Source organism: Coloeus monedula (assembly GCF_965178545.1).
Source record: "Coloeus monedula genome assembly, chromosome: 11".
Classification (NCBI taxonomy): Eukaryota; Metazoa; Chordata; class Aves; order Passeriformes; family Corvidae; genus Coloeus; species Coloeus monedula.
This window is the reverse complement of record NC_138791.1, coordinates 21,380,648-21,441,595: the sequence shown is the minus strand read 5'-3', so window position 1 is coordinate 21,441,595 and position 60,948 is coordinate 21,380,648. Positions and strand designations below refer to the sequence as shown.

The 60,948-nt window shown below is 39.6% G+C and overlaps 3 protein-coding genes across 9 annotated transcripts; 2 read left to right on the top strand and 1 right to left on the bottom strand.

Moving 5' to 3' along the window:
- Positions 1-304: 304 nt before the first annotated feature.
- Positions 305-39,091, top strand: NR2C2 (nuclear receptor subfamily 2 group C member 2). 6 transcript variants are annotated; one of them, XM_082289047.1, is made up of 15 exons: positions 305-1,428; positions 4,626-4,709; positions 11,864-11,974; positions 12,839-13,039; positions 14,249-14,351; positions 15,407-15,586; positions 17,306-17,453; positions 19,092-19,185; positions 19,600-19,733; positions 22,382-22,559; positions 22,828-22,949; positions 23,479-23,618; positions 26,462-26,599; positions 28,143-28,248; positions 30,343-39,091. In XM_082289047.1, exons 2-15 carry the CDS (start codon positions 4,650-4,652, stop codon positions 30,515-30,517), a joined length of 1,890 nt encoding a protein of 629 aa, XP_082145173.1. In that variant the 5' UTR covers positions 305-1,428; positions 4,626-4,649; the 3' UTR covers positions 30,518-39,091. The 6 variants fall into 6 exon arrangements, 5 of the variants coding, with proteins under 5 accessions (XP_082145173.1, XP_082145175.1, XP_082145177.1 ...); XM_082289048.1 differs by lacking the exon at positions 305-1,428 and adding an exon at positions 5,973-6,072 and having other exon boundaries at positions 4,644-4,709; XM_082289049.1 differs by lacking the exon at positions 4,626-4,709.
- A 394-nt stretch (positions 39,092-39,485) lies between these two features.
- On the top strand, positions 39,486-40,930 carry MRPS25 (mitochondrial ribosomal protein S25). Its single transcript, XM_082288587.1, has 4 exons — positions 39,486-39,657; positions 39,778-39,884; positions 40,193-40,280; positions 40,506-40,930. The coding sequence occupies exons 1-4, from the start codon at positions 39,524-39,526 to the stop codon at positions 40,696-40,698; spliced, it is 522 nt and encodes a 173-aa protein (XP_082144713.1). The 5' UTR covers positions 39,486-39,523; the 3' UTR covers positions 40,699-40,930.
- Positions 40,931-41,030: 100 nt separating this feature from the next.
- On the bottom strand, positions 41,031-55,431 carry RBSN (rabenosyn, RAB effector). Of its 2 annotated transcripts, none has more exons than XM_082288585.1 (11): positions 54,965-55,431; positions 53,540-53,683; positions 51,633-51,733; positions 50,954-50,999; positions 50,702-50,863; positions 49,590-49,831; positions 48,711-48,781; positions 46,992-47,078; positions 46,460-46,562; positions 45,938-46,021; positions 41,031-45,042 (listed from the first exon to the last, which is right to left on the bottom strand). In XM_082288585.1, exons 1-11 carry the CDS (start codon positions 55,125-55,127, stop codon positions 43,957-43,959), a joined length of 2,289 nt encoding a protein of 762 aa, XP_082144711.1. In that variant the 5' UTR covers positions 55,128-55,431; the 3' UTR covers positions 41,031-43,956. The 2 variants fall into 2 exon arrangements, with proteins under 2 accessions (XP_082144711.1, XP_082144712.1); XM_082288586.1 differs by having other exon boundaries at positions 45,947-46,021.
- Between the last annotated feature and the right edge of the window lie 5,517 nt (positions 55,432-60,948).

Genomic DNA, 60,948 nt, shown 5'->3' with positions numbered 1-60,948 from the left:
CTTTCCTCAACTTGCCCATCAGGAAACACTGAGGCCATTCATATTTGGCTTTAGCGTTTTCCATTTTTCCTTTCATTCAGTCTCTTTTATAGACTATTTTATGAAGTTTAAAAAAAAGTCTGCTTCTAAAGCTATGTGCATGTCCATATTTTGAGAGTTTGAAAATTCTTCACGTATTTAACATTACAGTAGTGAACACCCAAGGCATTTTTGAAACATTTTCCTTTATTTATGTATTGCAAACACATCTGTACATCACACACTTTGTTAATTCCTGTTCTGTGAAAGTAAGGCTGTAGTTCATACATCTAGTTAACTTCTCATACCCTTACCCCGAAGAGCCAGTTCTAAGAAAAAACAACAACCAACCCTCAAAAAAAACCTAACAAAAAAAAAAAAAGAATCAGTGTACTGCCTGTGTAACTATTCAGTCAACAGCACACCTTGTTTATGTGGTTGTTGCATTCAGCTGCTATCTCTGACATACGTTTTCTTTCAGGAGTTACCACCTCTTTTAGTTTTACTATTCATCTAACTGCTCCTTAAATTAGCTTCTGTCAAAATTATTAGTAAGGGAAACTTACTTGAAGTATAAAGAACGTTTTGATAAGGGTAGGTTAGGAAACAGCTACAGTTATGACACGGGGTGAACATCTGATAGCCTGTGAGAAGACAAGCACTGAAAGGTGGTAAAATCTTCAACCACCTCTCTGGTGCACCCAAACCTGTTTCGTGCCTACCACTGTGTATTTGGAGGCACAACATACCTCACAGCCAGTTTTACCGTAAGAGCCCTAATCAATGACATTGACTTTACAAAATAAAATGAAAACTCGACAGTCTGGCGGTGGCGTTTGTGAGAGCCTTCTCAACTGTGAGCCCACCTTTAACTGCATCTTCAGCGAGAACCAAGGCACACCTGGAACACCAGCACCACCGGCGCACTGAACAGCCACCGCCAGCCCACTACCTCGGGATTCCGGCTCCTGAGGAGCCTCCCGAGCGAGAGGGTCAAAGGCGGCGAGCGTACCTTCCCCTCGCTGCCCCAGAGACCGGGTTCCTTCCGGCACTTCCCCGGCCCGGCCGGAGCGGTGCGGGGCTCGGGAGGCCCAGGTAGCCCGGTAGCCCCTCCCCGCCGCCGGCCCCGCCCCGCGGGGGATGGAGGGGCCACGGCCGGGCGGGCGCTGGAAGAGGAAGCGGGGACGCGCTCCGGGGCGGCGGCGGTGGGGTCACGAACTCTGACCTGTCACAGGGCACGACACACACAACAAAACACCCCCGACCCCAACACAGCCCCGGCCCCCTCCCCTCCGCGGGCCCCACAGCCCCTTGCCGCCCCCGCGGGGGGAGGGAGGGCCGCTGCTGGGCACCGGCCTGCCCGGGCCCGGTCGGGTCACCGCCACTGCACCTTTGGCATCCATTCCTGAGGTAAAAAACATTTTTTAAAATAGAAGCGGCCCGGTGGGTTTGTTTCGTGGGGGCCAGGACGAGGGAGGGGTCGCGGGGAGGCGGCAGCGGGCCCTACTCTGGACACCCCCGCGAGGGGAGGGGTGGGGTGACGGTGGGTTTAGGGGAGGGGGATTGTACGGCTCCGGTATCTGGCTGGTAAGCGAGCACCGGCCGTTGTCTGGCCTGGTATACGGCTCCTGGACAGAGAGGAGAGGAGAGGAGAGGAAACGACCATTGTGGAGTGCTGGGTCGATCGGCGGGGTAGTCCCGTGCCGGAGCCGCTGGCTGCAGTGTGGGCCGGCTGAGGTCGGAGCCGGTCCGGTAGCGGTGAGCAAAGTCTGCTGTCCAGGGGGTGTAGGGCGATGGTTGCGGCGATGACGAGCGCGGGACACACAGAGAGACAGAAGATGGAGTCTGAGCGGGCGGAGGCGGCGGCTTGAACCCGACCCTTTTACCTTTGCCACCGGGAGGGCGGAGGGGAGGGGGCGGCGGGTACTTTGCATACGGGGCTGAGACCGCCGCCATCTTACCGGCCGCTTCCTCACTGCCATGCCTGGGCCTCCTGTAGGCTGACACAAGGCTATAGCGGAGGGGAGGGGAAGGGGCCTAATGGCGGCGGCAGCAGCCCCGCCTGGGCCCTGGCGGGCGGCCAGCGCCGCCATCTTGCGCTTAGTGAATCCCTGGGGGGCTCTACCTCCGCTCGAGGGGCGGTGCCGCCACCATTACAAGCGGGTCGCTCGGCCAATGGGCGCTCTGCGGAGGAGCGCTGCGCCTGCCATGAGGTCATTGGTGGCGCCTGGGGGCGGGCCGGGGGCGTGGCTCCGCCGTGCGCGGGGTGGGAGCTGCCGGAGGCTCTTCAGCAGTGGGCGGGCCGCGGTACAGCCAATGGGGGCGGGCGGCGCGCACGGCGCAGCCAATGGGGGCGCGGCAGGCCCGGCGCCGGTCGGAGGCGCTGCCGGTGTCGTGCGCTGTGTTCGTGCTCGGTCGGCGCTTTCCGGGTGTTGGCCGAGCTCCTGCCGCCTTCCTGCCGCCGGGACAATGCGCTGGAGGCTGCCCACAGGGTCGGAGCCGCTCCCCGCCCGTCTCGCCGATGGCGGCTTGCTGGAGGCCGCTCGGTGTAGCCGAGTCGAGCTCACAGTGTGAAGAACCTCGTTTCGTCAAGACAAAGGAACAAATTTCAATAAGTTTGAATTCGGTCTTTTGCCATGTTTTGTCAGTAGGGCCATATCCTTAGAACATCTCAAGTGGAATTTATGACTTGCTTTTGAGGTTTCACTGCAGCTTAGGGAAATCTTAATGATTTTACACTGTGTTCTGGACAGCATATACTGAGCTGGCTGCCACCCTGTTGCGCTGAAAATAATGTCCTGGTGCTGCAGGTGCCTCTTTGCAGTTTTTAAGTTTCACCTCTTCTGTTGGTTTGGGTGCTTCTGTTGTTGTTGTTGCCTTACATACTGTTGCTCGGGGCTTTTGCTAGGAAGCCGATTTTGCCTTCTGGGAGTTGACACCATTAAGAAACTTGGCGTGGCTGTGTATGGTCTCTGTGCTTCACCTGGATTCGATCAGATAGCCTCATCTTAAGGTTCTTTTGTGAAGGTCGAAAGTACAAAAAGCCTTGGTGGATAGCACCAACAACAGCAAATCTGTCAGAGCCGTTCTACAGCAAGCACTTCTTTGTGTCTTGGAAAAGTACTGTTAGGAACAAAATATCTCATCTGCAGGGCTTCTGTCATCATAAAGCACTGAGAAAACAGCATGTTATGAGCATATGGTTATGTTTGTTGTGCTTCTTGCTGAATGTAAAAGAAAATAAGAGAAAACACTGAAAAGGAATCACTGAACGACTGAGAAACCATCCATAAGCTGGGTTTGGTGGAAATGGTTCATAGACTTAACGTGCAAGTGCAACACTTGAATAAAATAATGACAAGCTGTAGGAGAAACTAGCATCGATAAAATTTCCATGGGGATGTCTCAACTTTGATTATGCATTTTTACAAATCATCTTTACTTGACATATACAAAATTATTTTCACATTTGTCATAAGTGAATCCTTGTAATGATTATTTTGATGTATTTAACAATGTTAGCTTTGTAGAAGTTACATTTGAATGGGGGACGTGTTGGTGCTGGAGACATGCATACATTTCTCTGTTACGGGTGTTGCTATTGTTTGCTGTATTTTTAAATTTTATATTAAATGATTGCTTTGCAATTACAAGCAGAGGTTTCCAATGAAATATCAAATGGGCCAGCATTCAGGAACGCCTTTTCATTACTTACGCCTGGATCAGAATCTGAAGTCTGGCCCTGTAATTAGCAAGTCACACTTAAAAACTGAATGCATTAATTGGAAATCTTAATTAAATTCACCTTGGAAGAAACACACCCCAAATAATGATAATTAAAAATATGTTGGAAGTGTTTTTTTCATGTTTCTTTGTCTTTGATTACTTTGTTTTTTGGGGATTTTTTTAACCCCTAAAGTTGAAGGTGGAGTCACTCCGAATAGGATAAAATGATTCTGTAGTATTGTCTTCTCATTGTGATAATAGTATCACATTATAATAAAGAAATAGTTTAAATAATGGAAGATACATTTTAGATGTAACAGTTTATTTCCCTTATTGTGTAAGATTGCTCTTAAGAAGATGGATGAACACGGCAGTTTGACGGAATGACTTGATAAAATTTTGTGCAAACCAGCATTCTTAGCTTGCTGCTCCCTGGTTCAGCATGTGGTGTAGAAGCAGTTTAACTGTAAGGTTTCTCCTGCCTGAGCTGAGGAAAGCACCTTTGAGATCCGTGAATTCCACAAACTGCATTAGTTCTTGACTTTGAAATTGGTCCTTTCTCATTTATGAAATTAACATCTTTTTTTTACAGCTTAAATAATAGAGTGAAAATAGTATATTAGAGGCTTAATAAAGTAAAAGAATAACTGTACCTCAGCAGTGTGAACAGCATGGTTCCAGTATGCATGTCCCATATATGTATATATGAGTGTGTGTATGTATGTGTGCACACGCACACTTCAATGGCATCTTCTCTTATTTGCCAGATGTATCAAGCAGAATTGTAGATTTTCAAAAAGTCATAGCAGAACTTTCTTTACTAATAAGAAAAAACCCAAACTTTTGTGCCTGATGGAAGTTGCTGGCATCTTTCCGAACAGGTTCTCTAATGGTCTTGTTTCACCATGGCAACCAATATGGAGGTGCTGGCTCAGCAGGTAGTGGAGACTCAGCAGGTGGCTGAGGTGAGTGACAGATGATATCACAACAGTTGGTATATGAGATTTTGAAATTAAAAACATATTAGGGCGTTCCTGCTGTTTACAATTAAGCATGAACTGAACAGAAGATCTTTATAGAAAAGTGTTGCTTTACAGTTGAGGACAAGCATGAAACCAGTGCAACTGGGATGTATTTTGTTCACCCTACTTTGTTCTGGTGTCCCCCGTATTAGGAATGCAAGTAGGAAGTTCAACATGAGCTATAGAGAAACTTGGCTGTATTATAAATTGTTTAAAAAATTAATACAACAAAATTTCTTGTCATTTGATCATTAGATTGACCATTTTGGACATGGAAAGCTTTTGCTCCTAATTTGAATTGTAATCTAGATCCACCACAGCGTTTGAAGTTACCTGTTTTACGTATGTGCTAGATTGAATTTACAGTAAGGTGGTTAATTTAAATCAGTTTTTATATTTTGTGCCTACATTTAAAAGAAAAAAAGCACAAAACCTACTTAAAGTGATATTAAGTGATGTCTTGATGCATATTCACTGCAGCTTGGATGCTCAACAGCTGAAAATTTTAAATCAACTAATAAACTGCAAGTATTCATGGCCATAGAAAATAATTTATTTATCTCCTTCACTATGCAAAATTTCAGTCAAAAAATAAACTGGTTCTTTTGTCTGATTAAAATTACTCGGTTTGATATCCTTCAAGTGATTTTTTGTACAGTTACATAATTAAGGGATTTAAAAAATAATAAAGGGCAAATGGGCTGAGAGACCTCTGTAGATAAGGCCACTTTTCAGACATTAGTTTGGAGTATCCTTTCACCTATTGAGTTAAGATTACACCTGTATATTAAAACATATTTTTAGTTCAAGAAGAAGCTCTGTGTAAGAAGAAAATGTAAGTTTAATTATGTTTTTAGAAGTGGCTTTGAGATTCCCTACTCAGAAGTACTTTTTGAAAAAAGAAATTTTGTTCTTTTTAGCATGGAAAATGGCCTAGTGAGTGTCCTGGAAGTAACATCTATGGAATAGTTTAAAAAAGCTTCCTAAGTTTCACAGTGAAAACCGAGAAGAGATTTTTCACTCTAGTTTTCTGTACCAGGTATGAATTTGGCAAGCTGCATTTTTAAAAAACACTTCCAAATATACTTTGAAAGAGAAACCTGCAATAGAAATACTGACAGACTTTATACTATTTTGGTGGAACTTGGGTGCTGTAATAACATCTAAAGCACATAAAATATGTGACATTTGTAATTCCTCGTGCAGGAAATGCACCGTGGTAACATAGTGTGATGGTTGTATCTTGCCACTGGAGAGATCGCTCCATCTCAAGAGTGTATGAAGCTCTGTGATTTCTTCCTGGCCGGTGGGTAAATAGAGGGCTTCATCTCTTTATAGTATTCAGCTGCTGCTTAAATTATATGCCTGTCCACTGCATAACACCATGAAAACTTTGTTCATGGAAAACCAGTTGTAAGCAGCACTATCTTGTTAGGAATTCATTAATACTATGACCATGTTGATATTGAATCATTTCGTTATGAATGGCTGGCTGCCTGCCTGCTATTTGTGTCTTCCATCACGTAATACAGGTAAATACATTACTAGTTTCCTTGAAATATGCTAAAATTCTATATTTGTACTCACCGTATCTTAGAGAAAATGTAGAATCAAACTTGGCACTGGCTTTAAAAAATGAGAGATTTGCAGAGTATCATATTTTTTATCGATGAAAATTAAATGGAGTAAGGGAGTCATTGATCATGCCCTGAATTTCAGGTTATGAGCTGTGAGAGACAAGTTGCAAACCGGATAACCTAATGCAAATATTAGCAGCTTTAGCTGTATCTGCATCACTTTTTCAATATAATTGCCACATATGTAGTGTGCATGGGTTTGCTGAGAACTATGATGCCAAACGCCAAATCAGACTGGCATGCGAGTAGGCTACATGTTGTTTCTCTTTCTTGAGCAATAGTTCATCAGCTTTGTTTTTCATGAAACTGAATGTATCACAGAAGTTGCTGAGTGTGCTCCAGTATTGCATGTATTTTTGTACTTATTCTATTTTTAGGACTTTTTAAAATTGTTCTTTTAATGGTTTCAAATGTTTTCACTGCTTTTGCTTGCTTCTGCTTTATAAAGTGTTGCTTGTTTAATTTTTTTTCCAATTGTGTATTTCTGAACAGATTGGATGAGAGTTCCATTTTTAGTGTTTGAAGTTGCCATTACTTACAGTTCATGAAACTAAAGAACAGAGAGCAGCTAGGGGGTTTGGAGGGAATTTCAGCAGTTTCTCCTCATCCTGAGCAGCTTTTGAAAAGCAGAAAAAATACTTAAGCCTTAATGCAAAACTACGTAATGCTGCTTTTCTCAAGTATTTGTTTAGTACTGTCACTGTGCAGTATACAAGTGGCCTAGGTTCAGTTCCAGCACCAACTTAGATTTGACTTGAATACCATTCAAGAAAAATGTGTTTGGTTTTGAAGTAGAGGTGCATTCCCTGTGTAGTACATGTGATTTTAATGCAAAATTTTAAAAAATTTTAAACAGAGCTGGGGCGGGGGGGCTGGAAATAAGGGCTGTTTCATCTTTCCAGCAGCAGCTCTGGTGTGACCAGTAATAATTTTTAGTAGTTGATAAAACTGTCTTTTGCCAGCTCTCTGGCAGCCACAAACTACCACAAACTATTCCTGGTGCATCCTTTTTCCCATCAGAGGCTATAGGGAGAGAGTCACATGAGGTGACTATTGAGCCCTGTGCTTCCTGGATCTTGTTTATGACATCTGCATTGCTAGAGAATTTTCAGTTGCTTTCAGTTTCCTCAGTATCCTGATAGGAAACTATCAAAGTCTTGAGCCTTTCTGAAAGCATGTTTCGCCATGGAGCTCAAAAAATACTGGGTGTCTTTGTCACATAAAATATTTTCTTGACCCTCTTCAGACATCTCTGATATGCTACATCATAAATAGTTCAGCAATCAGATTTTGGTCTAGATTAAGACAGTGTGCTGGAAAAGGAGAGTGGAAACACTGTTGTTCTGATGGAATAAGTTTTTACTTTGTTTTAAGAATTAATGAAGTGTGACATAAGACCCTTTAATATTTTACTGCTATCATTGGCCACTTGCTCATTTCTGATGATTTTTCAAGGTGGAGCTTTGATGCAAAGTCGTCTCAAACAATATTTGGTTCAAATACAGCTTTTCTCAAGTTCCTGTTAATGGTAAAAGACCCAGACGTAGCATGAGCCTGAGAGGTATCTCACACAAAGTGCACATGGGAGCAAGGAGATGCTGCCGGGTTTAAGCAGTTTGTCAGCCTCTGAACTGAAGACTGTTACCACATGTGGCATAGCTGATGGTATAATAAAAGCATGGGGTGTTATGTGAGACCTGGTCTGAGATTTTCTTTAGCATGCAGGTACGCCAGGTGCAGCTTCTTCCATGACTTTTTATGTGCTATAAAAGATCTTGCACTGGCATCCTATTAGGGCAGTTAAACTAGAGTTCTTCTAGTGGTAAATTCGAATTTGATCTGCCATTCTACAAAGGACCCAAGTGGTCAGGAGAGCTCATTCCAAAGAGAATAATTGAAACTTTTTTTAGATATATCTTACACCTGTGAAAGAAATATAATTGGACATATGTTTTTTGTTAAAGCCTATTATTAATTTAATAGCTGAAGATACTCATTAGGAAAAATATCTATAGAAAAATAAATCTTTCTGATTTGATTTGAGTTCCATTATAAAATGGGAAAAATATTAATAATTTAAACAGAAGAAACCAAATTTAATTTTGCCAGCCTTCAAAAGCACTTAATTGCCAAATACTTGGTTTTAGTTTAATGACAAAAAAGGTAGATACATATGTGTTTAAGCGTATTTTTATATTGCTTGAGCTTTGTGCAGATCTTCTATGTCACTTAAGGCAAATCATTATTAATTTCTATAAACTTCAGCATATGACATTATTGCTAGTGATACTTACTGGTTTGAGAGCCCAAGCAACTGTAGTTTAGATACAAATAATTCTTCTACACTAGATCACAGTTAGTCAGCCGAACATTTACACTGCACCCCTTCTGTAAATACACTCTTGTAGATAATTATGTATAGATACTATTTTTAGAGAGATGTACAATAGATGATTGTGTTTTCTGTCAAGTAAATTGCCTAATTTCAATAGTGAGCACATTTCTGTGCTAAGGAGTCATTGAAATTAGATTAAAATACTAATGCTCCTTAGACACCTACATTATTCATTTGCTGCAGAAGCTTTTGTAGTGAAAATCCACTGGATTTTGCTGTTTATTGTTGTTAATAGGTTTATTGTTGTTTAGAAGTTTACTGTTGTAAAACCTGTCAAGTACATGGTCACTTTCTCAAAACTTCATGTACTGTAACTTTTAACAAATTTAACTTTTGAAGAACTTAAAAATATCTTCTGTTTTCATCCATTTGCCAGCTTTCACTGCAGCCTGATAAGAATGTTTTTTTGTGGAATGAACTTTTAAGGCTAAAGATGCTCTACAGGGAATCTGATGGATTTTCCTTTCAACTTTGCTAGTTCGAAATTAATTATCTCGAGTGTGTTCACATGGCACACACAGGACCAGGGGATCAGGCCCAGCCAGCATGGGTTTAGGAAAGGCAGGTCCTGCCTGACCAACCTGATCTCATTTTATGATGAGGTGACCCACCTAGTGGATGAAGGAAAGGCTGTGGATGTGACCACCTGTGTTTCAGCAAAGCCTTTGATACTGTCTCCCAGCATTCTCCCAGAGAGGCTGCAAGCCCGTGACTTGGACAGGTGCATCTTTGCTGGGTTAAGAACTGGGGCCAGAGAGTGGTGGGGAATGGTGCCACATGCAGTATTCAGTCACTAGTGGGGTTCTTCAGGGCTCAGTTTTGGGCCCAGTTCTGTTTCATATCTTTATGGATGACCTGGATGAGAGGATTGAGGCCAAGGCCAATAGTGTGAGGTTCAACAAGGCCATGGGCTGGGTCCTGCTGTTACCACAACCCCACACAGCACTCCAGGCTTTGGGCAGGGTGGCTGGAAAGCCGCTCAATGGGAAAGAGTCTGCAGGTGCTGGTTGAAAGTGGCTGAGTGTGAGCTGGGTGTGCCCAGGTCACACAAGAAGGCCAATGGCATCCTGGCTTGGATCAAGAACAGCATGGCCAGCAGGACCAGGGTAGTGATTATCGCTCATTACTGGCCACTGGTGAGGCCACACCTCAAATCTTGGGGTCAGTTCTGGGCCCCTCACTGCAAGAAAGGCATTGAGGGGCTGGAGCATGTCCAGAAAAGAGCAAAGGAGCTGGAAAATGATCTGGAGAGTCAGTCATTGAGGAGTGACTGAGTGACCTGGGTTTGTTTGGCCTGGAGAAGAGGCTCAGGGGGGACCTTCTCAATCTCTACAGCTCCCTGACAGGAGGGTGGAGCCAGGTGGGGGACAAAAGGAAATGGCCTCAAATTGTGTCACAGGAGGTTCAGGTTGAACATACTTTGCAAACCCGGAAAAAGACATGGTTGTTTAGTTCGAAAATGTTTAAAGAATTTCCATGCAGGTACCTTATAGCTAGCTGTCTGTCTGTCTTTCTGTCTGTCTTTCTCCGTGAACAACATGGAAGAATAGACTATTCTTTATTTCCAAGCTGCCTGCAGTACATTGTGGTGTAAGGTTTGAAGATGCATCAAAGAAAGGCTAAGGATTCTACAACTAAACAACTGTAAAACAGTTTTAAAAGACCTTCTTGCTCTAATTTAGACCTTTTAAAGGGTGCATAGCTTAGTTAATAATTTGGGGTGGAAGAAGATCATCAATTAAAGTGTCCTCTAAGAGTCTGGATTTTTGGGAGTCTTTTTTCTCACCTAGGTGTATTTTTTTTTGCAGCTGAAAGCTTTGAATAGTCCAATAATTAGAAGACTCCTCTAATTCTACATCTCTCCTGTGTATTTTCCTCATTTAACATGCAACTTCTGTGACCTGTGTATTAAAGATAATTAGAGATTGTATGTTCAATTTAGATTATACTTTTACAGTATATTGGACAACTTATGGTACAGGCAATAGGGGAGTAGAATGGTGTGGCTTCATTAAGTCTAGTGTATTTTAATACCTCTTCCCCAAAGAGACTGTAGTCCATGTTCCTTGCTATCCAAACTGGTTTTTCTTTCTTTATGTCATAAATGAACTTCTCTGTATATTAAACAAAGATTTTTCAAAGCAAGCTAAAATTGACACTACCCTATTGTCCAGCTGTACATAATTCCAAGATTGCTTAAAAGAGGATTTAATAAAAACAACTTGTGACCATCCTGGTTTTGGACGTGTTGCTGTAGATAACAGGTTCACAGTATGGTTTGGGTTGGATGAGACCTTCAAGAATGTCTAGCCCAACTCCCTGCCATGGGCAGGGACACCTTCCACTATCCCAGGGTGTTCCAAGCCCTATCAAACATGGCCTTGGACACTTCCAGGGATCCAGGGGCAGCCACAGTTTCTCTGGGCAACCTCTGCCAGGGCCTCAGCACCCTCACAGGGAAAAATTTCTTCCCAATAGCCAATCTATATGTTATCTTGCATGTTTAATTCAACATTTTAACATTTTTGCTCTGAAAACAGCTTTGTGAGGGCTGTTTTTCAAGCTTTTTCTGGGTATCCAGAACTAGATTTGCATTATAGCTTGGTACTCTAGAATGATATGGAATAGAACAAGAAACAGTAGTATTCAGAAGTAGTGCCAAAGTTAATCTCTGTCATTCAAAAGTACTTAAAAATTACTAAAAGGGGAACTACTTAACATTTTACATTATTTATATATGATGTATTTAATTTTTACAGAAGCAAAAAATGAGACATGTATAATCAAAAGTTGAAAAAAGTATTTCTGCATTTCAGTAAGCTAAAGGATCATACAGAGTGGTGGTGGTAGTGGTGGTTTGGTTTTGTCAGGTTCACTCCATTTCCAGAAAAAGAAAAGATTCTGATAATTCATTGAAAGCAGATCCAAGTTGGTTTAATGACTGTAACCTTTCCAGTAAATATAGATTCTATACTGTAGGGCTATCTGATCTTTTTTAAATATAGGTATTTTTTAAAGTGTTCAATACCTTAAGAGTGAATTAAAATTCTGTGTGTTATTTGCAGGTGCCGACTGTTCAGACTTCGCTATCTGAATCACCAGTGATGACCAGCCCTTCCCAGCGTATCCAGATCATTTCCACAGACTCCTCTGTAGCCTCACCACAACGCATTCAGGTAAAAATCCATTAATTAACCAACTATCACATCTTCTCTTTTTTTCTCCTCCTCCCACTTAGCTTTATACAAAAGCATGCTAAAGACTATGGAATACTTCCTTTAAGTTTCGTGAGAACAGATCATTTTTAGTGAAAACCAAAATTCTTTCTCCCTCAGCATTTATTTGTGCTGACTAAATGGCTGTATATAATAGTTACATTGATGGTGTAGCCACTCAGGAGTATTTACAGGAGTTAAACCTAGTCTACGCAAGCAAATCTCCTGAGCCCTTGCCACAGCAAAGGGTCAGACATTATCAACAGAACATCTGAGGTCACCTCCAGGTACATTCTTCCTCCCACTTATTTAGGAGCCAGTAGGAGATTGACCTATTCAGCATAAAATTGGCCTTCGGGAAGGCTGCACAGTGGCTCTTTGTTAACAGTAGATAATAAAAAGATGTCATTGATGTACCAGAATGTATGCAGTGGCAAATTATATAGGACTTACAAAATTTTAATGAAATACTTGTGCATATTGATATGGTTACTCTACCAGGCAAAATAGAGATCATGCTACCAGACAACTGTGTCAGAAACAGAAACCTTCCATCATAAGAGAATCTTGAGAATCAGAGGGTGAAACAATAAGGCTGCCTGATTCCATCTTTTGTTGATAACTTTAGGGAGTAACATCTTACATAAAATGCGTAGGGAAAAAATGCATAGGTAAATGTTAACTGGAGAAAATCTCCTTAGTGACATTTATAAGAAAAAATTGGCCAGAGCTTCATAATTTTTCACTGATATAATTCTGAGACGGAAAGAAAGGTTTTAAAACATAAAATTTACTGTGGTCATTAATTTCTTCAATGTTTTGCAGATTGTGACAGATCAGCAAACAGGTCAGAAAATTCAAATAGTGACAGCAGTGGATTCAGCTGTGTCTCCAAAGCAACAGTTCATTTTAGCTAGTCCAGATGGAACTGGTGCAGGAAAGGTGATCTTGGCAGCACCTGAGACATCTAATGCCAAACAGCTTATCTTTGCCACCACAGACAACATTGTGCCGGGCAGAATTCAGGTAAATACACTAATTTAGATAAACCATGAAATTTTGGTTTTAATTTTTTTTTTTGTTTCTGAATTAAGTCTAAATCACTGTAAGACCAATTGCAGTAGTTTTCTCATGACATGGATCAGACATACTAATTTTAGGCTTCATTGTTCAATCATAAATCTTTCAGTCTTCACGTTCCTCATGTAGTCCATTGCACTCATCATCCCTCATTGTGTGTTCTCATTCAAGTTCCAAAGACATAAGTGAGTACTTAAGATAGGGCTTGTGAGAAGTGCCTGGATTTCTCAGTCTGCTCAAGATTCACAGATACACAGAGATAAAACTCAACTGAGCAAATTTACATGAGTTCATACTTTACATTCAATATCAAGACATTGCAGTAAAGCCATTTAGATCAGAAGCTGTCCTCTGGTATGTTTTTTTGTGGTCTTGAGCATAATCTACACCAACAGGGGCTTTGCAAAGCCAATGATGTAAACAATAATCTACCCCTAGTGAAATTTGAGATTTCTTCCTAGCAGTCTTAAAAAAAAAGAATGAAACAAAAGAAAAAGTGCCTGGTCCCTCTTGTTACTGTTACAATGGAGAATATTTTAAAGGAAGAAGAGTCATTTTTACATAAATATTTTTAAAATTGTAATAACAGTCTTTTAAAATTCATTTTTCCATGCTAAATAGGATATCTGACATTACAGAGGGGTGGGGGTTTTAATTTTTTTCTTGGTTAAATGGAATGTTCAGAACAAAAGTTTTGGAATCCAAGGCCTTTGGAAGCTAAACTGTTTCTATGATAGATTTCAGCTCCAGGCAATCCCCTCTGGTAGTAGCTAGAGAAGAGGTAGATGGGAACAGCATCTGAAAACCAACTGTCTTTAGCTAAAATATAGCAGCTGTTTGAGAGTATTTGCAAGAAGGGAAAAATACTGTTGATTGCACAAGTGATGATACATTTGTGCTGAACAAAGCTAGCAGTTTTATTTGTAATTTGTTTTGATATGACTGTTTCAAAAGTCTCGGTTGAGAGTAAGAACTATTGAGAGTAAGAACTCTCATTAAATTGCATTTTGTACTACTTAATTTGATTTCATGTCATACTTACTCATAAATTCAGTCCCCTCTTCTTAGCTGATACACCAATCTTGTTCTGTAGGCAAAGCTCCTTACCTTCATGTCTGGCTAATTACATCTTTTTGTTCTGGAATTTTGCTTTAGATAGTGACAGACTCTGCTTCAGTGGAACGTCTGCTAGGAAAAACTGATGTTCAGCGGCCGCAGGTAGTAGAATATTGTGTAGTCTGTGGTGATAAAGCATCAGGTAAGGAAGCATACAAAGTGGTATTGAAGAAACTTGCTTAAAAGGATGACTGGGATGAAGAGATGATTCTTCATGTGCTTTAACTGATTTTAGCTATGCTGATGGCAAAAGCAGTTGGGTTTTTAAATGGAAAAATATACAAAATATATATTTTGTGTATCTATACACTAAAAATAGCCAAACTCTGCTTGGAAGAATATTGGGTTTTTTCCTTGAACTGAAGCATATGATAAATTGGCTGAAAGATAAAATAATGATTAAATAGCTCCTGGTAATGGAAAAAGACTACTTGAAGCATGTAGTCAAATTCCCCACAGTGATGGGCAACCATGAAATAAACATGTCACCTAAAAAAGTCTAACTACTCCATGAAAATGCTTCTTAGTGCTCTCTAACAAACTTAACACTTCCTGGTAGATTTTGTTCTACTACTATCACAAAACAAGGCAAGTAGAGATCACGTGAATCCTCAGTGTTTCAGATCCATGCACTAACAATGAGTCTCAAGATAAAATTTCTGTATTAGTCAAGGGAGTGTACTGTGCTTTCATGCTAGAGAGAAGACACCCTTCTGTCTCTTTTTCTCACTTTCTTTTACTTCTTTAAGTGTTTATGTAATAAAAAACAGTACCATGATTGATATAGACAGGAAATTTAAATGAAGATTGCATTTTAAATTTTGTTGTAAAATTACTTGTTTTCTGAAATTACTTGAGCTTTTAGCCAGTACATTCTCTAAATGTATCCTATCGTCTGTAACAGCAGAGAGAATTATGTCTGTACTTATGCAGAATGGGAGCTACCCCTTCATCGACTGCACATTCAAACATAGGCTTAGCCTTCCTCTCTTCTCTCCACTCTCTCACCAAAACCCCTGACAGTAGGTAAACCAGAAATATCTTGTGAGACTGTAATAATGCTTTCATGGTCCAAAATGTTGGTACAAATACAAAACAAATTTAAAGGTTGACTTAGTGTTTTACTTGCTTAAAATAAATATTTCTATGCTAAAATATAAGTAATTTCCACCTGGTAACAATATATATGTTTCCTAGGTCGTCACTATGGTGCTGTCAGTTGTGAGGGATGCAAAGGTTTCTTTAAAAGGAGTGTAAGGAAGAATTTGACCTACAGTTGTCGTAGCAACCAGGACTGTATCATCAATAAACACCATCGGAATCGATGCCAGTTTTGTAGGCTTAAGAAATGTCTAGAGATGGGCATGAAAATGGAATGTGAGTGTTAAGTACTCAATGTGATACTGTGCCTACTGAATAACAAATATGTGGACTACTACTTTCTAGTGTGTTCTCTCTGTTTTGGTATATGTTGCTCACAGGAAACAGAGCTTTTTGGCAGTGTCTAGTGCACCTTTCTTTCATCACCATTTTATGTCTGAGGTGCAGTAGTGGTTTGTTTTGAACCATGTCTCCAAGTACTGTTGTCTTTGAGGAGCCCAGTTACAGCCTCAATTAGAATGCATGTTAGAAACACATTGTATGTTTATAATACAAAATATTTGGACACGGATCGACACGAATCTGCATCTGATATTCTGGTTTGAGAATCTGCTTTCCTACCGGATTATTTTTGTGGCTTTTTCAACCAGTGATGGAAGTGGTTAGTCTTTTTTCTCCCCTTCTAAAATTTTTATGTTAATTTGGTTATTTGTGAGCTTTAACTGTCATGTTTTAAAATATGCTTTCATGTTTGTATGCAGTACTTCATACATTTCCAGTGCTAGCAGCCAAACACTTGTTTCAATTTATTTTTGTTTTCAGTTTGTATTACCTGTTCTTAAATTTAGCACTTTGTGAAACTGTTATGAGGTTGTTTTGTGATCTGATCTAAGCGGGAAAATTCCAACCACTGAGTTCAAGGGAGGCAGAACTTTAGGCTGTAAATAGGGAGGTAATTGTTGTATCACTCTGAAACTCCAGACCTGTTGTGATGATTCTGGTGCTTTGCACACAATGTGCTGAATATAAGACAAGACGTTTGTACAAGAAAAACTGCTGGAGTTCCAGAAAGTAAACCTTTCTTAGCCCAGTACGATTAGGGTATATGTTTATTGACTTTACTGACTTTGGGTCAGGTTTCTGATTAATAATTACGTATCCATCACACCAACAAATTTGATATACCAGCTTTTAAGCCCTTGTATTTTGCTAATAGGAACAATATTAGCAAAAATAAAATCAGGAACTAAGTAACTCTTGCTGGTTTTGAAGATAACTTTCTGTAATATGTTTAATAATAGTGTTTTAATATTATAAGGATACACTTTTCACTTTCTTTAAAAGTTACAAAGTAACTGCTTCTTACTATTTTTATTAAACAATTTGCTACACTAGTTTGGCACTTCAGAGACTGAATTTAGTTTGTTTCAATTCTCAAGTATAAACATTAGAGATAATGAAAGGGTTAGTTTTGGAACACTCTTCCTTGACTGGGTGCAATTAATGGATGTGAGTGAAGTGTATGTCATGCAGAGAGTATCCTCTCAAGGAATTAACCTGCATCTCTCAGGTTAGAGATGCCTCTCTTGACTTTTTCAGGGCTCCTTCTGGGTTTGCATTGTTTTGTGTCATCCAGAGTAGGAATGTGCCTAACATTTAGATATAACTGTGCTTCTAAAAAAAAAAACCCAACAAATTGAAAACACAACTGCAGAACCTTCCATCTTATAAAATGCCAAAAAAAAAAGGAGCAATATTTGATTCCAGTTCAGCAAAACTTGAAGCAAAAGATCAATCTGTGGCTTTCTTAGTTAAAAGTATATATAAAAATATGCATAACTCACAGATATAGTAACATCAGAGCCTGTGTTTCTTCACTCTTGGTATTAAATTTCCAGTTTTGCATTGAGCTGGTAACTGCAGGAATTTTACCTACTTTTTGTATTTTTTGTTTGAATTATTTTATTAAATCTGAATGTTTCTATCTTTATGTAGCGGTTCAAAGTGAAAGAAAGCCTTTTGATGTGCAGCGTGAAAAACCAACCAACTGTGCGGCTTCTACTGAAAAGATCTATATAAGAAAAGATCTTCGAAGCCCTCTAATAGCAACTCCAACATTTGTGGCAGATAAAGATGGGACACGGTGAGTACCTCAGTTCCAAGCATCTTCTTTCACGTTATTTGTGCATATTACTTTGCAGTCACACCTTTCTCTCCTCTACTCTCAGAGGGAACAGAAAAGAACTCTTATGCACACATCATCTGTTTCCATTACCAAGGCCAATGCAGGTTCTGCTTCTCACATAAGTTTTCATGTCTGAGTACAGGTATGTGGTTTTCAGTTCAGAGCTGGCTCTTGTAGAGCCAGGTCAGAGCAGAGGCAGAGCAAGTGAATGATATTCAAGCAGAAAGCATGTAGGCTAATGCTGATGCATAAAACTAATGTATTCAGGGTTAGCACTTCTCTGAAATCAAATCTGCAGATGGCAGACCCGGGCTTCCTTCTCCTAAAGACAGTAGTTAAGGAGACTCAGTGACTGCTGATCCAGATCCCGAGAGACTGATTTCAACAACAGCAGAACAGCAGCTTCCTTTTACTATATGGAATATACTCCAAGATGGTTCCTGCACTCTCAGATGTTTTTCATAAGTAGTGGGTGTGGAAAGGCACATCATTACAAAGGCAAGATTTGGTTTTTTCTGAATAGAATAAAAAAGAAGTCTAGGTTAAATACAACATTTTTTAAACTGTAGTTTATGAATGGTTGTGAACCACCTAAAAAACGGGATTTTTTTATTCAGTCTTCATATAGGTGTGTGTGTGTGCATGTGTTTAATTTTTTTATATACATAATTTTGTTGAACAGATTACACTGCACTTAGGAAGTCTGGGCTAACAGGTTTCTTGGAGAATTGTTTTTAAGTGTTCTCATTTGAAAGAAGTATAGACACATTTGCTTCTTAGAAATTTCCTTGAGCTACAGATCCATTACAGACCTATAAACAATACTGTAGTCATTAAGTACCACTGTTATTTATGTAGGATTCAGATTTGCATAATGCGTGATAATTTGCTGCCTGTGCTTGTTCACAATGATAGCTGTTAGTGTCAGACCCCTTACACTGTAATGTCCTGCAGCCTGCACCTGTGTTATGTGCATTGGTATTGTGTTATGGATACTTGGAGCATCACATAAGTAGCAAATAAACTTGCTGACTGCAAAGACTTTCCACTGTCTCCATAAATTAGATACAGCAGAGGGAAAGGATGTTTGGTCAAAAAGCAGCAGAAGTAAAGGCAGCAGAGATTTTATGCAGGCCTTGATTACATGACTGTTTCTGACTATATTTTGGAATGTAAAAATATTTTTGACTTTTTTTCAGTGCTGTCCGTTGTCTAGCTTGGAATGCAGAGTTATGCCTTCCTCTCAAGTCCAGTGTAAAACTAGAGCTACTAGGTGACTTCTGAGAGCATGAGAAGACAACAACTTTCCTTAAAGCAGACTAAGCCAGAACAAAAAGCAAATGAGAGGATATGCATTTGAGCAGTTGTCATTGTTTTGCACAGGAAATCAAAAGATATTCCAGTCTTTCTGTCTTTCAAGCTACTTTTTGGAAACTGTTTCAGAAAGACTTAAGTCCTGATGAATAAACTGTAAGCTTCACTAAATTATTTATTTAAAACCTAGCAATTCCTTTTACGCTGCCATAGGTTGTTAAACATTTGTCTGATTAACGTAAAATACTATTGACTGTCAGATGCCTTCTGCTTTTTGAACAGGTCAGCTGGTCTTCTTGATCCAGGAATGCTCGTGAATATTCAGCAGCCTTTGATCAGAGATGATGGTACAGTCCTCCTAGCTGCTGACTCCAAGGTATTACTGTCTCACTTTAGTTCTGAGCATATCTATTTATTCGTTCAGATTACTTTATCTATTGTACATAGTCTCAAATAGTTGTTCTTGAGAAGATAAGGTTGTGATAAGTGTGAAGAACCATACGATTGGAGGTAATAAATTGATCAACAGAATCATGGCTTCTTTTGGCAAGCATATTTCTGCAAAAGGTCAGCCACAGATAGTTCTCCATATGATGTCTCATCTGGGACTAGGATGGATAATTAGCATAGGATTTAAAGATAATTGAGAGCCACTGTTCTTCCTGTATGCATTCAGGAGGAAGGAAAAGACACATAAGGGAAAAAGAACAAAAATATTAAAGGTGGGAGAAAATTATATATCATATATTAATTATAATTTTGAATTACTAATATAGTTTTTCCTTTTTAGGCTGAAACAAGCCAGGGTGCCTTAGGAACACTAGCAAATGTTGTGACATCTCTTGCTAATCTCAGTGAGTCACTAAATAATGGAGATACTTCTGAAGTTCAACAAGAAGAGCAATCTGCAAGTGAGATTACACGGTATGCAGTTATATTTACACCTTATTTAGCAATTTGTGTTCTATGTGGTGTGTCCTTACACTCATTCATTAAAGGAATTTGGCACTGTAACACCAGACACAGTACAGATTGCCAGATTGCCCCTACTTTGAAACACAAAACCAATTATTTAGAAATCAGATTTGGCTCTTACCCTCTTGTGAAGAACTGTGTCCAGTGTTATAAATACAGTGTTCTGAAGCTAGACCAGATTTGATTCTCAGAAAAATAATAAATTACTAGTGTGTGACCTTGAAAGACTCTGAGAATAGCAACATGTCAGTGCCATTTTATTTCATAAGTGTGTTTTATGTATGCGTCTCCTGTGAAACGCTTGTGCCCTTAGCCCTGCTCTTTAGGGGTCTGTATTACTGCAGATTTATTTTTGGGATTGTTCTGCCATAAAATCTCCTGGTTATGTAGGTTTCGAAAGAGTTTGAAGTCTTTCTTTTCTTTATTAATGAAAAATATGTGAAAAAGGAGCATGGAATATTAAAATTTCCAGCACAGCTTGGGATTTGCAAGGCTGGGGTTTTTTTTGTTGGATTTTTTTGTGTGTGTGTGTTTTTACCGGGGGAGCCAGGTAGGTTGAATTTAGCAGGATAGGTTAATAAGATAAAATACTTGGGACCCAAAACTGTCCACTGTTTCTCAAAAAGAAGATTTTTAGAAGGAGCTTAACTGTCATGGTTTAGGAATGGTATTATCCAAGTTAATGTTCCCACTTAAACTATGCTGCCACTTGCTCCCTCCTCTGTCTCCAGCTGGAGGCATAAAAGACAAAGATTATGGGTTGAAATAAGAACAATTTACTGGAAACAGCAATGAGACAGCAAACAAACAGTAACAGCAAAATGGAACAGTAATAGCAACAATATTAATAACAAGAGGTATAAGACAAAGAAACGATTTACATGGAAAAGCCCCCAACAATAAACAAATACCAGACCCTTCTGTCCACTACACCAAGTGGAAGAAACCTCTTGTCCTCTGAAGAGAGAGAGAGAGAGAGAGTCCCTTTCCTGCCCCTCCCCTCCCCTTGTGGTTGATAGTATAGAATAACCTCTGGACCCCAGCCATGTCCCCTCCTGGCTACTGCAAAAAAATAACCCTGTCCTGGCTGGAAAAAGGACATTAATTAAAACTCTTAAGTCTTTCATTTAAACTCTTCAAGTGAAGTGAATTAATATTTGAAAATACTTGACACTGCAATGTCAATTTATGTCAACTTCATACTCTTTATTTAAAGCAGAAAAAAATTTACAAAAAACCCTCCACCAAAAATCCATTTTGACAAAAAAAGCATCAAAGCAGCACTATACCATAATACTGTTCCACTGGTATGAAATTGGAACACAAAATTCTTCTTTACATCTAAGCTCTGTTATCCTAAGAGAATTTACACTGATTTATTTGGGTAATGTTCCAGCAACAGCTTGAGTATAAAGGAGACCAGGAACCACTCTCTCTTGTGTCTTACTGTCATAAGGCTTTTAAGGCTCTGTCTGTACTGGGAGATCAGGAGTGCTTGGCCATATTTCATCTTAAGGGAAAGGAAATTCAGACGTATTGTCTAGAAGAAAACCACACTGTTCTCCAGTGTTCCAAAAAATTGGAGATCAAGGATGGGGACAAAGACAGGGTCTTTGTTCTTCAGAGTATATCTGGCCTCTGGTAATCCCCTCCTAACATGTGAGAAGGGGGGATAGTGAATGGTATGTGTAAGAGGACTGTTGTGGTTTAAGTCCAGCGGACAACTCAGCCTCCCACAGCCGCTCCCGCACTCCCCCCACCAGTGGGACTGTGGATAGAATCAGAAGGGTCAAAGTGAGAAAACTCACAGGTTGAGATAAAGACAGTTTAATAGGTGAAGCAAAAGCCACACACACAAGCAAAGTAAAGGAATTCATTCCCTACCTTCCATGGGAAGTCAGGTGTTCAGCCACCTCCGGGACAGCAGGGCTCCAGCACGTGTAACTCTTACTTCCAAAGATGAGTGCCACCACTTTAAACATCCCCCCACTTCCTCTTTCTTCCCCTTTCTTTATATACTGAGTGTCATGTCACAGGGTATGGAATATCCCTTGGATCAGTTGGGGTCAGCTGTCCTGGATGTGTCACCTCCCAACTTCTTGTGCACCCCCAGCTTCCTCACTGCAGGGAGGACAAGAAGCAGAAAAGGCCTTTACACTGTGCAACCACTGCTCTGCATAACAAAAACATCTCTATATTATCAATATTATTTTCAGAACAAATCCAAAATCCAGCCCCATACTAGCTACAGTGAAGAAAATTAACTAACCCAGCCAAAACCAGCACAGCACAAGACCCCTTTACTAGTACAAATACTAGGATAAAACTATCAGAGCAGGATTTACAGTAGTAAATCCTTTCCTTACAGGGCAGATCTTTTACCAGCAATATGTGGGCACATCTATTCCTTTTATTAATGCCCAAAGAGTACAGAGGGATGTAATGTAATGAATGTAATGTTACTGTAATGAAAAGCCTGACCTTGTGTCAGCCTAAAGAGTTCTTGCGTAGGTTTTATAGCATTTCATTTGAGCAATATGATTTTTTTAAGGTCTGAGGAAGCACTCTTTCATTGTTTACTTATTTATTATTTTTAGGGCATTTGATACTTTGGCTAAAGCACTTAATACCACAGATGGTACAACAGCTCATAACTTGGCAGATGGGATGGATCCTACAGGAGGAGGGAATATTCATGTAATCAGTAGAGATCAGTCAACACCAATTATTGAAGTGGAAGGACCCCTACTTACAGATACACATGTCACATTTAAGGTACGTGCTTCTTTAAATGTCTTATTAAACAAACTAATGCTTAAGATGTATGAACTCCTACATAATTTCTGGTCTTGTATTCCCAATTAGCATTCTTTGCCAGTAGTAATGAGTTATTTAGTACAGTTTTACTTTGACAGCTTCTTGTCATACTGTTGATTGTGGACTATAAGAGTAGTTTGATTGTTTTTGCCAGTTATGCCATTGATGATAAAAACTGGTTTATGTCTGAACTATATGTATTGTACTGTACTTTTATTTTTTGCAGCTGACAATGCCCAGTCCGATGCCAGAGTACCTTAATGTACACTACATCTGTGAGTCAGCATCACGACTCCTTTTCCTCTCTATGCACTGGGCTAGGTCCATACCTGCATTTCAAGCTCTTGGGTAAATGGACATACTCTGTTTGAATTGTTTGCCTTTGAATGAATTAAACACTGATCTGAACACTTCCCAGCTATTTTGAACTTTTTAGTTATGATATTATTTAATTTTTAATGAACTATTTAAAATGTGTGAAGACTATGCAATATTCTCTGTTTTGAAGAATAAAATAGAAGATGGCAGAGGGGAGGATAACTACAATATCTGATATTACTGTGGTTACAGAAACTAAAGCCAAATCAAAAGCAAGCATTAATTTGTAGAAATTAAATACTTGATTATTATATCTTACTAAAGAATTGATGAACACCATTTCACAGATAACCTGATACAGTTTCCCGTAGTCTGTCTATCATTTCATTTTGCTTCTTGAAATATTTGTAATATGCTAATATCTGCCTTTTACTAAAATGTTTTGCAATTAATAAGGATTAATCCTTATTATTAATTGTTATAAATAACATAATTTTACATAGGGTAATACCAACCTGATATGCAAACTAGCTAGCATTTGATTTTCTGCTGTTTATAGGCAAGACTGTAACACAAGCCTTGTGCGTGCCTGCTGGAATGAACTGTTCACCTTAGGCCTGGCACAGTGTGCACAGGTGATGAGTCTGTCTACGATCCTGGGAGCTATTGTCAACCATCTCCAGAACAGCATACAAGAAGGTATGTTGTCAGTCCTGCTAACAATACAGGGATGTTTGTATTACATTGCTCATGAGGTGTTTCCCCATCAGTGGCAGAATTGTTCACCAGGATCCAGGCGAAGGTGAAGCTTTCTCTTGCATGATTATGTTTCCCCTGGTGATCTACAATTTTGTTGCACTGACCTCACAGAGATATCTGTGGGATAGAAGTGTCCATAAAGGAAATGGGGTCTTCTATGCCTAACTGACATTATAGAGAAAGACAATACATCCTAAAATATGCCTTGGATGTGCTCAGAGAGTTTTCTTCCCATCCAGATATATGTTTTTTTCCTCTTAGAATAATGATGTCCTCTTCCAAACCACACCAGACTTTTTCCTTCCAGAACCTTCCTTCTCCTCTTTGCAGTGGAAAAACACAGCATTTGTCAATTATCACAACAAGCATATTTTTGCAAGTATAATGGTTTTGGATACTACTGTAATGCAGTAATGATTAATGTATTCTGAAGTGCCCTTGAAGCATTAAGCAACCTATTTTCTTGACATTCTTAACAAGATTTATGTAATTTTATTTTTTAATCCAATGTTGGTCTGTTGATAAGGATGATGATCTCTAGATGGATGAAAATCTGTTATACTTGCTTTTTTTTCCATTCTTTAAGGATGCTTCCAGTCAATAGGATTGATTAGCATGAAAATAATATTAATTTTTAAAAGGAGGAAAAAGCAATACTAGCAGCTTTAAACTCTGCAAATACAGTATATTACATGAAAACCACCTTAAATTTAAATGTGCATTAAAAGCAGTTATAGAATACTATTTGGTACCAATTTTTAAATCATTTTTTGGGCTGTCATTATTGTGCATACAGCAAAAATTAGCAAACAGGTTTTTACTGAGACGTATTTTTCTAGATCTGAAGGATATTAAATGTTTTTTCCAGTTATCCACTTTGTACATTTTATAGTTCTACAATCAAGTTTTAATCTACTTTATTAGCTTCATCATGATAAAGTAAATTAGATGGAAATTTGATTCTTAAATGGATAGTATGCTTTAATTGCTTTCATAATAAATACAGGGTTTTTTCTTGCTTTGGTTTTGGGTTTTTGTTTTTTGGTTGGTCTTGGCTTGTTGTTTTGTCATTTAAGAGAGCCTGGAGAGCCCCAAAATACAACAAAGTGCTGCTCTTTTCCTGCACAGAGAGGCAAAAGTTGAAAAGATCAGTAGGGAAACCTGCACACTGGATGTTCTATGCAGAGTTAGGCTTTTACTTTTTATCTGTTTCAGAATACACAGAGCTGTCTATTCCACCTCCATTCCAGGCAGTGAGTTTGGGGAGGAGTAATTGGTGGGGCTATTATAGCCTTAAGCTGGTTCCACTTACGTTCTCATGCATCAAAATTGTAAAAAAGAATTTTTTTCTATAACTTGTACTTGTGGTCATGCTGCATTAGCTGAGACCAGCCAAGAAAAGAGGACCGTTGGTGTTATTTATCTATTCTGCAAAGTTATCGTGTTGTATTGTTTATTATACTTTTAAAATGCAAAACAAAGTGAAGAAATTTCAGAACTTTATCTAGGAACATATTAGTGATGAGGCTGCTTAGAAACTCTGGAATTCAAGTTTGCTCTCCTGAGTTCTTCTAGACCATACTTTCCTACTTAATACAGCAATAAAAACATTACATTATGTCTATCTTCATCCATTTTGAGTAATTAAAAATTTGTATCACAATTAATGATTTAAGAAATGTAGATTATGCTTTCATTCTTATTACAAGACTGCAAAAAATGGTTCTTCCATTCATTCAGTATTTTTATTGCAGTTTCAGAAAATAGATAAAAGAATAATAAACTATGTCAAAGATTCAGTTTGAGGCACATGGGGTCTAAGCAATCCTATGCACTATTAGGTGTATAGACAAAAATAAAATTCAAGTTAAAATGATATGAAATACTAGCATTGGAGACTATGACTGGAATAAAAATTATTCTAATATGTTTTTCAAGGAAAGGCTTTATCTCTTGTGAACTGACTCACTTCTGAAGTTTGATAAAAGTAATTATATATTCAAAGATTTGTCTTAATGTATTCTCTAATGTTTTTATTCCTTGACTAGTTTGTAGATATACAGTCCATTACAAGGATTTCTATTTACCAGAACAGAAATCTATCCCTTCTTAGTTTAGCAGCTAATAGCACTCACTTGTAACATATCTATAAATAAAACATATTTTTAAATTGAAATTTTAAGATAGTTTATGAATCCAATATAAGGAATGTGATCTTTCAAATGTTAGAAGAATCTATGTATGTGTATTTCACTGAATTTACCCTGTCAGACGGGACAAAGACCATTTACCATAGCTAATGAAAAGGTCACTCCTAAAAGTACAGATAGAGGAGAAAGTAGCACTGCTATTACTGTTCTTGCATTCACTTTTGGAAAAGCTAATTCAATAATGTTTGAACTTAAAATTAGGGTTGCATGTTAGCATTTGCTTTGTGCTTCTGTTCATTCCCAGAATCACTATAGCCATTTGTAGAATAATTCACCATAATTTGAGAGTCTCTGCTCAGAGCAGTATATCACTGGAAAAAGTTTGGTGTGGCAGATTATGCTGTGCTGGCAAAATTACACAGAAGAGTAAACACTCTGTTTGCTAGCCCTGGGTCTGACTTAACTTTATAAATCTTCACTTTCATAATAATTCAGGCCATCCCTACACGTTAAGTGGTTTTAAGACAGCAAAAGACTTGAAAATATCACTTGACTTGGTTTATAAAACTTTATTTGTTAATATATTAGAAATGCTTGAGCTCAGATGAAATAGTAAGCAATATCTTTTTGTAGATAAACTTTCTGGAGACAGAATAAAGCAAGTCATGGAACACATCTGGAAACTTCAGGAGTTCTGTAACAGCATGGCCAAGCTTGATATTGATGGATATGAATATGCATACCTTAAAGCTATAGTCCTTTTTAGCCCTGGTAAGGAATTTAGTAACCATATCTTTTTAAATAATAAGCATTAATATGTCAATTTTTTAGCATTTTTTTAATCAGACTAATGTCTTGAGACGAGACTCATCTGTTAAGTTGTAGATTAAATTATTGTTTCATAATGATTATCACAGTATGTGTTTTAAAGTAACTTCAGAGCAACATATCCATGTTATTTACAATTCCAGTATATACATGTTTCCTGTACATCCACCTTAGAAGATTAGATTCTCAAGTTACCTTCAGCTGAGAATCTATGAGTAATAAATTATCTGAAATGTGTACTAGCAATATTAGTGGGGTAAATGGTGAGGAGGATTAGAAGAAATGCATTCTCAGAGTGACAAAAAGAAATTTGCTTCAATTTCAGTATTCTTAATATACTAATAAGAGGAATAGGTGAAATATGAGCAGAAATACCTATTTTATATGAAACTCCCACAAAATCTCAAAAACTGAATGTAAACAGGCTGTCTTCCATTTGTAACCAAAAGAAATTATAGCAGACAACTAAAACATAGTCAAGTGTTTGTGAAATACAAGAATTTACTCAAAGAAGACACTTGAGCTTTTCTGAAATGATTAGGTAAGGACATTAAAGAAATTGGAAGTGGCAGTCTCTTCAGCTAAGGTGGTAAATGTTTCTAGGACATACAAAGGTTAATCTAAAACTGCTGACAGGATGAGGAAAAGGGAAAGTTTTGCTCAGAAATGCATATTATTTATTTTAATTCGAAGGTATTTACAAAATACAAAGTAAAAGGGTATGTTGTTACAGGTGTGTTTGCTTGGGTTTGTTTTTTTTTTTCTTTTTTTTTGCATTGATATTATTTTTCTCTTTGTAATAAACCTTAAGCAGAAGATTCTGGCGTCCTGAACTGTTATTTTGGAATTTTTTTTGTAGATTGTTCCATTAGAGTTAGATTTATTAGGGGTTTAGTTCAAGTTGGAAAAGCAAGAAACTATCCAAACTCAAGGTAGCTCTGTCCTGTTTCAAGGGACAAGCATTTTGGACACAACACTGAAGATATTTTGGCATAGTAAGATAGGTGGTATTTTGTGGGTTTGCTTTTGTTTTGCTCTGATCATGTGGCTGGCTGAGGAGCTGAGCCAGCTGGGATTAAAACATGAGACAGACTTGGGAACATTAAGATATCGATCTATCAAGTAAATAACCCTAGTACTGCTTAGCCTGCCTAGTTAGAACAAATCCCAGAGGCGAACATATTTACATTTAAACAAGCAAAGTTAAAAACAAACTCAGTGTCATTGCCTGGTACATGTGTACAGGCTTAATCTTTGACCACTTTCTTATGGATACACACAACTATAGAGAGAAAAGTGAACAAGCTGTTTCTGAAGCTAGGAGGTAAATGTTCACCTGAGTGGTTTCCTTTGTACAGCTAGCATGTTAAACATCACAATACCAGAGAAATATTTCATTGAAATTAAATGTGAGAGTCTTACAAATAGATTTATTTCACAATGTATAGGGAAACAATCGACATACAGAAATTTTTTGTTTCTTTAGATCACCCTGGTCTGACCAGTTCAACCCAAATAGAAAAATTCCAGGAGAAGGCACAGATGGAATTGCAGGACTATGTACAAAAAACCTATCCAGAAGATACTTATAGGTATTTATTGTCTATAGTACCCAAAGTAATGTTGTGGGCTGTAGCTAACAAAAGTACAAAAATAACATCATTGATGTTTTTGACATCTGGGGTTTGGGGTTTTTTTGACTGTTGATGAGAAAGAACTAGAACCTAATTCATATAAGCAAGCAGGTTTGTTTAAAGATACGTAGAAACAAGAATAGCTGTCTAGCTTCCTCCATGTAAATTAAATTTATTAGTACTTTCTTGGTTTTTGAGGGGTTTTTTTGAGACTTTCATAGTCATGTTTAGAAAAGTAAACAGACTTTTTTTAGAAGTTTGGGGAGTAACTGCTTCAGCTGACTCTAATTCACACTGCTGCTTTTTTCAAGTTATTATTTTAAAGCCTCTTTGCCAACTAAAAGGTGATTATTATCCTTGAAATGTTTTTCAAGTTACATATGCAGAAAAATGTTAAAACTGTCAGTTATCGCCCTTGAAAAAAGCAGGATTACATATAACAGAAAACAGTAACCATCTCTCAAACTTCATTTATAAGAAATTCCCACATCCCACTTATTTTCTCCTTTGGCTTTTTTTTTTTTTTAAATTTCCAAGGACTTCTCTGAAATTATTTAGCTTGATTTTTTCACCTCTCAACTATTCTGTTTGTTACATGCTAGAAACAATTACCATATTTTCTAAGTCTCTGTCAAAACTCAAAATTCATCAACACAATGATTTTCTCCACTGTCAGTGAAATTCTCACCTCTGTTTAGCAAGATATACTAGAACATGTTCTTTTTTACTGTGAAAGGTATCCTCATGTAAAGAAGCAATCCCATACACTTAAGCACTGTCTGACGGTGGGGTAACTAAAAATAAAAGAAGAAAAAATCTGTCTGAAAAGGAGAGCTTCTCCCATCTCTGTTTTCTGCACTGATCTTACAGAGTTAACACTGTGGTGCAGTGAAACTAGGATTCTCTGCCTCAGAAATATCCTCAAATCCCACATTCTTCCATGTACAGTTGAGTCCTTCTGGTTTGATTCGTGAGAGCTGAGTATCTACCATACAACTAAATATAAAATTTGTTCCATATACTTATATATACTTCTCATAATAGTGTCTCAGGGAAGAAAATCAGAGTTACATTCCCCAAGCAGTGTCCTGTATTTTAACTAATAGTGTCTGTATCTCCATGCTCACCCACAGACAAGTTTAGAGAACAAATTGGATTGTTTCTGAGCAACTGAGTGCTGGTACAAATTGAGACAGGAGAGAAGTATTACAATTTTCACAAAAACAACAGCATAGCTTGAATCTTTTTGCCCTAAAGTTTTCAACATACGGTATATTGGCAGAATGGACCTTAGATATTTTCTCCATACCTGTGGTCAGTGCTACCTGAGGTTTGCTATTACATGGTTCTGGTTCAGAAAATTTATTTGGTTTGGCATTTGTGATGTGCATCTGCCATATGAATGACAGCAAAATGCTTTCATCACTGTCCTAAATTTCACATGCGTGGGAAGTCCAGCATTTCAATACAATCACTTCATTATATTGGATATATGTTAACATCCTGGTAAATAAAACACCAGAGCATTTGGCAATATTTATGCTCAACAATACATTCCCCCAAATTCCATCTCTCATTAGATTCTCTTTTTTTCTGTTTATATGCGTCCAGCCCACTTCCCGCTATCTCATTTAGCATGAAGTTGCTAGGCAACTGAGGACTGTGCTGTTTATGGCTGAAATTTTAATTAAGCATTGTACTCTTAAAATTGTGCAAATGTTCGCACTAATCAGTATGGATATTATTAGTCTCAGCATTGTTTGTCCAGAGGGAATTTCAAAAGCAGGCCAAGAGAATTTTGTGTTTGTACATACATGGTCTGTCTACAAAGGGCATTAATATGTCCCTTTCATTGGAAAGCTACTTGGCTTTTCATTTCACTTGCAGGATAGAACAGTAGTGATTCTTTTTTTGGTAGCCAATTAGCTTGAATTGCCTCTTTACTCCTATTCATGAATTATGGTAATAATAAAGGCAGATCCAGCTCTTTAGCCATGAAGTATCTTAAATGGGTCTTACATGTATTTATAATCCACCAAACTTCTCTTTCAGGCTAGCCCGGATCCTAGTTCGCCTGCCAGCACTTAGGCTGATGAGCTCTAGCATCACCGAGGAACTGTTTTTCACGGGTCTCATTGGAAATGTTCCCATTGACAGCATAATCCCCTACATTCTCAAAATGGAAACAGCAGAATATAATGGTCAAATAACTGGCACGTCTGCATAGTGGGAACAATGCAATTTGAGGGATTGAAGTAATTTTCACAAAAACCATATAATTACGAAGTTAAAAGAGTAGTGTTTCGGTATGTGCAGATAATTCCAACTTGTTATCAGTTTCCTGACAGATTTCTCCTTGTCTTTTTCTGATGTTGACAAAATTTAAAGCAGCTATTAAAAGACCTGCTATAGGACTTTTTCTGCCACAAGGAATATTTTTGATGCCTTTCATTTAAAAGGCCATAGATGACTGAACGTACTTTTCACATGCTTTGTATTTAAAAATTATCAGTGGTTAAAAAGAGTTTTATAATATCAGGTAGTAATAAAATTACTTTAAAAGTAAAAAGAACAGTATGTATATATTTAAAAATATCCTTGGAACTAATGTCTAGCACATGCCAGGGTATAATACTAGCACTTTGTAATCACTTCTTGCCAGAGCAACAGCATTATCAACATCCTGCTTATGAGTATGAAAAATGAAAAAAACTGCATATGTCCTTAGTCAAAACGTTAGTAAATGATTTTTGTAAAAATGTAGAATGCTAAAGGAGACAATCATTTAATCTACAAGAAGTCACTTGCTGTTACGTTATGCATGAAATATTAATATGGATTCTTAAATCAGATATCCACATTATATGAAACTATATCTGTTAAATTAGTGCAGTTGTAATACACAGTACAGTGCAGTCATAGTGACTATTATGTGCTACAGGAATTCCCCACACTAGAGGAAAAAAAGTGTTTGTCACAATAATGATTAAATATTCAGGTTCCTCCAAGTGTCTATTCAGACAAACACAATCATGACAAATGTTATTCTAAGATGAAGCCTTTTGACTTTGGGGAAAATCAGTCACTAACTGGAAGAGCAGTAATTTTCAAATAGAGCTGTGTGATGCTATTTGAGTATGCTCTTTGTATGCTCCAAATTTACTCCTCCTCTCTATACTCTGAACACCCTTATGATCAAGCCACAGGTACAATTTAAGACCTCAAATACAGAAGTATAGAACCTCTGGCTGTAGCAAGAGTTTATTACAAAGCTCTCTCACTGTATTTCTCCCTCCCTCCTACCCTCACTGAGCACTCCCAGTTTTGCAGTGTTCTCAACTTTCCTGTCACTTAGTTTGAAACCAAAATACAGTTAGGATTTACTCTCACTCATGTACAATTGCAGTTGATGACTGATACACCATGGAGATATAAAATGAACTACTTTTTAATTGTCTCCAGTGATGAGCCATCAACATGTTTGCTAGTATTGGCCATTAGCTGCTACCATAGGTTTTGTTTTAGTATAACTTATTATTATGGCTGTTAAGTGTTTTAAAATCAAAGAATTTTTTTTAAGTCATAGCAATTAATACCTTCATCTGATCCTGGCTCATTAGATGCATTAATTATTTTAATTATTTGTGTGTTAGAGGCATTCCTACTTTTGTAGTTTTATGTGACAAAAATCTAATGAGAAGTTCAGCACTTTGGTTTTTCTTCTGTTACTGATATTTATTTAGAAACACCTACTAGGTTGGTGTTTGTGACTTTTCAGAGTCTGATTTGTAGCCAAAAGACCTTAAGGAGCTCTAGATGAGGCTTCTAAAGTAACAAAAAGACCTTGTATATGTCATGCTTGTTAGGAGGCTGACATTTGTAGAACTTACTGTGACACAAAAGACTATTTAATTTTAGCTTCTGGATGCATTAAAAGTCTTCTACGGTTACCATTTTTAGCACATTCAGAATCTTTTTTTTCAGAAGGATATTACAGAGTCCAGTATACATGCAGAGATTTGTAATATTGCACTTTTATCTCTCTCAGCTTTTGCTATAGCAAATGAAATTGTCATATTGCTCATGTTATGGAAAGTCTGCTCTCTACATGTGAAGTCAGCTGGACTTCAGATTTTAATGCCAACCATTTGATTGTAGTGTAACTGCTGTGGGTTTGTACCAGCACTTCTGCTACACAGTCCCTATGTTAAGGGTATGCAACCTAAAAATTAATGGTGATATTAACATCAGAAACAGTGGCTACCTTGGAAAGAGTTGTGGCTGCTTTTGTGTTAAAATTTAAAATTTTATTGGGTTATGTCATTGCTCTACAAGCAGAATGCATTGAACTATTGTGATATTTTTTAATTGCCAAAAGGATTATGGAGCTTAATTTGCTTTCAGTATTTCATAAAAATCATTTAAGCAGATAAGAAAGCATTTAATGGCAAATGAAATATTCCTTAGCACAAAAACTAGCCACTGGAATATTTGGTTTTAAATCTCAATACACACCAGCTAGCTTTTTCTTGACAAACATTTCAACTTCCAATTTTTCGAGTAAAAGGGCCCCATTTTCTGTGTGAAAATTTGTTTGTAATTTTTATTACTTGTGATCGTAACAGTTCAGGAAAGAAGATAAAGGCATTATAGTTTTTTGGGAACAAAGGGATCACATGAAATGAAATGTAAAATGTATGCCTTGCATTGCATTTGTAAATCAAAATGATAAATATCATGCAGCTCTGTTTACAAATAAACTACACTCCCCACAAATGCAAGGCCACATAATGATATCCTTGATCAAACCCTGGCAGTTATTTCCTCTGCAAATAGTTATTAAATAGCTTATTAGGGATAAAATATTCATTTGTGTAAATTGTGTTACAACCATGCAATCCATAGGTAGGTTTTATTTCTTGTGCATGTATTTAAAAGATGAAATTAAGCAGTTCCATCCTTAAGATTTGGATATTACCACCTAAAAGCTATAAAGTCCCTCTTTGTGTAGCATCATTAGCATGATTTGCTGGCTTGCAGAGGTCAGAACCAAGCTACTTAGTCCTGATACCATTAACAAAAAGTAGCTTTCTAACTATACACTATTTTGATTCCAAGACTAACATTTTGGATTGTAGAAATTTGAACATATATGGGTGCCTGGGCTATTTCCTCCCCAGGGACAGGACTTTGTGCTTCCCCTCTATGAACTTCATGGGATTCCTGTTGGCCCGTTTCTCCAGCCTGTCAAGATCCCTCTCGTGGCAGTAGGACCCTGTGATGCACACAGTACAGCTGCAGAATCAGGCAAGTTTTGCACCATCTCTGCAGAAAATACTACAACACTGACATAGTTCTTGGAATTCCTGAGGTTTGTTCCATCCCTCCTGCAGATGGAAGATAGCAACAGGCTAATCTTTGTTGGGGTCCCTCCCCTGCCATGTGGGGTCCTGGCAGAGGGGCCCTGGGGGGGAGACACGGGGTCTCCCTGCCCCTGGTCAGTCTCATTCCCCCTTGGTTGGTTTGTGTTTCCCGGTGTGGCCAAGGACCATTGGGTCCCGTGACCGGGGAGTTCCTGAGCTGGGCCCCGGCCATGCGGCTGGAGAAATAAACATCTCTGAAACATCTGCCACAAATCTGTCCATATATACTTCGGTTTCCACGGGACTCCTGGTTTGAAATATACTTGTTGCAGTAATCCCCGCTGCGACAAATCTTAATCTAAATCTTAGCCTTATTGTTAAATTAGTTTGGGGTTTTTTCTCCATTGAAAGTGCAAACTTTTCCTTATGAATATTGGACAGAAGAGCTTTTTATTATTGTAATAATTATTGAAGAACTATTTCTTGAGTATTAAATACAGAAATAGCTTGTTTTCATAAAGGTGAAATTTAAACGCCAAACTTGTGTTCACAGAACTTGGAGTCAAAGTATCACAGTCACAAACCAATTCTAAGAAAAGTTCATCTCACTGAAGCTCTACTTAGTGCAATTCAGAATTCTCTTCAGAATTTTTGAGGTCCTTTTCCTGCTGCTCTTGAAATGAAAATATTTTAACTTGGCAGAAATACAGTAATAAATTACCTGATTAGATTTATCTGAACCTGACCAAATGTGTATACTAGTCATAATTCATTCAGACAAATGTTAGAATTCTGTGCTGAGACTGATGGGGCGTGATAATGAAGCAATGCAGGGAATGAGAATGAGGCAATAATGAGGCAATAATGAGGCAATAATGTCCATTGCCCATGTGCTTCATTGTTTTCCAACTCTTGCGAAGGAACTAGATTTGAATCTCGTAGATAAAAAGCATTTGGGATTAGCTTTGTCATAATGATTTTAATGGCATTTGTGACAAATGGAGGAAGGTATACTACTTTTCTTCCCTTTATTTACTTACATTGGACTAAAGAGTCGGAACTAAGACCATGTACAAAAGTAATCTTTCACTGCCTATTTACATTGTTTATAAATTAGCTGCAATGCTTTTGGTATCTGTGGAGTTACTCTGGCATGAAACTGGTAGGAGAGGAAAAAAATTACCTCCAAGGAGAGATCCTTCTAAGAAGTCATACCAGGCTTTCTTTTAGCTGCCTTAAAATGTTAGATTGTTACGAAGGCTTAATTTTCAGAGCACTCGGGGGCAAGAAACTATTGTTGCTCTCCACTGATTACTTGGTGTCATTTACCAAGTCTCCTTTTACCATCTTCTGAAGCCCTTGGCCCCCCAGGCAGCCTCAATGCCTCTGGTGAGGAGCTCTGGCTCCAGGTCTGTGTGGAGAAGCTCTGCACTGCCATTACAGCTCCCTTTGGCAAAGGGCACATTCTGAGGCTGTGATAGAGAAATCAAGTCAGGGCTGACGCTTCCAGGGGAAATCAGTTTCCTGACTCTTGTTTCTCCTTTGACAGAGACTGTAAAACACTTGCGTGGCTTTTTTGTTGTTGTGTATAGTACACAGGACTCACAGGTTCCTGAATCATTTCATTCAGGATACTGCAGGTGTCAGTAGATTTTCCTGCCCATTAAAGTTCAGACAGTAGTTAGGATTCTTCCCTGCTTACCTGCTGTTTAATTAATAAAAGGCAATTTTTAAAAAAAAGCACCAAACAGCATGACTAGCAAAGGGCATCAGGAATACAGTTTAACCAGGAAGACAAGACTGGAAATTAATGGGCTGAGGATACTGTCCAAGCAGTGACAAAGCAGCTTCCTGCACTCAGCACCAGTCAGGGCCCTGTTTGAATTGGGTGGAGTGAGCAGTAGAACTGGCAGGTCAGTCAGACACACAGGTGTACCAACACACCACTGGATGATAACCATCCTGAAAAGAACAAAAATCTGATTTTCTATTTGAGATCACTCTCCTCCTCTCCAGTTACACTTAATAGTGCAAAACCAGGGGAGGCTGGGGGTTTTTCACTTATTCTTGTCTGTAAGAGGAAAAGCAGAAATGCTGGCAAGCACAGTCAGCTTCCCACCTGTCCCAGGGTTTGCCACACTGGCCATACAGCAACGGAACAGCTTTAGCAGTAGTTTGCTCTGGTGATAAGCATGGGCCAGCTGTGATAGCAGCACACAACAGCTGCAGTCCTAACACCTCCAAACATCCAGGAGGGGTCAACCAAATGGGGCCATGGTCACCCTAGAGAGGAGAGTGAGGGGCAGAGAAAGGACAAATTGCCAGCATCTAGTAGATACTGAATGACAGAAAATTAGTTTAGAAAACAGCTTTATATGAAAATTTACCAAGAGGGTATGGCAAAGGAGAGACAATGAAAGCATTTACTTTTTGCACCTTTTTATTCTAAAGTTGCTGAGTCATTTTGACAGTAAATACTCCTGAATTAAGTTCAGGCTTGTTGTTTGATGCCACTAACCCTTCTTGTTAGATAATGCTACAGCCCTACTTCAGCTGCAGTCAGTCTTATCAACATATGGGAAATTATTTGTGCAAAAAAATTATAACATTATTTATACTGGGGTTACAAGTTAAAGTTAAATTCTTTGTAAAGTGTAGATTCCCCAAGTCTGAATATATTAGACTTGGGAAACATCATAGCCCAGAATTACCTTATTACTCAGCTTTTTATTGTGAAGTCATGCTAAGTTCATCACAGGTAATACTGTTGTAATGTTCCATAATTCCCAAAACCTGTTCAATCCTCTTGAGTTACATGAATGCTTTGAAAATGGCTTACTGTTGTTAAATTCATGCCTGTCTTCTTTCTTTTTAAAGGGTTTGATAGAGTTGTACACGTCTATGTTGTGCCTCCCACTGTTGTGCATTTCTGCATGTTCATTTCTAAAACTCACTCGAGCAGCTGATGCATATGTACATAGCTGTATGTATGTGTGTATGAATGTATATGTTTATACCTCTCTGTCTAAATATATTCTGTACAGTGTATAGAAAATGTGTAGTGTATGTATATATGTACAGATATGGAGCCATTACTCATCAATTCTATCTGCTAAAGTTTTTTATTCATTTCCTAATCCAGAGCTTCCTAATTTGGTGAATCCTCACAAATTTCAGAGCTTTGCACCTATTTTCTAAACCCAAATTCACTATTTTCTGTTCAGAACTGTCAAATATGTTCCATGAATTTTCTGGCTTTTACATTATTCTCTTTACCTTTTCTCATTTGGCCTGTAGAAGTCTGCCAGTCAATAGTTAATTGAGCATATAATGAATAAATAACTATAGTCATAGAAAATACTTCTCTGCTCATTATATACTCATTCTCTTCCAGCCTCCTGAGATACATTTGTAAAGTTGTATTTTTTGCAAAGCTTGGTAAGAGACTGATTTTTTGGTTTTAAGTCTTCATCAGTGGCAAACTGAAAATAAACCACGTTGCCACTTATCACTGAACTGCAGCACACAGAACATTGGTAGGAGGTAATGGATGCTGCTTAATAAATCAATATTCATATTGTCATAGTGATCACATGAAACCAACCTGTAAGTTAGAGACTGTGTGCTCTGTTCAGTGAAACAGCAGCTGTGGTACAACAGTAATTAAATAGTAGGGACATTGCAGGTAGTTTATTTCTTAGCAAGCATCAAGACTTCTTCAGGATTTTCACAATGCATTTCAGTTGTATATTCACTTTCTGAAGCTGTTCTCTTTATTTTCCAGCCTAAACTGAACACAGCTGGTTGCTTGATTTAGTTGTCAGACTAATGTCTCTTTCCACATTCTGTCCTTTCCTGGGTCTGGAATCTGTGCAGCTTCTGCACTGCATATGACAGTCCCACTGTCCATGTGGGACCTGGGCACACAGTTGTGGAAATGAGATGTGGAGTAAGACAATTTCTTATTCATAATGAGGACTCAAACATTTACATTATCAAAGTATAAACAGGTCTTGTTCTTTTTCCCTTTTGATGAAGATAAAAAGGAAGCCTTCCATAAAGTAAATCTGTTAACTGTGGGTTTTTAAAAAGCATTTCACAGACCATGCAGGGCAGTAGTTCAGTGGGTCTTGTTTCTGTCATTAAAAGGGGGAAGCATAATTTTCTGGGCATTTATGTCCACCTTTTGTACTCGACATGGCAAAGACTTGTGTATATTTAATCAGATAATAAGACAGCAATCAAACTAATGTGAACTTCATGCATGCTTAAAGTGAACCACAAGTCTGAGGAAAGTTTGGAAAGTTTGCTGTGGAAAATGCTGAGAATGTTCTCTTTCCTGGTATATTGGTTAGTGACCATTTGTAAGCTTTTATTTAAAAAATAGGAATAAACCTGTAGCATTTCAAACCTTACTTCTGCGATTTTCAGCAGGAAAAATATTTCAATTAATGTCAGGAAGTCCTGTGACAGATGGTCCTTCATTGGTGCCTGGACAATTAGTGCTGTTTGAATGCTTGTTTTCCTCTTTAAAGGTGAATAGAAACCTGAAAGTCTGTTAAAGTCATTGTACTGCAGGAACAGTTTTAAAGTTTAGGAAGCCAATTGGAGCATTAATCAAGATTGAATCTGTTTAAAAATTCAACTATGTATTCAGAAAAAAAAAAGCAAACAAAGTTCTTTTATCTCCACATTTGAATTGTTTGTATTCTGAAGGACAAAATATTTGCTCAAATTTAGTGGCAATAAAGGCTCTGCGATAATACAACACAGGTCCATTTTACGGTATCTTCATGATTGTGGATTAAAGTAGGACTAGATAAATTTCAAACAAAAAACATAGTCTTTAAGAAGGAAACATTTCACTTACAGACTGTATATGTTAAATTTTTCATATATGTAATCAATATCATATGTTGGAATATTTTTAATAATTAATCTGTACTCTTAAATACACTGGAAGCCAGTGTTCATAGTTTCCTAACTGAAAACTGCACGTTGTTTTATCTGTACTGGCCTACTAGGGAGTGCTGAGCTCCTACTAAAAGAACAAATTTTTATAAAAGGAAGCATCTACTTTCAATTCCTTGGGATATTTTCTGGAAGTCTCTGTTCATTATAATTTAGAAAACTATTGTTTATGTTTGTTTTAAAAACTTTGCAAAAGTTGTTAATTTCCCACAGCTTCTTTTGTGAAATCAGTATTGTTGTGTGTGATAGCATTTAAAAATAATAGCATGTTCTTTTTTTTAACTAAATTTTATATCCAATGTCTTCAGTCACAAAGAGGAATTTGCATTGTTGTGTTTGTATATAGAGTATTGCAGTGCATGATTTAGCTCATGCATTTTATTAAATGCTGTTGTATCATTATATTGTTGTGGTTAATACTAGTAGCTAAATGAGGTTTCTACCATTAAAGTGAATTACAAATATAACTGCATTCTTGAGTTTTATTATGAAGTTCATTTAATTTCCTCTTGAACAGGAGCTGTCTAAGGCAAATCTATAATTCACAATCTTTTAGGGGAGAAACAGCATATTGCCTTCATTACAGTGATTATCTTATGAGAGATTTAACCGGGTCTGGTACAGAAGAGAAATCCCATTAACTTACTGACTCCAAGGAGCTGCTCTAGGAGGAGAGGAGGCTTTTCCTAAGGTTTTAATTCATCTTGAATAGACAAGCTTTGGGTAGCCCCAAACCTGTCGCTTCTGTGCTCCGCGCCGGCCCCGCCCCTCGCGCCGGCCCCGCCCCTCGCGCTGGCCCCGCCCCGCCCCTCGCGCCGGCGGAGGCCCCGGTGCAGCTCGGCAGAGCTTCCGCCAGGGGGCGCGCGGGAGCGCTGCCGCCCTTTCCGGCAGCCGCCGCGATGCCGATGAAGGGCCGCTTCCCGGTGCGCCGGACCCTGCAGTACCTCAGCCAGGGCGACGTGGTGTTCAAGAGCTCAGTGAAGGTTATGACCGTGAACTACAACACGGCGGGAGAGCTGAGCGAAGGCGCGAGGTGAGTGCGGGGCGAGGCGGGAGCGTGGGCTGCCCCTGCAAAGACACCAGGGCTGGCGCGGGCCGCGCCCTCCGCAGAGACAACGCGCCAGTCCTTGCGTGCTTTTCTCTTTCTTTCCAGAAAGTTCGTGTTTTTCAACATCCCCCAGATCCAGTACAAGAACCCGTGGGTGCAGATCATGCTGTTCAGGAACATGACTCCCTCGCCCTTCCTGCGGTTCTACCTGGGTAGGTCCCGCCGGGGGCCGCCGGAGCTGCAGAGCCGTGGCTGGGCCGCGCTTGTGCCGTTCTCCCTCGGCCGTGCCTCGGCTGCAGCGCGCAAAGCCCCTGCTTGATAGGAACAGGGCTTTAGCCGTTAGCAGCTGCCCTAGAAACACCTTCATGGAAGTTTTGCTTTTGCACTTAAAACATTGCACTAAACATTAACTGCAGCAGGGAAGCAGATTGTTCATTTGTATGCGTTAAAAGCCTCTCTAAACGGCATGCAGGGGGGAAGTGGTAGCACCTGATACATTATTATGAATTTTTCTTGACAGACAATGGAGAACAAGTTTTGGTTGATGTGGAAGATAAAACCAACAAAGAGATAACAGAGCATGTTAAAAAAATCCTGGGGAAAAGCAAGTAAGTAACATGTAGTAAGCTAACATACCATCTACCATACATAATACAAACTTTTGCGGAATACAGAAGGAAATACCACTTTTCCCAAACAAAATTGACACAAGCATGGGGAAGTCCACAAGCTGGGGACTGTAAATCCATCTTTCTGATAACCTGGGTCTGTGGAAGGGAGAGGAAGTATTGCAGCTGAGACTTCTGAGAGTAACAAACCGCTCCCTTTTCTAGAGAAACACTTGAAAAAGAAGAAAGAGAAAGGAAAAAACTATCACATCCAGCAAACTTCGGGCCCAAGAAGTATCATCTGCGAGAATGCATGTGTGAGATTGAAGGCCAAGTTCCCTGCCCTGCTTTTGCACCATTGCCCAAAGACATGAGGGGAAAATACAAAGCTGCTATGAACAATGAATCAGCAGCCTGACATCTCAAGATCTCAAGTCATGCAGCTGTTTTTCCTCAGGGCTGGACAATGAAGGTGCTTCAGTGAGAGACAAGAGCTAACAGTTCGTGGGAAGAGGAACAAGCAAGTTCGTTCAGTACAGACAACTCTGCCTCATAAACCTTCTTACAGCTACATTTGAATTGTTTGTATTATTACAAACAATGAATATTTAAGTGAAAAATGAATAAAAGTCAAAACTGGCACCAAAAAAGCTGGGGTTCTACTAAGTATTGCAGTCAACACTGGAAAACAAAATTACTAGTCTTACTTCCTGTTCATGCCTGGATGTAGACAATTATGGCAAAACCAATATCACGTTTTCTTTGGGACAAAGAGGCTAGACTAGAAAGTTAAATCTTGGAAGCAGCACAGAATTCCATAATTTATAGAAAGTGGTGCAAAACTCCCTCTTGTACTAACTGAAGACAGCCAAATGATAATGTAACTCCAATCTCAAATCAAATATTTAATTTTCTTAATTTATGTAATTATGAATCAGAAACAGTTCAGTCTTCATTTCCACCTTTTGCAGTTGATACTGCAGCTCTGAGAAACACTGACCCAGTCAGGAACAGAGAATGGGCAAACTGGTGTATGAAAGGTAAGTTTTACAATTATCAAAAAAACCCCTTCTAAATCATCACAGCTTCTGCATCACCAAACACTTACACCACACCTGTAATATGTATAAACATGATAGACTGTACTCCATTGTACAGACCTTTATGTCAGGCTTATCTGTGCCAGTTACTGTAGAACTGTATTGCAGCATTTCTGAACTCATGGTTGAATACAAAATTTCACACTGATTGAAGGAAGCATCCTGTACAAATTGTTAAGGACAAACACAACACAAAATAAACATGTTGTTTTATTTCATCTCTTTTTACAAAGTTTTCATACAGAGTAGTGCATGCAGTTGTAACAAAAGTCAATGCTAATTAGTTATTGAGCTTTATGCTTAAGACATCTTCATTCCCTTGTGCCTTGGAAGCCTCACAGCACTCCCTGTACCAGCGAAGTTCTTCACTTTTGAGATGACTTTAGTATTAGCTGTCTACTCTATCACCTTTAACACTGACAAAGATCATGAGGTATGCTAGTCTGTTACCTGCTTGTAAAAATAATGTATTACATATACAATAAGAATACTTTAGTTATTAGTGTATTAGCCAGAAAATATAAACAAGGCAGGATAGTTGCAACAAGGAAAAAAACCACATTTAATGTGAAAGCTGAAGCCACTGAAACATTTTTTCATGTTGATACCTAAAACAGCATTAGGTTAGAGTGCAGGAAGCTATCCTCCTGACTAGCAACCAAGTCTGTCCTAAATAACTGCCTTACACTATCTCTCTTAAATAATTCCAGGGATTCTGTTCAGCTATCAACAGTTTTTGCTGCCTTCATGAATCTAGTGCCAGGCACCTATGTTCTGTTCAAGACCTTTCAGAATCCTCTGTTCTTTCTTGGTGCAAAATAACACTCGGGGATTCAATCAGCTCTAATAAAACATCAGTGTAAGGACTTCATGGTCTTAAGCCAACCTCTTCTGCACACCTTTCAAATCCAGATTTAGGGTACACCAGGCAGAACATCAGGTATCCTTGACTGGCTGGTCTGAGTTACTTCAACCCCTTACTAGTGCTATTACGTGAGGATATAGGTGGTTTGGGCTTTATAAACAACAGTTCCACAAGTCCCTACCTCCACTTACTCACAGCTAGGAACTAGAGCTCCTGCTCTTTAGCTAGCAGTTATTTGTCTCTAAAATCTTATGCAGTGTTGGGGTTACAGCTATGTCAGTATCAGAGACATAATTAAAACACATGTCCCATTCCACAGAACTTCACATTTCTGAGTAAGGCCACTACTGTTAGTGTGATCTGCCTGATTTTCCTCCATTTCAGCTTTAAATAAAGAACCCTTTAAGACTAACCACCACCACTACTGCAAACATTGATTTCTGATGATGAGCCTGTGCCTCTCAAATATAAAAATCAAAGCAAGTCTTTCTCTTTTGAGAGAGAAAGAGACTCCATCTTTCTCAAAAGCCCTGCATTTACCCAGCTGTAGGTCCTTCTGCATCACAGGTGCTGGCTGTCACCTGGTCATCCCCCAGGCCACCGGATTACAAGAGGTCTTCAATCTGAAGTTCCTTATGTAAAACAGATATGCCTGATTCTCATAAAAACTGAGGGAATCTAACATGAGAAAGAATTGCTATTTGGCACTACTGCAGCCACAGACTTTTTCTCCCAGCTTTCACAAAATTCCAGTTCAGTGGCATCTCAGCTTTCCATTATAAACTAAATTTTGTGTTGAGTGCTACAAAGAAAGTGTTCTCACAAATACAACAAACATCATCATTCTGTCACCCAGATGATTTAAAGGAAGGCGTAGATTCCATAATGTAATTAGCGATTGGAGGTTCACCCTTTATATTATAGTTAGAAGTGGTGCTGGCCTGATGCTTCTTTCCCTGGAAGTGAGCACTTGCTCCCTCATGAGCAGGTCTGAAGCCAGCATGATGCTATGACACTAAAGTCTGTGCTCAGAGCAAATGGGAAACCAGAACTGATGAAAAGAAGCATCCAAGTTTTACTTGGGAATCTTTATACAGACACTAAAAAGCTACTCATAAACTAAGATCAGTTAGAAAGTTCTTCTCAGTCTTAAAATCCCTTTTATGTATTTATTAGCATTGCACAAACTTGATCTGTGAGCCTGTACATTCAGCACCCTGGAGAATCACAGCAGCTCTTTAACAGCATGTTTCCAGAACACCATTAGCATTCAGCTACCCTGGGTCAGGAGAGGATGAAAGAGTTTTAGAGAAGTTTTCATCTCTCTTTAGTCAAAGCCACACTTGAAAGGCTAACACTACAGCAGGAAGTGGTAAAGAGGGCAAACCAACATTCCAACCAGTTCCACATCAGAGTTCCCTATTAGCACTTAACCCCTTTGACCAAAATAAGCATTCAATAAGACCAGTTAGCATTAAAAGTGCTGTAAAAAAGTTACTTTAAAATTTCTTACAATAAGCTTTTGACACCAGCAGCATTCCTCAGATTCTTTCTTCAAGACTGTGTAGTAGTGGCAATGTCTAAATGAAAGTGCTTTCAAGTCAGGATTCTCCCAGTTTCCTCTTGTGATCTGTACTCCTGCCTGTAAGTATCTGCTTTACCTTCCCATATTTAACAGCAGACTGAATTATTACACAGCCCTATTGCTGCTTCAGCAGTTAGATTTCTCCTTCTGCTTTGCTAATGTGTGCTTCAGTTCCTTTAAGTTCTCTGTAAGTACCTCCACCTCATCCAGTCGTCCACTATGTTTGGCATCAAATATATAAGCTTTAATATTATCTATCTGTTGGAGAAGCAGCTCTTCCTCTATAGCCTCCTCTCCAGAGATCTCACTGCCATCCTCCACTTCAAAGGGATTGACAGAGGATCCCTCTTCAAATGGATTCCCTGAACTCCAACTGCCCCCAGGCTTTTCAAATGGATTTTCATCCTCTTCAAAGGGGTTTGAAGTACTGCCAGGTGCTCCATTACTTTGTTCATCCTCCTCCTCACTTTCAAATGGATTATAATCTTTTTTACCACTTTGCTGAGCTGTGTTAGAGAAAGAAACCATTGGAGAGGTGTCTTTGGCAAATGGGTTAGCAGCATCTTCCTCTACCTGAGGGGTATCTGTTTCATCCTCAAAGGGATTTAGACAGGCTGGCTGATCCTGGTCTTTGTCACACTGTGGGACATTCTGGGGTTTGGGTGTGAAGGTCAAGTGCTCCGTAGCTGGCAGCTGCTCAACAGCAGGAGTTTCAAAATTTGTGTTCCCTTTCATCCAAGTAGCATCCAAATGCTGTTTGACTTCCCTGAAGTCTAAGGAGCGTGTCCTTGAATGCTGAGACATGAATTTATGGTGCTCTCTTTCCCACTCTTTTTCATGAAAGACCTGAAGTTCCTTCCTCTGTATCTCCTCCTCTTCTGCCTGTTTTTTAGAAAGCTCAATAGCTTTCAGAGTTTGTTGTTGATCATATTCATCCTGAAGCTGCATCAGGTTCTCTTGCAAAGTATGGACCTCATCTATCCTATTAGCTGCCTTTGCTTGCTTAATAAAGGATGTGATATTGTCAATCTGCTGAAGAAGTGGGTCTGCTCTCTCGCTCTCTCTCGAAATGCTAGATGTAGGTAACCAGCCTTCAGATTTTCTGACTGTTCCTTTTTTTATGTGAGTTTCATCACCATTAACTGCAGATGCAGATATGGAGATAAACCCCTTCTGCTTTTCCTCTTGTTTTCCCTGTGTTTCAAGAGCGACCTAAACAAAAAAACATGTAGTAAGAAAACACCATGTGCTTGAAAAATTTCATTCTAAATATCCATAGATACAAGGTAGTTGATCTTAAGATATTGCTGGCTGTTGCTAAAAGGGATCAGCTGCAGCTTTGGTTGCTTTGCAGAAAATTCTTACTTTCATACTATTCCTTAAATGCTTCCCATGAGTTTGTGATTATATTGATCAAAATCCCATGACATCTGCCTCTACAAACTTGAGGGAAAGTAGGAGCAACAGTTTTCTTTATAGAGGAAAAAAATGCCTAATGCAGCTGTGCAAAAAGTGGTCTAGATTGATTTGGACATTAATCGTATCACATATTACTACAGCAGACACCTGTAATAGAACATCAGTGTTTAAGGTCACTGGTATCACTGGCTTTTGGAGTGGGATGATTCTTATTTCTCAACTCATACCTCAAGATGAAGTTGGCTTTAGTTTATAATTAATGATGTCCTCCCTCCTAAAGGAAAAAACCCTCTCTCCCTGAAGAGGCATCCTTATTCTAATACGTCATTTTCCACCAACGAAAGAAGTTTCCAAATTCTACTTCTGTGAGTGAATTTCTGAACACAATTTCAAAGTCAATATAAACTGACACACTTCAGGGCTTGCTCTGCACGCACTGCAGCAGAAACAGCCCATGCACCTGAGTCCCTGCTGCTTTCTAGAAGTGTCCAGCTGCTCCATGCCCACCTACTTCTGTTCTGGGCAGAACAAAGCAGGAGCTAGATGAATCCCTGGGAAAGGGGATGGGACAATATGGATGAAAAAATGACAAACTGAAATCCAGTGTTGAAGGCAACTACTCATACCCACACAGCACCCAGGCTTGTATCTGTGAGAAGGCCTGATACAAGATGTAACAGATCCTAACCTGTCTTACCGTATGCAGTCTTCTCTTCTTCAGTTCTTCATACTGATCCTTGGTTGGCAGGGACATTAGGCCAAGCAGTTTTTCCTGGAAAAAAATCGAAATGTTTACAGTACTGCTTGCAGGTATTCAGCCCATTTTTCAAGTCCTGAAGAAGAGATACTACCAGCAGAAACCCCAAAAACACATCGAAGATGCTTCTACACTGCAGTCCCCGCTGCAGGTCTGCACACACCTTTGCTGGCACAGCTGCACTGCTGGGTGGGCTCACACCTCAGCAAGGGGAAGAGCCAAGGCTCACACATCTCTTAGGTTTCCCAGGCCCAGTGCTGCTCTGAGTGCAAGATCTGTGTTCAAGACAGCTTATTTGAGGCTATCATAAGTCATTAGGGGAACTACAGAAAATGCAGAAAATGTATAGAACTCAGGCTCCTGTCAAAATAGTTTCAAATCACAGCGCTGCCTGGCAGAGAAGAGAACACTATCTAAAATGTACATTCATCTCACAGCATATGCTCTATTTACCTGAACAAAAAGTGTAGCTGAATATCTTATCATTCGCTGAAGTTGTAGTGTTTTAGGATGAGGTTGAGGATCTTCGTGCAAGCCTAGACTCAAAATCTTCTTACTGAATCAAAGCAAACATACAGCCTCATCAGTTCTAAAACAAAATCAGGAAAAATGCAACAAAAGCAGAGAGACAACACTGGATTAAAAACTTCTGATGTTCTTTTAGATAGACAGTTTGGGATATTACAATTTGTAACACTTTCCACTCCCAGCCTTATAAAAACAAAGAAACCCTGTACAAATAATTCCTTCCCCCTAAATGGTGCTGCTACTTGTTTCCTCTATGTTTAGTTATTCCTACTGCAGAGGAATGCATGAATTTTAAGGCTGGAGAAGAAAGTAGAAATTGGTAGTGTACAGGAACATAATTTACCTTTTCAAATGCTCTTTACAACTGAGCAAACAAATTGATCATCCATATAATCAGTAAAGTCATAACAGAGATACACACATGCTGGGGGTAAAAGGGAGAGAGATGATCTTTTACCTTAAGGCATCTATAAATTCATACATTTTTTGAATCTCCACCCTCAAGTCGTTAGCATGATCAAGGTTGTAGGCTGTCTCCCCAGCACTAAGGAATAAACAGAACTTTACTGTAAGTCATGCATCCAGTTAACACCACATACAACATTACAAGTTCCCCCAAGATGACCAAGATTCAGCAACGGTAAGAACTGCTAACACTAAAGGGCTGGATGACTTTATTTCAGGCTCATGTTTAAAAAACCTTTCTTTGTAACAAAAGTGGAAAATTATAATCATTTTGTGAACATGAACACTTCATAGAAGATAATTTTATTTATGATTATATTATTACTACTCTAGGAGAAACTGTATTCTAACAAAAAAATGCCACTCAACAAGTAATACCTAAAATATACACATGCTTAGCAAATGTATCTATTTTGTGGAGATTTTTTTCAAGGCAACTTGGTGGGAAAAAAACTCTGAATAACTAACTGTACCACTAAAGCACAATAGTCACCTCCACTAGCATGTCAGAAAGCAAAATAATAGGCTCAACAAGGTGTACTATTTAAGTTGCCAGTAACTGACTGTCCACATAGGGACACAAATCAATTACAGACACTTTTCTAGAGTCTCCGCTTTATTGATAAATAAAATAGGATTTAGTGGGGAAAACTCTTCACCAGCTTTTTGCTTGCCTATCCTTTTGTATCACAAATATAAATTATAAGAATCACTTTCTCAAAAGCAACTTCACTACCCACAGGATTCCAACTTCCAGGACACAGTACTAGTCAGAAAACTTTAATTTTGCCAATAACAAGCCTGTTGTTTTCTGACGTTTACTTCCATTATCCAGGACATTTGTATTTTTACTTTTCTCCAGCTGCCAAGTCACATAACCCAATCTTTCATGAATTAATGACAAAAGGCAGTAGTATCTTAGCACGTTTTTCACCTTCTGTACTTCTTTCTTCCTATTACAAGGAGTGTTTTTACAAAAGCAGTTTTGTTACTAATTTTTCTACAACCATTAGATCTAAAGGACAGGTACAGCAATATTTGTTAACTTTCACTTTTCAAAAGGAAATGCTTCCTAGTGAAAGACCAGTGTGTGTATTTCTCTCACTGTACAAGCCAAAAGTATAACCTGGCAACCTCTTACAGAGAGAGTTGGAGACACTTAAGTTACCCCAGTGAGAGAATACTACTGCAAGAAATTATGCACAAAACTGAAATATGAGACTGTTGCTTATTCAGTGCAGCACAGGGTAGGCCAGGTACACTCAGAACAAGTGCTAGGTGAAGGTGCTTTACACAGAACAGACAGCAAGTGTTCTAATGATTTGCTGCTGCTGGCATTCCTCAGAAGCCAGAGCATCCAGCTGAGGACAGCAACAGCTTACTGCAGCTGTTTTGAAGAGGCTCATTTACACAAGAATTGTAGCCTTGTACTTCCTTTTTTGCAAAGATGATGTGTCAAAATACGATAGTAGTGCCTCACTGGGAAGTGGCTTTAAAAAAATTAACCAAACGACTTCTCTGTATGTTACCACTAATAATTAATTCAGTACTTCTTTGTATGAAGAGCATCCAGAAGACAACAGCTCATGAAACACTGATTTTTCTTTTAATGTACACACTCTTGCAGCCTCAGTACACCACTTCCTTACTACTTCCCACACTTAGAGGAAAAATACATATATTCATAAACATAACCAGCAATGGGGCTTACTTTAGTGATTCTGCCATCCTTATGTATTCTGGTGCTTTCTGGTCAACCTTCTCCATGCAGAGTCGAAGTTTCTTGTTTAAAACAAAACATATAAAAAGAGAACTTATATTAAAACACGAATGCAAGAACATGCTGACATACATCTTTTCATGCTGCTTGTGCAGATTTAAAGTTAACCATGATGAAAGCCACTTTAACTACTCAGGATGACAAGACTCTCCTGTTATCTTCAGAACACATATGGCATTGTCAGGAACAGAGAAAGACTTGCTGTAGACCTGCAAGGTGGACTTTGAATCAAGAAGCTGTTTGAATGGATGACTTGGACAACTTCTAGCCTTACATCTTTTCACCAACAAGAGCACCAACAGAAACTCCCATTAATACTAACCCAGGTAGTTTGTGGACTCTACTGAAAAGATACCTGGTAATCATCAGTACCAGCTGCAAAGCACATTTGAACGTCATGTTGATAGAGGTGGTTCAAAGAAAGCATTTGCCATCAGTGTGAGGACAAACAGTGGGGACAACATCAAGTCCCATAGTTGCAGTGCAGCCCACCAATCAAATGCACAGCATATCACTGGTTTAAACAAGTTCACAATTTTAAGAGATGCAAGTCTGAACTACTAGTTCCAGATGAGAATGAAGATGTATTTTAAAAAGATGTTTGAAATTAATGTGGGATATAAATACTATATTGCAACTGATTCCAACATTTCAGATATGTCTTGGTTACGTGGCATAAACACCCAACAGCCTCTTGTAACACAAGTCAGTATTAAGTCATAAATTAAGAGCTTAGACATGAGGTAACAAGCCAAAAGTCAAGTAGTGGCCACTGCAGACATACACACTGTAGCACAGAGCCTGACTTACCTCATAGAGTTTCACAATTTCTGGTGTGTATTCTTTCTCATCAATCTGTTGCTCTCTCTTCAACAGGGTGTCTTTGCAGTGTTGACAACAACGGATTCGGTCATCATCCTTCTCATCCAGAACAGAGCTGACGCTGCTTATGCTGCTAATGCTGCCACGGCGGGAGCCATGGACACTGTTGGGTGAGGAGTTTGGGCTAGTATGAGAACCCAAGGCCTCTTTGCTGGCACTAGTGAGTTTGCCTAAAAATTATACACAGGTAAGTTTACAGTAACTGGAGAAGCCAAAAGATTTTACCAACACAAGCAAACTGCCCTTTAACAGAAACTTTACATTTAGGTGGTATTAGAAAACCAGGTTGAAAGAGTCCGCTGAAAGCCATGCAGGGATTGCACAACAACCACAACTGCAAGTTGGAATTTGGGTCTTCACTGCAAATCCTGCTGTATTTAAAACTAGCTAGAGCAGGCTGCTGAGCATCACCTAGTTTGCTCATGCCTAGAAGCATTCTCATGTTTGAGCCTGCACAGTCACAAAACAATGTGTAGAACAGGTACGATAATGGTGTCCAGGCATTGTGCTTGAACACTCCAAAAGTGTTTAAGTTAATGTCATTTATGTCCACAGAAAATAGTCTCCTCTCCAGTGCACCAGATGAGGAAAATAAAGGCTTGAAGTAGTTCTTAAAGGCCTATACGTGAATTTCCTTAGGTTGTTGTCCCAAGGTGCGACATTTGGACAACACAGACAAAACTGGAAGTATCCACAGTATTTTTAAATGTCAAGAACCTTGGCAGTTCCTAAAGTTAACAGCTCCATAGTTATGGTACTCAGTAGAATAAATAATAGCTGTATTTAGCAGGAGTACATACTACTATTATTTCTAGTGAATTTTTCAGTGTTATGCAACACTTCCAAATCTGAAGGAACAGAGACAAAGAAAGGAGAAATCATTCTTTGTATTCTGTTTCACAGACAAGTGTCTGCATGAAACTGAATGGAAGTTTTCTGCAGAGCCAGACTATTACCAGCATATTTTTTTCTAATGACAAAAAGCCAGGATGCACTCAAAGCGAACTAAGAAAATGAAGAATTAACTCCACAGTACTTACTTGCCAAAGGAAGGTTGACAAATTCCATGCACTTCTTGCACATAATAGACCCACAAAGGCGGCAGTGGTGACGTCGGTTTCGGATACTGAACTTACTGCCACAGTCTGGGCAAAATGGAACATCATGATCACTGACCCAAGGCACAACAGACTTCTCTATAGCTGTGAGCAGAAATACACACCACATAAGTATTCAATTCTTCAGCTGGTTAAACTACAGGGGCAAATAATCTCAGGTAAGCTCACACCAACCTCTTATTTTAGCTGACTCAGTATTTGCTCTGTCAAACGATGTAAGCTGGTAGAAGATAAACAATATATTCAAGAAAATTATACTTTTGCAAGGAAAAAACCCAACACAGCTCAGCCCAACAAGTAAAAGAAACCTGGCATTTTTAAGAGCGAGGAGTTTCTGCTGGTTTTACACCAGACTCATGCAACTTTTGTACTTTTTTTCTAATTCCATATCCATACAAGTGCTAAACAATGACTTGTCAAACCTGTACAAATCAGCAAATTGGTTTTGCAATAATCCTTATTGCAGCCAACATTACTGCATCTGAGCCAAAATGCAAGTGTACCATTGACAGATTTTGAAGAATGAGAAGCTGGAAGAATAATGACAAAAAAAATTGGTGAGTAATTTAGTGAAATAAAAGATGGAGAAAATAAAACAGGAGAACAGATGGTTCTTGAAGCATGTGGAAGTAGCATATTCAGCTTGAAAATGGTGCATAGAAACAGAAATCATACCCACAGCACAGGCTCAAACCATGCACAGTACTCAAGGTAATGTATAAAGAGAGTCGTAAGTTTAGTATCCTTTAGAAAGTGTACTCCTAGATAAATGGGCACACTTCATACTGAAATATAATTTTTTAAATCTAGGAAACATTTAGAAGGCTGGAATATTAAAAAGCACCAAATTTACCTTTTCTAACCTGATTATTAACTTATTGACTTCAACTACATAGTGATCAATCCTGGCTGCTCGGTGTTTCTTGAATTCAGAAAGACGGCTTCTCATAGCACCTGCAGAGATAACAGAAAGCTGTCCTCGTCACCCAAGTACTCTGTATGGATTTAAATGCCTCTTGAAAGACAGATGTCTCTTCACCATTTATTTCTTATGTTCAAATTCAATTTTAAAGACACATTGGAATCCTACATTTTCACAGCATTGCTGTAAATAAAACATGCAGGTTAAAGCCTAATCTTCAGGCTACCAATAAACAGTGTTTTACTTCTACTACAGAAAACAAGCAGCACTATGTTAGAGAGAACATCTCCAACAGTTTTTTTTCTCCATCTTCATTTGTCAGCTACATTTGGTAAGCTGTTACCTACTAGCAGTGTTCTCAAAACCGACTCCCTTTAGTTTCCTGGCTACATGTTGAACAAAGAGAAGAAGCAAGTCCAAGGATTACCAGAGGTCTATGCAACATCAATTTTGTTTCCTGCTTCTGATCATCCCTACACCTTTAGGGGTCTAAATCAAATCCTTGATGACAGTTCAGATTTCCAGAAAACTGATCACCAAGTATTGAAAGAACAATACAGCATCTCTTTAAGAAATGTACAATTCACAGTTGATTACGGTTTAAGATTACTCCTTTTCCAAGTAAGGTGGGTGAGGTATTAAAATTCAAAGTTATAGACAAAAAACCAAAAGACCCCATACCAACCAACCAACAAAATCTTTCTTCCAGCTGGTAGAACTCAAAATCAGATGTTGCTTTTTGATGCTACCTAATGTAAGAATCTCACTTCCTCATGCTAATAAAATAACAAAAAAATCTCCAAAGATGCATTCATAGGAGTGAAAGAGTTCCAATGGGTAACTGATTTAAGCCACTGTTTTGGAGACATCACACAGTCCCTTTCACTGATCCATCCCATGCCAAAATCCCTAAGGTTCATCTTCTCAACTCTCACAAGAAAGCAGTTCTCACTTCTCTAATGTTCACAAACCTTCTCCTTCAATTTACTGTTAGCTAGTATTTACACTATGATCGTTGCTCAAATACTTACAAAGTCAAAAGTAAAGCAATGTACAGAACTCAGACCCCCCAGACCCAAAGGACTCAGCCCTAGTCTGTCAGCACCATAGTGGAAACCTTCCCAGGATCCACCAGAGCTGGTGCTGCTTCCTCCTCCAAAAATAACCACAGTTTTTCCGTTATAGTAACAGATCATTGCCAGTAGCAATATTTACAATTACAAGCTCGGTCAGCTTATCTTTGAAATCCTACACATCTAGATTTAGATTCAGACGAGTGGGGGTTGTTTGTTGTTTGGTTTTTTTTTGGTTCGTGTTCTTTTTAAAGTAAGCCCCCTTTTAGTAAGAGGTGATCTACACCTCAAATCCAAGGAAAAAGCTGAAAGTTTTATCAATGGATAATCTTTTTGTCAAACATGCAAAGTAACAGCTACTTTAAGGTAGCCCAAAAGCTGGAGATTTTATATACCTATAATTTAGCTATTAATTAGTGGATTATCTGTTTTGTAAGGTCACAAAATGAAGCTAGTTGCACAGAGATAAACACAGATTAAACAGATCTCAGCAGCACAGGCACAATGACATGACAAACAGCTAACTGAAGGTAGTTTGGGTACTGATTCTATACACAGCTTTTTCTTCTCCCCATTAACTCCATTTTTCCCACACCCCACCCAATGCAGACAGGCTGCCCACAGTTAATATGCAAACCATAACCCCCTGCTAGTGAATCCAGCGCAGCACAGACACAATTCCAAACCACTTCAGCAATACTGTAGCACTTTCTCAATTCAGCTCAAAAGTTATCCCCACTGTGTATTGCTTTCTAGCTCTCCTACCTACTTCCTGGGGCTCCCACATGTATGGATCTATTCCACCATAGCTGAATGACTCATATCGTTCCTGAGATCCAGAATCAGTTCTGTCATCATCTTCTTGTTTCAGCAATTTCTTCTTTGCTCTTTTGGCCTTCTGGACTAGATCTGAAAAAGATAAACCCAAGTTTTCTAACATGTCAGCGAGTCACCAAATATTCATCATGCGAAGCCAGTATAGAATATTCCTCTTCTTTAACAGAAAGTTTTTTCCTGGATAAGTTTATCCTCACAACATTCTTAGAACCAAAATGCAATTCAGAGCACCACAGATGACACAAAATGCTCTTTGTTGTCTGTTGTAAAGTAGCCTGAGGTCCTAAGAACAAAACAGTAGGTTAAAACATTCCATTGTGGGACTTCACTGTAAAACAGCAACGTGTCTTAAGCTATGGGACCTGTCACACAGCAAGGGGCACCATACAGTTTTATCTTAATTCTCCTAATTCCCAATTATTTTCTTCAGATTCAAGGATGTTCAACACTTCCCTTGTCTTGTTGCACAAACTATGAATTTCAGTGTGCTTGTACACATAAATAATTTTTGAAATACTCAATAGCCCACTTAGCCCACTGTTTGGGCTAGGGTTTCACAAGAAAAAAGTTGATTAATATTTCAAAAGTCTATCTCAAGAGGAAAAAAAATTCAAGACTGCTAGGCCACTATTTCTAGCATACTAAAAAAAAACCAGAGAGACTTTTGCAGGAAACACAGAGAATTATTGCCATATTTTAAACGTTTTTCTCTCAATATAAAATAACACTGTGCATGCAAGGGGGTAAAAACAGAACTCAAAGGGATTTTCCAAACACTACTGAAAGGTGGAAATCCATAACAGATATGGGACACTCCCAACATCTCCTGCCAGTTCCACCACCCACATTCTTTTCCACGTTTTTGCAACAACAACCTTTCTTAGCTTTACACTTTAACTGCAACCACAGTTTTATCTACTGTCAAAACAAGAAATTAATGAACTGGAACCTTGCAACTACCAGAGATTCCCCATATTCTCTACAGTCTTCTGTACCCTAATTCTTGGGTATTCACGGGGCTACAGTAAATAGAACAAGTAAGATAAAAATAAGTAGATAAGTAGATAAAAACAAAACAAAAAACCCGAAGAGGTCAATAATAAAAATCGTGCATAAAATCAGACATTTGACGAGTAATGTCCTTTAGCGCCTACTTTAAAATCAATTTATGGAAAGTATCGGGAGAAGGTAAATACTATGGCCTAGAGAGATATGCAGAAGAATGGAACTGCATGCCTCGCCTTTAAGCCCCTTCAGTTAATATTTTATTATTGTCAGACATTTGGGAGCACTCGAAGTACGAGCAGGGATTTCCAACGACCAAGCCGAACGCGTTACCGCGGCCGCCCTTACTTCGGAGCTGCGCCCTGACGTCCCGGTCTTCGCCCGGGTGCTGCTCCTCGTAGTGCGCCTGGAGCTGCCGGAACGCCTGGAGATCCTTCAGGCACAGCGGGCACAGGAAGCCCTCACGCACTTCGGCCGGGTCCCCGAAGGCCGCTGGGCAGCCCGACGCCATCGCGGCCGCGCGCGCTGCTCTCACCGGCTGCCGGGGTGCGGGGACTGCATCGCTCTTAGGCACGGCCTGAAACGAACCAGGGCAGCGCCGTGCGACCGGCGGCGCAGGACGGGGAAGGCCCGGGCTGGGCGCGAGTCCCTCCCCGGATCCGCCGCCCCGTCCCTCCGCGGCCCGGCCCGGGGCAGGAAAACGGCCGCGCGCCTCTCCCGGGGGCGGGACCGCGGCTGCGCGCGAGCAGGGAGAGGGGCGGGGCTGGAGGCGCACCACCCGCCGGGGGAGAGGCCGCTGAGGGCTGCCCCGCCTGCCCGAGGGGCCGTGGCCCAGCGAGAGCGCAGGGACGGCCTGGGAAAAGCCCAGGGCCGGGTCCGCCTCACCGCAGCGCCCGGTGAGTGTCTCCAAAGCAGGGCGGCCGCGGCCTGTCCCGCCTGTCCGGAGCGACAGAGCGCGGCAGAGGGCGGGGCGAGCGCTGAGCCATCGATGAGAGGAAAGGGCGGGGACAAGGAGGGCCAGCCCGGCACCGCGCGGGGGAGGCTGCCCAGCGCAGAGCTATCGATGGAGGTTGGGAGCGGGAGCGGAGGACACGGAACGGGGCCGTCGTCTCTCCTGAGGCCAGGACCGCTCGCCATGTCCAGCCACTTTGCAGTAGGCCCCGGTAACGGGCCCGCAGAGGTGCGGTGACAGAGTCCTCTCCGGGCGGGACGGCGCTGTCATGTGGGGGACACGCGTCTCGCCCCCGCTCCTTCCCGCCCCGCTGCCCTGGCACCGTTCGCACAGCGCTGGTGGGTCTGTGCTGTGTGTCCGAATCGCTGAGCACGCTTAAGAGCAGCACCGTTGCCAATATTAACATGCCCAACGTTCGCTTTCCCAGCCTTCCGAGTCTTCTAAAGAAAATGTCCCAAAACTGCAAACCAGAGCAGCCGGTGACGTGCTTAGCCACAGACGGAGCCCAGGAATCCCACTGCTTGCTTCCTGACAAAGAGCTGTGTAAAGCAACGCCAGGGGCTTTTCAGTATCCCCTTTCTGATGCCAGCTTTTGTTTAGTCTCAGCTGGCAGCAATCCCTTACCTCACACACTCCCAATCAAATGGAAGCAATAGGATTGTGTAACCACACTTCGGCCTCATGTGTTAGGATTACAAGCTTTTGGAGGCAGAGATTTTTTTTACGTGGCAGTTCTATTTACACTTGAGTCCTGTCCATTAAAGGTGGATTTTCACTCATCATGCCCTGCTCTTCTACCCTCCAGGTTAAGTCCTTTAAAACCTTTTCAGCACGGATCGTGATGGGGTGGGGAGGAAGAGAACCAGCCTGAGGAACCAGCCTGAGGCTCAGTGCCTTAGAGGATTCGCGTGCTGTGGTGTCGTCCCTCTGGATTTGCTGGAGCTGGGCAGTTTCCTGGCGGTGAGCCATACCTGTGCCACCTTTGCTGTTCCTTGCCCCTTCTATCCTCTGTTGAGGCAGTGAGTTATAACTCACTGAACAGTGAAAGAACACTACAGCAATGCATGTGTCTCTAGAAGAACTGCAAGAACCATGTAGGTGCAGAGCTCGTGGGGAGGTTTCTGTCGGCATTTCAGTTTTCTGGTTCCTGTTTCATGTGCGTCATTTGTCACGAATGTGCAGGGAAGGGGCAGAAAAAGGGGTGAAGGGATGGGAGACGTGGCAGTCACTAGATGGCACAACAAGCACGTCTGAGAGCAGCCGAGGGCCTGTGGGGGCCTCGGCCGTGCATTTCACAGGCTTTAGCGGTAAAGGTTTTTGTCCTGCCTGTAAGCTGTGAGCCCTGTTGACCTGGGCAGTCCATCCTTTCCTGCCGTTCCCAAGTAGTAAGAATCAGGTGGAAGGTTGTATAGAAGAGCAAGCTCTTTCCTTAACCCTGTCTCTCCACAGCTTCAGTAACTGCTCTTTTTCAAAAATAAAGTCTTAAAGGCTAATTAAAGTGGTAAATAGAACAGTTGAAGTCTGGTGGCCTCCTCTTGGAATACAAACCACGCAGTGAGGGCTGCCTGCAGTGAGTTGCGAGGAGGATGATGGCATGCTGGCGCGTGTGCGAGAAATCAAACATTTCACCGAATCTTCAGTTAATTGTGCTCCTTTGCATGTTCTACATTTGACCACACATATGGGAACACGTCTCACCAGATTAATCTTTTTCAAGTACTGATAAAACACTGTGTAGTATTAATCACTCTTGAAAAGAAATTTCACTCAATATTTTTAAAGGAAAATGCCACTTTTTTGCCTGTTTCTGGATACAAATGATCTTTAGCCCGTCCTGAAGAACTCCTTCCCCAAGAAGTGACTGCACCTGCTCAGTATGATTTGGGTCTTTATGAGAATATTAGACTTACTGGGAATATCTCAGAGACAATTAGAGAACTGATATTACAAAGTTATGCCAGATACAGTGATGTGTGGAATGGTACAGTTTGCTCCCAAAGGGAAATTTGAGCTTCTGTGTCCCTTAACAGATGTTGAGCATGATCTAGGTTTGTGCTGGTGTAAACAAGAAGATTTTAGCTGCTGTTATTTAGTCAGGCTCATCACACTTCCCCATACAAAGAGTGTTCACAAAGTGAAAACATTCAGGTCAGTCTAAAGCAGTTCAGTTTACAGTGCTTCAAAAGTTAATTTGTTTTCATCCAGCTAGTTGCAATAGGAAGAGGTTTTGGGGACAAATTAAACCTTTCTGCAATTCTACAGGTGCTCTTGGGGACTGCATTTGTATCAGTAATGGCTGACAGTGAATGAATGCAAACAAGCAGTAGCACAGAAGGACTTGCTCCAGCAGCAAAGTCAGACCTGTACGGCCCCATCCTGCCACTGGGATATAAAAGCTCAGCCAACAAAACCCCACATCTGTTAGGTAACTCCTCCTCTGCTGCATTCAAGATCCTTTGGCAAACAGCGAGTAAATAAGTTGTAAAATATATTTGTGAGTTGTAATGAGTCTTAACTGTGAATTTTAGCACCTGGTCTGTTGCTAAGTTGGTCATTGCTACTGATGTCCAAGAAACTTCAGTGGGAGTATGGCTGAGGAAGGGGACACAGTTGGCCCCATAGCCATGGCACAGCCCTATCAGAAATGTGTTCCAGTTGGGGTCACCTGTGTTCTCCGACTTCTTGTAATAACTTCAGTGCCATTTGGAATGTTTAGCAATGGAATCTGCTCCTAGCACAGGAGAGGTAAATGCAAATTATGCCTGTCTACTTCTCAAGGTATTCAAGTAGCATGTTCTTCACAAAAATGCCTTACTGAAAAAAAGGTTTAAAATATCTGAAATTTAACAGCGTTGAGTTGAATATAGACTTTGTAAGTAGAGTGTAAGCAGAGTGAAAAATCAGACTGTTCTTGGGAAAATCAGAATGTTCTTCGTAAATATTCCCTAAACTAAATGGTCAGTTAATTTAACTTAATGCTGTTTTTTAAATTGGCCTAAATTCAATTTTATAATTTAATGATAGTTTTTTTAAAAATTCATTTTAAATCTCTTTAACACTGAAATGCATAGCATGAACCTCAACGTTAGCACAAACCTACAATGTTAATGATCTTTGATTTTAATTTATCAGAGAAAATGTTTTTGTTTGTTTGTTTAGGTGGATCTAAACCAGAATTTCCTGTATTTTTCATTTTGTTCGGAGAACGAAAATATTTTCATATTGCTGTTCAGTTTACCAAAGCTCATATATTCAATATACTCGAGTTGCTTATACTGAACATTTTGTTACATAACAAATCTGTTTAATTAGTCTGTGTAGACGGGATAGAAGCTACATTTCTATGCCAAACCCATGATTTTTACTGTGTTTGCAGTCTCATCAATCCAAACTGACAGCCTGATGGTTTGTAAGAGTGGCAGCTGACTACTTGTTGATCCCCTTTTATCTGATTTGTCAATTAACTACTTTGGTACCTGCAAGCCAGTCATCATCTCAAATTTGTTTGGTCCCTTAACACTGCTGAATAATCTGTCATATTGCTCCTGAGTGTCATATTGGTCCTGAGTGCCATGGAATGGCAGCACTTACATAAAGTAGGCGAATTATGAGGAAGAGAGATAGGAAGATTCAGAATTCCTTTGCATTTACATTTAATTTAATGGTTTAACTGTAAGAGCTGTACACTGCAGTGCCTGGATTCTGTTCAAGGCTCATTTCAAATGTCAAGTACACCACATTTGGGTGCTGTCTCTTCTAGCATCTCTTGTCTTCTCTTTTGTCTACAGACTTGTGCAGCAACCAATCCCCTTATTGAAGACAGCATGTCTAAAAGCAATAAGCAGAATACCCACACCAGTTAGTATTTGACAGGAAATGATTTATGATTTTTTTGCAGGGTTGTTTTTGCTTTCTTGTTCAACACCACTTGCTTGTTCAAAGAGCTTGCTTTTTGTCTTGACTGCTTTAGCTCAGAGAACCATTAATAAATTCTTACTATATTTTTCATCTGTCTTGACTTTTCTCCTCTTTCTCTTCTTTTTTCACAAAACTTCAGACACCCCACACAGTACAAGCTTCAAAATCAAGAGGGAATTTATGGTGGAAACATATGCTTATCTGTGAAAATTACTTTAAATCAGCAAACATATTTCAAGCAGACTCTTCAGATCACGTTCCCTAGTTTTCCCAGTCATAATCTAATGTTTTCCTTGTACCAATCAACTATTAAATTGTCTATGCTGCATCATATTCATTACATCCATTACAGAGTGAGGATGTCAACTAACTATGGCATGTTGGATCCTCATTTACCCCTATTCCATTTTGCAGGGGTATTTGTGCAATTTATTCAGTCCAGATTCCCCCTCTTTCCAATGCATATGAACAGGAAGAATGTGAGGGAATGTTAGCTGTAAGTGAGGAAGGTGTTCCTTCAGTCTCTCAACCCTTCTGTGACATACTGTTGTCTTGTCTGGTTCACTGGCCGTCAGTACAAATCACAGTGGCTGAAATACATTCAAGAGCTGTTTTCACCTTTTGGCTGGGATCATTCCATTATATTGGTATCTGTCATGCCCCATCTCTATCAGAAACTGGTATCCCTCTCTAGCATACCAATACAATTTATGATCTAGTAACACTCCTTCAGCTGGTGCTCGTTCCATCTTGTGGAAGCAGACAAGGTGAATTGTCTGGTACCTGACAAATGTCCTTTCCTTGGTTTCCTTCTTAGGACTTTTAAGCTGTATTGGTTTCATCAAGGAAACAAAGCATGAATGTCTTCACACAGGTCTAAAAGTAATCTTAAGGCAGGTAGATTAATTCATTTTTCTCAAGGAGTTTCCCATCTGGTTTTGTTGAAGGTCTCTGTGTCCACCCCTTCCTCATTACCCTGCAGGAGTGGGGAGTTCATGTTGTTCTTACTGGAAGGGGAGAGAGGCTTCTGCACCCTAATGCTGATAGTCTACATACCCATTTCCTAAAATCAAAAGGATTTCGCTGTCTTCATTTTTTCTGTCATGTCTCTGTACAATCCAGACCTCACACAGCCTCATCCCTCTTGCATTCTCCACTTGACTTCTTTAGATCATATTTTTTATTTATAACAATGTCCTGAGTGATGCTTTAAACTTGCAGCTGAGACCCTTTGATGTTAACTGGTGAGTTACCAGGGAAGCAGTGACTCTACTTTATCTGTGGTGATGATACTTTTTTCAAACTTTTTTCAAACTTTTTCAACTGATGAGCCATTATAAGTAGTAATAAAGGTGTTCATTGGCGCCACATGTCCCTTGGAAACACTCAGCCCGTACTAATTACAGTGGGTCAGCAAAGAGGTCAAGGCTCATAAGTGTGGGGGGGGGGGGCATAGAACAGT

What these genes read in the sequence shown, in the direction of transcription:
- NR2C2 (XM_082289047.1), top strand. Translation starts at nt 4,650, where the DNA reads ATGGCAACCAATATGGAGGTGCTGGCTCAGCAGGTAGTGGAGACTCAG. An exon ending in AGACTCAGCAGGTGGCTGAG is followed by an intron (nt 4,710 to 11,863) that starts GTGAGTGACAGA and finishes TGTTATTTGCAG; the next exon opens with GTGCCGACTGTTCAGACTTC. An exon ending in ATACACATGTCACATTTAAG is followed by an intron (nt 22,560 to 22,827) that starts GTACGTGCTTCT and finishes TATTTTTTGCAG; the next exon opens with CTGACAATGCCCAGTCCGAT.
- MRPS25 (XM_082288587.1), top strand. Translation starts at nt 39,524, where the DNA reads ATGCCGATGAAGGGCCGCTTCCCGGTGCGCCGGACCCTGCAGTACCTC. An exon ending in GAGCTGAGCGAAGGCGCGAG is followed by an intron (nt 39,658 to 39,777) that starts GTGAGTGCGGGG and finishes CTTTCTTTCCAG; the next exon opens with AAAGTTCGTGTTTTTCAACA. An exon ending in CTTCCTGCGGTTCTACCTGG is followed by an intron (nt 39,885 to 40,192) that starts GTAGGTCCCGCC and finishes TTTTCTTGACAG; the next exon opens with ACAATGGAGAACAAGTTTTG.
- RBSN (XM_082288585.1), bottom strand. Translation starts at nt 55,127, where the DNA reads ATGGCGTCGGGCTGCCCAGCGGCCTTCGGGGACCCGGCCGAAGTGCGT. An exon ending in CGTCAGGGCGCAGCTCCGAA is followed by an intron (nt 53,684 to 54,964) that starts GTAAGGGCGGCC and finishes TATCTTTTTCAG; the next exon opens with ATCTAGTCCAGAAGGCCAAA. An exon ending in TAATAATCAGGTTAGAAAAG is followed by an intron (nt 51,000 to 51,632) that starts GTAAATTTGGTG and finishes ATCTTCTACCAG; the next exon opens with CTTACATCGTTTGACAGAGC.